Source organism: Lissotriton helveticus, chromosome 3_1, assembly GCF_964261635.1.
Source record: "Lissotriton helveticus chromosome 3_1, aLisHel1.1, whole genome shotgun sequence".
NCBI classification, from domain to species: Eukaryota; Metazoa; Chordata; class Amphibia; order Caudata; family Salamandridae; genus Lissotriton; species Lissotriton helveticus.
In genome coordinates this window covers 242,102,407-242,174,495 of record NC_136061.1, presented here as the reverse complement: position 1 = coordinate 242,174,495, position 72,089 = coordinate 242,102,407, and the positions used below count along the sequence as shown (strand labels likewise).

General features: G+C 46.7%; 1 protein-coding gene across 2 annotated transcripts; it reads left to right on the top strand.

Moving 5' to 3' along the window:
• Positions 1 to 30,273: 30,273 nt before the first annotated feature.
• Positions 30,274 to 62,221, top strand: WSB1 (WD repeat and SOCS box containing 1). 2 transcript variants are annotated; one of them, XM_078679708.1, is made up of 10 exons: positions 30,274 to 30,411; positions 31,054 to 31,175; positions 33,203 to 33,371; positions 33,875 to 34,143; positions 43,368 to 43,499; positions 44,291 to 44,391; positions 48,607 to 48,779; positions 59,151 to 59,264; positions 59,942 to 60,049; positions 61,131 to 62,221. In XM_078679708.1, the coding sequence occupies exons 2-10, from the start codon at positions 31,136 to 31,138 to the stop codon at positions 61,291 to 61,293; spliced, it is 1,269 nt and encodes a 422-aa protein (XP_078535834.1). In that variant the 5' UTR covers positions 30,274 to 30,411; positions 31,054 to 31,135; the 3' UTR covers positions 61,294 to 62,221. The 2 variants fall into 2 exon arrangements, with proteins under 2 accessions (XP_078535834.1, XP_078535835.1); XM_078679709.1 differs by having other exon boundaries at positions 30,363 to 30,397.
• Positions 62,222 to 72,089: the final 9,868 nt, after the last annotated feature.

The window sequence follows — 72,089 nt, the reverse complement described above, 5'->3', positions numbered from 1 at the left end:
TCCACTTGGCCTACTACTTATTATTGGCCACATGATTGTGGTTTAACCAGGTCGATGGATACAACTCGGTTCTCCTTTTTACCAGCAAGGGGCGGTAGTACAACTGATCTTGTTCCGTTGACAGCCAAGACAGGTACTGCTTTTCTGTAAGAAGGCCCAAATTCCTTCTTCACCGCGATCTTCTCTCTGACCAGATCCCCAATCTTTAGAATCCAGACAGGCCTTGCTGGGACAGGTGGTTTCTCTTCAGTGGCTGTTGGCTGCTGTTTTAACTTTATGTTGCTCAGGTCTTTTCTTGTTTCATTCAAGTCCTGTAAAATAGCCAAACGATCTTTGATATCAAAGCATTTTCCTTCTACCACTGAAGTCTGACTATCAAGGTCCTGAATATGCATTCTAGTCCTGAACAATAGTTCGTACGGACTGAAAACTTTTAGAGAATTTCTTGGCAGATTGTTAAGACTACGTTGGACACTTGTTAAATGTTTGACCCACCCATCCCCCGAACCTAATACCTTTGCCGTTATAGATTGCTTTATGTCTCTGTTTTTTCTTTCCACCATCCCGTTTCCCTCAGGAAGGAAGTGACATGATTACCGCAACGCAATGCCCATGCTGGTCATGGCCTCTTTATAAGCTAGAGAGCTAAAAGCGGGACCCTGGTCAGAATGTAGCATGCCAATTGCGTATGTGCCGATATAGACTCGCGAATCTTTTATAACAGTTCTGGCGTCAGCCGAGAGCTGGGGTCTACATTTTAAGTGAATCTAGTCTTAAATGATATACAATGGGACATATTTTTCCTGTTTGATCATGCGTATAGATCGCCTTATGCTTTCTATCAGGGGTCTCGGCACTACTGTGGCTGGTTCGCCACTGCGATCTCTGTTGCAATCTGGGCAGCTCATTACAAAGTTGTGATGTTGCAGGCTCATTCCTGGCCACCAGTATATTGATTGCAATTCTTTCAGAGATTCCTTAATCTTATGGTGTCTTAGACCCTCACCCATGTGTGCGTCTGCTATTAACAAGACTCTCCTGTTCGTGTTTGGAATTACCCTATCCCCCACTCTAGGGATTTGAGCAAAAGGAACAGAGTTCGCATCGATTACGTATGTATAATTGAGTGGATAGTTCACGGGTAATGCTGCACAGTCGCCTTTTGATGACGTTTTTACCGCCAGCATGGTTTCCCCGTCTATGTATTTTTTTGCACGCTTTTTTGTGGCTATGGAAGCCGGTTTAGTTGCTTCCGCTGTGGCTGTCTCAGCCAATGAATTCCCTGTAACGTGAACGTCATCACGTTCATGACTCAGTGAATGTATCACATGAGTCTTTTGTAGCTCTTTCTGTAAAAGAACTACTTGTTCCCAAAGCGATTTTTGCTTGATTGTGACACCTGTGTCATCTTTGTAACCGTTTTGAACCCATTTCTGCAAGTCATTATTGTATGATTTGACGCAGTAATGCGAATCGCACACTATTAGTGTCGGGAATTCGCGATCGGCAATATCTAGCGCCATTTTCAAAGCAATTAGTTCAGTTTGTTGACCTGAATTGTCTTTTACAGATTGTGACACTGTTACCAGAGGTCTCAATTTACCTCCGCGCCACCGGTATTTAACAACCTCGCACGTAGCGTTATAGGCTTGTTTTCCCCAAACTGAGGGTTGTGCATATCCGTCTGTATATATTACACAGGCGTAAAGTTGTAGGGGCAGAATGTCGATTGGCAGAGGATATACTTTTGCATAATCTAGATTGTTTTATTTTTTCATGTTTGGGTCAAAATAGTATTTCACTTTGTCTGTAGCAAGAGAATTTTCCCATTGTATCCATTTTGGATCTAATGCCACGGTAGTTAAATTACGTGGGCTTGTTAATGCCTCAAAGGCTGATTCTGCTGTTAAAACAGTAATCCGTCTGTCTTGGACTTGGGCTCTTTCTTTTGCTACAGCTGTTTGAACCACATGTACAATGTTTTCCGCATGACTGAATGTTTTTTCAGCTTCTGTGTACAAATGTGATTTGTATGCTATTGGTACCGTTTCTCCCTTATTAGAGGTTAGGTACGTGAATCCGCATCTTCCTGGGATGACTCGGATTACAAGGTTGCGTGTATTGTCGCGAGTTTGCAATTTTGTTTTTGTTAACATGTCTGTTTGCAATGATCTCAAAATTTCTGTGTGTTTTTGAGTCCAATTGATTGGTTTAAAATCTGGTCTTATTAGTTCGTAGAGAGGTTTAACCCTCTCTGCATAATTTAGAATGTAAGTTCTTCTGAAATTCAGGAAACCTAGAATTGATTGTAAGTTTTTCAGAGTTTCTTGGTGCTTGGATTACAGCGCATTTTTCTAAGAAATTGTCTGCCAGGCTTTTGCCTTCACTTGATAATTCATATCCTAAAAACAGGACAGTTAGATGGGCAATTCGTGATTTTTTTAAGTTGAATTTGTAACCCTCTGCTGCGAACCCAAGTATTATGGTGTTCACTCTTTTCAAGTGAGTATCCAAGTCATCATCTGTTAGATAGATGTCATCGACATAAGATAATGCCTCATCATCATACATTTGTAGTAACTCTGTTACTCTTGCTGAGAATAATCCTGGACTGTTCTTGAACCCCTGTGGGAGTCGACAGAATTTTTGCTGCGAGCCCATAATTGAGAAAGCGGTCAAATACCTGCTTTCAGGTGCTATGTTTTGACAAAAGAATCCATTAGAGATGTCTAATGTTGTTTTGTATTTTTTGCGCAAGATGTTATTCATTAGTGCTGCACTATGTGAGTTTTGTACTGCAAAAGTTTTGCAACATGAGTTTAGGTGTCTGTAGTCCAAAACTAGACGGTATGAATCGTCTGGCTTGGAGACAGGAAACAAAGGATTGTTCATTTGTGAGGTGCATGTTTCAATCACCCCCTGGTATTCAAGTTGATCTAAGATCTCCCTGACCTGTTTTTTAGCTTCTTGCTTAATTGGGTACTGCCTCTGTGCAGTTGGTTGACATTTTAACTGGATTTTGTGAGGAGAAGAGTCCTCATCCAATCCAACATGGTTTTTATATAATGCAGGAGCTTGGGCTACTGCCCACTTTATTGCAAGTGTATATTTTTTATGAATTGGAATGTGATTTGAGAAGGCAGGCATAATCATTTCTTCGCCATGAGGGCACTCCCTGACAAACTCTGGTGGCCAGTCTTTTTCAGCTAAAAGGATGTCATAGCCTTTGGAAAGGTTATCCCAAAATAGACCCCTTATTTTCCTAGTCTTATCTCCCTCTATACGTAATGTTATTTCGTATATTTTATGAGGTTTGCTAACTCTGGTATCTGCAGTTTCCACCTGAATGTATTCATTCGTGTCCACTGTCTCCAGATGATTCATCAGGATCTTGCGAGCTATGCTCACTTCTGCTGCACTGTCTAGCATTGTCTGAGCCCACTCTCCGTTTTTCAGCTGTGTCCTCAGGATCCTCGGCATGTTTGATTACTTTAATACTGGCTACCTTCTGTTAGAACATGGGGGTAGCCTGGCCCAGGGCAAGACATAAACTTCAGAGGCACAGTGTTAAGGTTGCAGACCACCCAAAAGTAAAACCACGCAATATCACACAAAAGAAAACGCTACACCAAAAATGTAGGAAAATAAGCACTGCTTTATAAAAATAATATTCTCTTTGGTTTAACTCTCAATATTCACACAGCAAAAATTTACATTTAGCTCAGGAGAAATTATAACACTGTTTGTCTGTGGAAAGAGAATTACAACTCAATACATGTAGCTTGTAAATATGCTTAGTCTTTTACCATTACTGAATTACATTTTATGCAGATTCCCTATTGGAGAAGAAAGCACAATACCTTTTAATCAGGACAATACTATAGTCTCCACTAAGGTGCTAACTTAAGCCATCCGCTTTACATCATTAGAGATCCTAGCATTTAATCAGGCATAGTTTCTACATAGGACCTACACTCTATCACTGGTCTCAGCAATTGCAATAACACGTTTAATCTACTATGCAAATTATCAATGACTTTCTGTATTTCATTACATTTAACAGGCACTATATCAATAACAGGCAGGCAATCTTCATACCTCCTTAGGCCAGTTAAATATGTGTTTTATTTGTCTTTTGCTCCTCAGAGCTTCTATTCCACTCAGGGGGGGGGGGCAACTGTCAAAAGTGAGAATTCACCCCTATGCTCAGAACTCCCCAGAGATAGAGAGCCCCACTCCTTACTGTAGCGTGGGGACGATGTTGTCCCAGTCCCCACGCGTCGCTGACGACTTCAGGCTCTCTCGAGGTCCCACCGGCCTCACTCCACTCCCTCTCGCCGATGTTCTTCAGAAAAGGGGGGAGGGGGGGCCGCTGGGGGTTTTAGGCTCTTTAGTAAGGGCGGGGGTCGTTGGGGGTTCCAGACGCTCGCTCCACAAAGCAAACGCGGGAGATAAGACCTCTACGCGAGCGCCGCCTCTCTCTTCAGACCGATCCCCTGCTCACTGGGCAAGCGCAGGGGATTAGCGGCTCTGAGGAAGCGCCGCCTCGCTTTCACTCGCTGGCCTACTCACGGAGCATGCGCGGGGAGCTAGCGACTCCACCTCACTACCGCTGACTCCGGGCCGCTTCCACAGTCAGGCGCTCTCTTCCCTCTTCAGTCGATGGGTCAACCAGCCCCTGTCTGCACTATCAGGATGAGGGCAACAAGCCCAGCCACCTCCTCAAGGCGATCGCGTCACCTTCCTCCCACGCCTCACCAGGATAGCGAGCACTCGGCAGCAAAGGCAGGTGAGGGGCAGATGGTGAGAGGGAAAGGCAATTTAAAGGCTGAGATAATCCAAGCCCACTGGCACACACCAACCCCAGGGGGGGCGATTAGCAGTCCTGGGCAGTTAGCAGTTCCTGGACAGGGGCTGGGGGTGAAAGAAGGCGCACTCCTTAATAAGTCTCACCAGCTGGGCAGAGGACTGCGCTCCGCAGCGCGGCAGTCTCCTTCTCCAGAAGCTGTCCCTGTATAATTTTAGACAAGGGGCCAGCTAGGCGCCCAGGGTCTCCAAGTAACTTCCCACAGCGGGGCCAGGACAAGTAACCAACAGGGGAGTAGTGGGTTGAGCCAATAAGGCAGCTTCCCAGTCCAGGAGGTCAACCCTAAGTCTAACCTCTTCCCACTCTCAGCTACCACCTGTCCTCCAGCTGACTTCCACAGGTAGACAAAATGGCTGCCCCGCATTCCGCCTTTTATAGGCTGCCCTTCAATGGTCCAGCATGGACCAGAAGGTTCTGGAATGCCCTATGTTAAGCTATGGCCAAGTTCTAGGTGCGACAGTTGGGGCAGTTGGTGGCCACCATTTTAGGTGGTGCCAACTTTCCTGTCAGAACAGGCCTTTGGGCCTGAGGTAAAAGATTATGGAGGGGAGAAAGAACACCTATCCCCTTGACCAACACCTATAAAAAATAGTAGACAGAAAAATAGTAAGGGTATGAGGGGCAAAAAGGGGACAAAATAAAGAATAATGAGGAGGGACTGCGCAAAAAATCCAGACAGGTCTAACACGCGTCCCCCCCAGCTGAAAGTGGGGAGAACTACCCAACCCCTTGGGAGTCCTCTTCACTATGGCGGAAATACCTGGAGAGACCGTCTGCATTGGCGTGGTCCACTCCAGGCCGATGTTCCACCCGGAAGTCCATTCCCTGTAGGGAGATGGACCACCTCAACAGCTTGGGATTTTCCCCCTTCATTTGCATCAGCCAACGAAGGGGGCGGTGGTCAGTCTGAACCAGGAAGTGCGAGCCAAAGAGGTATGGCCGCAGCTTCTTCAGAGCCCACACCACCGCAAAAGCTTCCCTCTCAATTGCACTCCACTTCTGTTCCCGGGGAAGCAGTCTCCTGGATAAGAAGACTACAGGCTGATCCAAGCCCTCTTCATTTAGTTGCGATAACACTGCCCCAATGCCATGTTCGGATGCATCTGTTTGAACAATGAACTCCTTGGAGAAATCGGGAGCCTTCAGGACCGGTGCTTCACACATTGCCTGCTTCAACTTTTCAAAGGCTTGCTGACAAGCCTTTGTCCAAACTACCCGTCGAGGTTGTTTCCTAGAGGTGAGCTCGGTGAGGGGCGCTACAATAGTGCCATACCCCTTCACAAAGCGACGGTAGTAACCTGTGAGGCCCAGGAAAGCTCGGACCTCAGTCTGTGTCTTGGGGGGTTCCCAGGCCATGATTGCCTCAATCTTCGCCTGCAGGGGCTGCACTGACCCCCTACCCACCAAGTGTCCAAGGTACACAACCGACCCCTGCCCAATCTGGCATTTGCTGGCTTTGATGGTCAATCCAGCTTGTTTCAGCGCCTGGAGAACTGCTTGCAAATGTTGCAAGTGGTCCTCCCAACTGCTACTGAAGACAGCAATGTCATCCAGGTAAGCAGCCGAGAAACCCTCCATTCCAGAGAGGACCTGGTTCACCAGTCGCTGAAATGTGGCAGGGGCGTTTTTGAGCCCAAAGGGCATCACACAGAACTGGAAGTGTCCCTCAGGCGTGGAGAAGGCTGACCTTTCCCTTGCTCCATCTGTCAAGGAGATCTGCCAGTACCCTGAAGTGAGGTCAAAGGTACTTAGGTATTGGGCAGCTCCTAGCCGGTCAATTAACTCATCCGCCCTGGGGATGGGATGAGCATCAGTTTTGGTAACTGAGTTCAGTCCTCGGTAATCCACACAAAACCTCAGTTCTGGTGTGGTGCCCGGTGGGGCGGCTTTTGGGACTAGCACCACCGGACTGGACCAAGGGCTGCTGGACGGTTCTATCACTCCTAGCTCCAACATCTTGGCAACTTCGCCATGGATGCTAGCCTTCACCTTGTCCGACAGCCTATAGGTCTTGGATTTCACTGGGGGGCTGTCTCCTGTGTCCACATCATGGGTACACAGGTGGGTTCTTCCCGGGACAAGGGAAAACAGTGAAGAGTACTGCCCCAATACCTGTCGGCAATCCTCTCGTTGCTCAGGAGTGAGAGACGGGGAGAGAATCACTCCCTCCACCGACCCATCCTTCTCTTGACATGAAAAGAGGTCTGGGAGAGGCTCGCTTTCTGCTTCCTCAGCACCATCAGTCACCAACATCAGGATGACCTCTGGCCTCTCATGGTGGGGTTTGAGGCGATTGGCATGCAGCACCCGTAGGGGCTGCCGCGGGGTCTTAAGATCCACCAAGTAAGTGGCCTTACCCTTCTTCTCCAACACCTCAAATGGGCCTGTCCAACGATCCTGAAGGGCACTTAGCTCTCCAGGTTCCATCACCCAAACCTTCTGGCCAGGCTCCAACTCCACCGGGTGAGCATTTTGGTCGTACCATTCCTTCATGACTGCCTGACTGGCCTCCAAGTTGTCAGCAGCCTGCTTCCACAACTTGGCCATCTGGCTTCTGAAGGCCAACATGTAGCTCACCACATCCTGGGGAGGTTTTCTGGGAGACTTCTCCCATCCATCCTTCACCAGGCTGAGAGGCCCACGCACAGGGTGCCCATACAACAATTCGAAAGGGCTGAAGCCCACTCCTTTCTGCGGCACCTCTCTGTAGGAGAACAGCAAGCAAGGTAGGAGGACGTCCCACTTCCTCCGTAAGCTCTCTGGCAGACTTCTTATCATGCCCTTCAGGGTCTTATTAAACCTCTCAACAAGTCCATTGGACTGGGGGTGATAAGGAGTGGTGAACCGGTAGGTCACCCCACACTCCTTCCACATGGTCCGCATGTAAGCGGACAGGAAGTTAGTCCCCCTGTCAGACACAACCTCCTTCGGGAATCCTACCCTAGTAAAGATTCCCATCAGGGCCCTAGCTACCACAGGTGCAGTAACAGTCCTCAGAGGGATGGCCTCTGGGTACCGTGTGGCATGATCCACCAGAACCAGGATGAACCTGTGACCAGCTGTTGTTGGTGGATCCAATGGCCCTACAATGTCGATGCCCACCCTTTCAAAGGGGGTGCTAACGACAGGAAGTGGTTCCAGAGGAGCCTTTAGCTTCACCCCTGTTTTCCCACTGGCCTGGCAGGATACACATGTCCTACAGTATGTGTTGGACGCCACTTTCATCTGAGGCCAGTAAAAGTGGAGGACAAGCCGTGCAAAGGTCTTGTCCTGGCCTAAGTGTCCTGCCAGTGGTATCGCATGAGCCAATTCCAGCAGAAAGGCTCGGTATTGCTGCGGGACCACCAAGGCCCTTGATGAGCCAGGTAGAGGTACCTTGGGTTCACTGTAGAGGAGGCCATCCTCCCAGTAAATATGGTGGTGTCCCGTAGCATCACCTGCTGCCTGGGCTTCAGCCTGACGCCTCAGTCCCTCAAGGGTAGGGCACTCCCTCTGCCCCTTACAGAATTCTTCTCTGGTAGGACCTCCCTCCACGTGCCATTCAGCAGGGATGGGTAAGTCCTCTAGAGAGTCTACTCCCCCCTCCACGGACTCCTGGCCTACCACCGCAGGTGGCCGATCTGTCACATGGGGCGTGGAAGCCGGAGCAGGCTGTCCCTGTCTCCGTTTCTGACCCTTTTTGGCAGTGGGTTGGGCCATTGTTCCAGGCTCCAACCCAGGCGAACTCCCTCTCCGGGCAGTCGCAGACCGTGTGCTTACACAGGCCCAGTCAGGTGTACCCAGCATCGCAGAATGCGTCCGGTATTCCACCTCTCTCCAAGTGTTGTGCTCCATGTCATTCCCCAACAGACAATCAACTGGCACGGCAGGGCTCACGGCAACTCGAAGTGAACCTGCAACCCCTTCCCACTCAAAGGGAACCTCAGCCACTGGATAGTGGCCCATTCTGCCTTCAGCCATCGCGGCGGGGTGGAGTACATTAGGAACAACCTGCTCTGGAGACACCAGTTGACTTCTCACCATAGTCATACTGGCTCCTGTATCTCTCAGAGCCTCCCCTCTTTGGCCATTGATGGTAACCCATTGCCCATACTTTGTAGTATTTGGGGGCACCTGGATCTTTGGCACCATCTCCCGCTCTCCCAGGGACACTAAGGTGACACCCGCCCCCTCACCCCCCTTATCTAAGGGCAACTCCTCCCCGAGCGCTACACTAGCTACTCCCGGTGACTTTCCTCCGGTGGGAGGGGGTGGTCTCTTTGGGCATCTGACATCTCCCTTATAATGTCCAACACCACCGCATTCAAAACAGTGGAGAACCCTTGGCTGCTGGCTTTGGCCAGGATTAGGGTTTCTGGGCGGGTTTGCCCTAGGGGTGAAACCTGCTCCCTTACCTTGGAAATTATTTTGGGGACCTTTGGAGAACTCCTTCTTTTTATCTCCTCCCTCTTTCTTCTGGGGGGCGCCCTGTCCGGCTTTTTGTGAATCCCCTCCAGTCCCCTTGGAGGACACCCGGGTACTTGCCCAAGTGTCCGCCTCCTCTGCAAGCTTCCGGGGATCGGTCAGCTTGCTGTCCACCAGGTGTTGGCGCAACTCGGGAAAACATTTCTCGAGGAGGTGTTCTTTCAAAAATAGATTGTACAGCCCCTCATAGTCCTTTACCTCGCTGCCCTTGACCCAGCCCTCCAAAGCTTTCTTGGCGTAGTCTAAAAAGTCTACCCAATTCTGGGTACTCATTTTGTGACTTCCCCTGAATTTTTGTCTGTACCTTTCAGGGGTAAGTCCAAACTTTTTCACCAGTGCCACCTTCATGACAGGGTAGTGGGTTTGCTCATCCTGCTCCAGAGCCAACAAGGTGTCTCTGCCAGCAGGTGGCATGTATTTATACAGCCCACCTCCCCAGTGAGTTTCTAGGATCCCGTGAGCCCTTAAAGAAACTTCGTAGGCGGCCAACCATTTGGCAATGTCATCACCTGGGGTGTAACTAGCGATGACATCTTTAGGTAAATAGGGTCTGGATTCCCTGGTGTCCACTTTCTTTTCGCTGCCACCATTGTCTGGATTGGGAGACCTACGGTTGAGAGCTTGTAAGTCCATCTCTTTAATGGTTCTCTCATGAGCTAACCTCTTGTCCTCCCTTTCCATATCCATTCTGGCTAGTTCTAACTTCATCCTCCTCTCCTCCCTCCTATCTTCTAGCTCGGCTTCGGTCAAACCCCTCTCCGAGACGCTGCTGCCCACCCTGGGAGGTGTCCTGGGACCTGTCAGTAGATTCCCCCCTCCCGCTTGGTACAGCATTGCAGTCTCAATGACAGTGTCCCTGTCACTCCCCTCTGATTCTGGTACCTCCCCGGAATGAGCCTCCACCCATGCCCGTATGCTTGTCAGCAGCTCGCCTTTCCTGGCACCCTTTTTAAAAAACACATTTTGCTGCTGACACCAGTCCTTTAGTTGGGTCACAGTATAGTTATCCAGCTCTTCCACATTTATCTCCATTTTTACTAGAGTATAAGCTTTTCACACAGGAGGAAACCAAAAGTGTCCTGGGGTCAACCTCCACCCACCACCAGAAATAAATTTAGAAAAAACAAAATTTAAATTAGGAGGGCCGCAGGGAGAAAACTCCTGGTGTAGGTTAGTGTATTGCGTTGAATTACTAGTGAGTAGCTGCAACCAAGTCAGTAATCCCACCGCTAGGCACCAAATGTTAGAACCTGGGGTAGCCTGGCCCAGGGCAAGACATAAACTTCAGAGGCACAGTGTTAAGGTTGCAGACCACCCAAAAGTAAAACCACGCAATATCACACAAAAGAAAACGCTACACCAAAAATGTAGGAAAATAAGCACTGCTTCATAAAAATAATATTCTCTTTTGTTTAACTCTCAATATTCACACAGGAAAAATTTACATTTAGCTCAGGAGAAATTATAACACTGTTTGTCTGTGGAAAGAGAATTACAACTCAATACATGTAGCTTGTAAATATGCTTAGTCTTTTACCATTACTGAATTACATTTTATGCAGATTCCCTATTGGAGAAGAAAGCACAATACCTTTTAATCAGGACAATACTATAGTCTCCACTAAGGTGCTAACTTAAGCCATCCGCTTTACATCATTAGAGATCCTAGCATTTAATCAGGCATAGTTTCTACATAGGACCTACACTCTATCACTGGTCTCAGCAATTGCAATAACACGTTTAATCTACTATGCAAATTATCAATGACTTTCTGTATTTCATTACATTTAACAGGCACTATATCAATAACAGGCAGGCAATCTTCGTACCTCCTTAGGCCAGTTAAATATGTGTTTTATTTGTCTTTTGCTCCTCAGAGCTTCTATTCCACTCAGGGGGGGGGGGGGCAACTGTCAAAAGTGAGAATTCACCCCTATGCTCAGAACTCCCCAGAGATAGAGAGCCCCACTCCTTACTGTAGCGTGGGGACGATGTTGTCCCAGTCCCCACGCGTCGCTGACGACTTCAGGCTCTCTCGAGGTCCCACCGGCCTCACTCCACTCCCTCTCGCCGATGTTCTTCAGAAAAGGGGGGAGGGGGGGCCGCTGGGGGTTTTAGGCTCTTTAGTAAGGGCGGGGGTCGTTGGGGGTTCCAGACGCTCGCTCCACAAAGCAAACGCGGGAGATAAGACCTCTACGCGAGCGCCGCCTCTCTCTTCAGACCGATCCCCTGCTCACTGGGCAAGCGCAGGGGATTAGCGGCTCTGAGGAAGCGCCGCCTTGCTTTCACTCGCTGGCCTACTCACGGAGCATGCGCGGGGAGCTAGCGACTCCACCTCACTACCGCTGACTCCGGGCCGCTTCCACAGTCAGGCGCTCTCTTCCCTCTTCAGTCGATGGGTCAACCAGCCCCTGTCTGCACTATCAGGATGAGGGCAACAAGCCCAGCCACCTCCTCAAGGCGATCGCGTCACCTTCCTCCCACGCCTCACCAGGATAGCGAGCACTCGGCAGCAAAGGCAGGTGAGGGGCAGATGGTGAGAGGGAAAGGCAATTTAAAGGCTGAGATAATCCAAGCCCACTGGCACACACCAACCCCAGGGGGGGCGATTAGCAGTCCTGGGCAGTTAGCAGTTCCTGGACAGGGGCTGGGGGTGAAAGAAGGCGCACTCCTTAATAAGTCTCACCAGCTGGGCAGAGGACTGCGCTCCGCAGCGCCGCAGTCTCCTTCTCCAGAAGCTGTCCCTGTATAATTTTAGACAAGGGGCCAGCTAGGCGCCCAGGGTCTCCAAGTAACTTCCCACAGCGGGGCCAGGACAAGTAACCAACAGGGGAGTAGTGGGTTGAGCCAATAAGGCAGCTTCCCAGTCCAGGAGGTCAACCCTAAGTCTAACCTCTTCCCACTCTCAGCTACCACCTGTCCTCCAGCTGACTTCCACAGGTAGACAAAATGGCTGCCCCGCATTCCGCCTTTTATAGGCTGCCCTTCAATGGTCCAGCATGGACCAGAAGGTTCTGGAATGCCCTATGTTAAGCTATGGCCAAGTTCTAGGTGCGACAGTTGGGGCAGTTGGTGGCCACCATTTTAGGTGGTGCCAACTTTCCTGTCAGAACAGGCCTCTGGGCCTGAGGTAAAAGATTATGGAGGGGAGAAAGAACACCTATCCCCTTGACCAACACCTATAAAAAATAGTAGACAGAAAAATAGTAAGGGTATGAGGGGCAAAAAGGGGACAAAATAAAGAATAATGAGGAGGGACTGCGCAAAAAAATCCAGACAGGTCTAACACCTTCTTTTTGGGAAATTGTAATTTTTTACTTTGATGAGCAGGTTCCTTGTCTTTGGACTTGACGTGCTCTTCCCTGTGTTCTGACCGTCCTCTTCTTTCCAATTTCTGCGAGGAAGTCTGAAAAGATCGAGAGGGACGTGTATTAACATCTTGATATCTATCAGGTTTCTTCAAATTATCCCTATTTCTAAGGTTCTATCTTTTCTCAGAGGGCTCCCTCTGGGGAGACTTGTGTCCTTGGTCCGGAGATCTTTCTCTCCGCCGAGGAGACCTTCCTCTGGAATGGAATCTTTTTTCTTTGGGAGTGGATTGTTTATTTCCATCCCAGCTCTTTTTTGGAGTATTTAGATTATTTTTAATAAATATCTTTTCAGGATTTTCAGTTAGTTGGGGTTTTACTGGTTTCCCACCCAAACTATCTCTTCCTAGTTCTTCATAGGATTTTTCTATGATTCTGGCAAGTTCAAATGGTTGTTCTGCTATATCTGTTTCTTTCAATTTCTTTTTTGGAATATTTAGATTATTTTTAATAAATATCTTTTCAGGATTTTCAGGATTTTCAGTTAGTTGGGGTTTTACTGGTTTCCCACCCAAACTATCTCTTCCTAGTTCTTCATAGGATTTTTCTATGATTCTGGCAAGTTCAAATGGTTGTTCTGCTATATCTGTTTCTTTCAATTTCTGGCGGATCGCCACAGATGCTGCTTCTCCTTTTATGTTGGATAATAATAAAGCTAAGACCTGCTTGAAGTCTTTCAGTAATTTCATACCCAGAGTTAAAGCAGGTTCTGGACCGTATTCATTTTGAATCTGTCTTAGCACATCTGGTATAACCGCCATGGACGGAACACCATGTGTTTTTGTGTAAATGGAAGCAAAGACTGTGCCCCAAGTGTCACAGTCCCCCATATGTGGTGCGATCCCCATTGGAAGACAGATAGTCAGAATTCTGTGTTTCTCAGTAGGGGTAGTATCCGGAAATACTGCCTCAATTTGAGTGATTTTTTGTGCTAACCAGAATGGAATTTTTTCCCGTTTTATGGGTACCTTACCCAGACATGACTGTATGTTCTGTGGTGTAATTTTGTTTGTGTTCCCCTGTTGAGGGGTCAGATGTGGAATGTTAACAGTTGGTTGGACTGTTGAAGTCCGCATTACATATTGGACTAATTGTCTATGTATTTTAATTAGTACTTTTAGGTGGACTAAAAGTTCTGGTATTGACATTTTTTCGATGTCTGGATGTGGTGTGTAGCTGGCTAGAACCGGCCACGTTGCTCCTGGTCTACCTAGTGGACCGAGCCTGGTGATGTGATTATTATGTTTTAGGGCGCCTTTAAACCAGAGCAGGTGCTCTTGGTATTTTAATGGGATTTCCACCTCCTCGAAAGGAGTGTACTCATCCAGAGGTTCCTCTATTTTGTAATAGTGGAATTCATGTGTGACAGTGTTTGCTGCTGGAAAGTTTATCCATGAATAGAATACCTCTGTCTGCCGATATTCATGTGCCTCAATTACGAATATGACTGTACTACCTCTCGATGTTAGTCCATTTTCTATAAGTTTAAGTGTTATCGTTTTTCTTATGTTGACCGGAATGAGTATAACATTCGGGTCGTTCTGTAGGAGACTTGTGTCATCCTCTAGGAGTCGAGCTGCTATTCTAGCTGTCTCCCTTTCGTCTTCACTTTCTGTCATTTTTACTAGCAGAAAGGTTTTTTGTTGCAGATCAAGTTTCAAGGATACAAAAGATTAGGTGCACAATATTTTGGAACACTGTATCCTTCAACGTTGAATAAACCAAAAACCATACATAGGAATCTCTTCCTACTAAGTTCCGGCGGATTTTAACCTTTGACCCACTCCAGACGTCTTTGGAGTATTTACGGGAGAAAGTGTCTGTGTGAAAAAGCACGACTGAGTTACTCTAACGTCTTGCGTTAGATTTATCGCCTTACCAAACGATGGGCGCCATGTAGTGTAGTTCCTATAGTCCCAATAGGCTCTGCGCATTGGAATAATATATTCAGCAGTGTAGACGTAGGACTGAGGTTAACTAGGTCTCTACTGACTATATTAGACTTACGTTTTTGCCAGCTAGCTCAGAGGTCACTAGAAACTTTCTCGAATAAGTGAGGAGGAGTTTAACCTCCCTGGATAGACAAGAAGGGATTTAGTTTCTGACAACCATAAAACATGACAACTTTGCTCTCCCTGATTAAGAGTATATCTCTAGAGTCGTGTGAAAACAAAAGACAGCTATTTCACTCAGTCAAAGGTGCGTACTTAGTTTCACCAGATTGCACAGAAAAGAGAGACGGGCGTTTTCAATAAAAGGTATTATTTATTGAGCAGTCTCCTTCCTCATGCAAGAGAAATGAATTGCTACAATTGTAATACTTATAGTAAAGTAAAGTGCATACAGTAAAAGCAGGATTATAAAATAATACTGTAAAAGCATTGATATGGTTTCTTAGCCATATGATACTTTAAAATAGATAAAATATATACATACATATATACATTGACTAATCGTACTCAACTGGTGCTTCTAAATACGCCTACCCCGGTGTACCTGACCTAAGCCTAATACGTGGGAAGGAGTAAGTAAGTAGAAGTTTAAGTTAAGTTTGTTTTGCCAAGAATCTGACTCAAGAATTCTCTGTAAGGGTTTAGTCAGCTCAGTACCTGGGTAATAGAAGGCAGGAGGTATGGTATCTCTCTCTCAGGACTCGATATCCCAGTCACCCGCAAGGGTAGGCTGGAAACGCCGGAGCTGGATTTTCTCGGCAGGAGAAAAGACAGCGTCTTTCTCAGCGCGTCAAAAGAGAGGGGCAGCGTCCGTGGGCTCTCGCATCAGCTGGGCTCTCGGGCAAGTAGATAGCTGCTCCAGAATCACCACCGTGTGTTTGCTTAAGGCACCGTTGGTATATTTATACCTGAAAGGTGCCGGGTTTGACGTAAGGCTGGACATAAGACGTCAATAAAGATGTCACTAAGAACTGGTCGTTCTTGCAGTGCTTTACAGGAGTTCTCGGACGAAATCAAAACAAAGGCAATGGGGATTTCCCAGGTTGCTGAAGGCTTGGTTTGTTTAGAGAACTCGGTGTGCTTTCTAGGGGGCTGGAGGAGTAGGCTTGCTTAATGTGACAGCATGTGCTACGACTGAATTAAGAATAGGGTTTTTATGCTGTTGTATGGATATTATTGATTTATAACCGGACAAGGGCACAAAATAGAAATATCGATTCTGGTTCCTAGATAAACACACTACAAAACAATACTATTACAGTCCCCAGCACACACTCATTACAATCAACATTAAGAGTGATGAAAAATAATATAATCGTGTCCGCTTCTTTATTGTTCTTCTCATTGAATTTTTCTCCAATCTCACCCAACACGTGTTTCATCGCATATCCCGCAACTTCTTCAGGGCTATAATCTCAGTCTGTGATCCTTTGTATCCGATGATAATTCCAACCCAAATAATTATATTCTTCATCAATTTCTTATGCTGCAGTAAATTATTGTTCCTGTAAGAATGAGAAGAAAGCATAATGTCTTCAAAGGGCAACGTCGGTCACGTATCAAGCCCGTACTTGCCACAGGGCCTTACTGCTGGCGCCCCCCCATCTCTACAGCGATTCACTAGTACGTTCTCTCCACCCCTCCCACCCCCCAACTTTCTGCTGACGTGGGTGGCAACTGTGGGTCTCGGCACAAGTGTTCGTTACTAATCGGGTATGTGTATTCGTGCCTGTAGGCCTCGTGGAACTCCACTCACTAATCACCCCTACTCTTCATCCTCTGTCATGTAGTCTTTCAAAGCCTGTATTATCGTCTCCCAGGCCCTCGCCGTCTCTAAGCTCTTATCGTTACCCGTCCTGACAGCCTGTCGCATTCTAATCACACTTTCACACCTGGACCATTTCAACAGCTCATTCATCCATCTCCGAACCAATGGGCCCTCCTTGGATTTCCAGTGCCAGGTTATCTCTCTCTGGGCCAGAATGAGTCCCAGGTCAATAAATTTGCTTGTGACTTTCATTCTAGCTGTGTGAGGGAACCAAAGCAGCAGGCAGGCCGCCATGTCGAACTCCACCTCCCGGTCAGTAACCACATTCAGAAGCTCTCCGACAGCGGGCCAGTATGCCCCCAACTTTGGGCAACCCCATAATAAATGATCGAATTCAACCTCAGGCGCTAAGCATCTCGGACACACCGCATCTTGCACTCGGAAGTACCGTTTGATCTTCCCCGGGGTCAAGTAAGCCCTATGCAGTACAAAGAAATGCACCTGCTGGGAGCGGGCATTCCTGCAACCCGTCCACGTCCGTTCCAAAATATGGCCCCAGACCGTGTCCGGTATGGATTTGCCTATGCTTTCCTCCCATTTTGCCTTCAGCGTTGCTAGCGGTTCTAGGCCCTCTCGGAGCATCCGGAGTGGAGGCAGGTCACCGCCTTGATTGCCCCCGCCGCCATCACCACATATTGGCAGGCCATGGTTGTGTCCGGTTCCGTCAACCCTCCTTTCCAGTGCTTTTGCATCGCCGCGACCACTGCCGCATGCAAGAGGTAGCTCCCATCCGGGAGACCAAATTGGTCTTGCAATGTCCTAAAGGGGACCAGCGTCCCATCAAGATATAAATCCCCCACCCTCTGTAAGCCCAGCTCTTCCCATTCCAGCAATGGGGACCAGTCACCCCCGTGCGGCAGCGTCGTTAACATCCCTAAAGGGATCTCTGGTGCGTATGGTCGTGCTACCTTCGCCCTTTTCAGGCTCCTGTGCCAGCATAATCGGAGGGTCCTCTCCTCTGTAGTCAGACCTCTCAATTCCAGTTTCTGTTGCATAACAATGTACGATAGGATGTGTCGCTGGATACCATACCCTTCCACCCCTCCCACCCTCCCTTTGTGCTGTGACTGTATCCACACTTATGGAACTCTGCTCTTTGACTTATTGTAATAACTCTAATCAATGGTATTTGCTTTAGACCTTGCACCGTATACCATTCCTATGTGACCCTTAGAGTTTTTCCAGTCATATCCCCTCCCTATGTATATAGAGATAACTCTAATCACTAGTATATGCAGTAGACCTTTGTATTCTCTACCATTCCTATGTGACCATTAGAGTATATCCGGTCTTATCTCTTCCTATGTATATAGAGATAACTCTAATGACTAGTCTCCTATGTGACTTTTAGAGTATATCCATGTGTATCCCTTCCCTATGTATATAGAGATAACTCTAATCACTGGAACATGCAGTAGTCCGCTATGCTCTCTTCCATTCCTATGTGACTTTTAGAGTATATCCAGTCATACCCCTTCCCTTTGTATATAGAGATAACTCTAATCACTAGTTTATGCAGGAGTCCGCTTTGCTCTCTACCATTCCTTTGTGACCCTTAGAGTATATCCATGTGTATCCCCTCCCTAAGTAGATAGAGATATCACTAGTATATGCCTAGAGTTTATCCATTTGTATCTCCTCCTTGTGTGACCTTATCTCCTGTACATTTGCAACGTTTTCTGTTTGTACCTTTTTATAACGCATGTAATCCTAAGTCCGTATGTTTTCAACTGGTTCTTATGTAAGTCAAAAATTTTGCAAATTTGTTCTTCCGATTGTAACCTTCATGCCTTATGGTTGTAACTGGGTCCTATGTAAAGCGCTCTGACACCTTCGGGTAAAGTTCGCGCTATATAAAATTGCATAAATAAATAAATAAATAAATAAATAAATAAATAAATACCGGTCCCCAGTGTATGGTCCGTGCCTCTAAATTCCTTAGCAATGCTTTGCGTCAAGACTTGTAACTGAGCCGCTAGGTAATATAGTTAAAAATCAGGGACTGCCATCCCTCCCTCAAGTTTGGGTCGCGTCAGAGTATCCAATGCAACCCTACGCCGTCCAAGCCCCCAGAGGAAATCGATAACCATTGTCCTCAATTCTTTGAAGATCCGCTGTGGAATCCATATCGGGAGGGTGCGGAAGTAATAGAGCAACCTTGGCAGTGCCACCATCTTCAACAGTGCTACTCGGCCTAGCACCGATAGAGGGAGGGAGGCCCAGAAAGACATACATCCCCTTAGGGCCCTTATGCAGCGTCCTACATTGCCTTCCAGCAGGTTTGTGGCATCATGGTAAATGCGAACTCCCAGGTAGGTAAAGCACGTACCCTCCCAGACCACATCTACCGTAAGAGGGGGACAAGGCGTGTCCGCCCGCAGTGGATAAACACAAGTCTTATTCCAGTTTACATTGAGACCCGACAGCCTACCAAAGCTTGATAACAACTCCACAGCCCCCTCCAGAGCCCCTTCCGTGTCTGCCAGGTACAATAACAGATCATCTGCGTACAGCGAGATATGATGGGTGTCCCCACCGTACTCAATCCCACTGTACCATGTCCCTGCTCTTGCCTGCACCGCCAGTGGCTCCATTGCTAATGCAAATAGCAGGGGAGAGAGCGAGCAACCCTGCCTCGTCCCTCTGTGCACCGGGTAATCGGAGGATATAACAGACCCCAATTGCACCCTGGCAGTAGCCGAGGATTAGAGAACCCTCGTCCATCGCCCGAAGCCGTCTCCTAGGCCAAACTTCTCCAGCACCTTGTTGAGGTATAGCCATTCAAGGCTATCGAAGGCTTTCTCGATGTCTACCGATAGGGCTGCTGGTCTTTGAGCCGAAGTCCATGCACCGTCCAACAGGCGGACCAGGCAACGAATGTTTATGGAGGTGTTCCGGGTAGGTATAAACCCGGCCTGGTCCCCGTGAATTAACATGGTCATGTGCGGTAGCAATCTCGTGGCCAAAATACGACTCAGAATCTTATAATCCACCGTCAGCATAGACAGAGGTCTATACGACGTCACATCCGAGGCCTCCCTACCAGGTTTCAGCAGCGGTATCACCAGGGCTTCCCTCATCGACTGGGGCAGACGCCCGAGCAACAAGGCCTCAGAGTACACCGCCAGTAGCCTGGGCGCCAGAGTATCGACATATTTCACATAAAATTCAATCGGGAAGCCATCTACACCCGGTGTCTTATTTTTGGCCATCTGCTGGATGGCCACCCGAATCTCTGACATCGTTATCGGGCCACCCAAGGCCTTTGCGGTTTCATCGTCCAGCCGTGGGAGATGGACAGCCTCCAGGCAGTCGCCTATCGCAGGGCCCGCTACCTCCAGCCGACTCGCATACAGATTTGTATAATACGACTGGAAGCGCCGTAAAACCGCAGCCTGAGAATAGACCATTACCACCGTCTCCGCCTTAATGCTCATAACCGGGCTACCTCTAGGTTCTTGATTAGCAAGTTTAGCAAGCAGTGTGCCCACCTTATCCCTTTCCGCATGCACCTTGGTGATATAGAGCTTGTAATCGTGGCACCGCAGACGTTCTGTCTCTGTTGCAACCATCTCCCTCGCCTCTATCAGTCTCTCCTGCAAGCCAGGTCGCTCAGGGCTACGCTGCTCCAGATCTCTCAACACACATTCCGCCTTCTCCAGGTCAGCCAGAACCGTCGTCCTTTCATTCGAAAATCTGCCCATACATACACCTCTCACCACCACCTTCATCGCATCCCATTCTATCGATCTCGTGGCCGCTGTCCCTTCATTCTCAGCAAAGTAGTTCTCGATACCCTGGAGGACCTTATCACTGAACACCGAGTCCTCCAGCGTGTCAGGCCGTAGCCTCCACGTCGGAACCGCTGACCTCACCTTCTGCCACTTAATCGTCATCAGTAAGGGATTATGATCTGAAATGGTTTTGGTTAGGTACTCCGTGTGGGTTATCATAGCAGCCAAGGGGCCACTACAGAGGACGGAATCTATCCTAACATGTAATGCATGCAGTGCCGAAAAGAAAGAATAGTCCCTAAAGTCCAGATGTTGCTCCCTCCATACATCAATCAGGCCCCACCTTTCTTGCCAGTCTCGTCTATGTGAGGCTCACCTACGCACTGGGGAGTCGACCAATTGAGGATGCGACCTATCCAATAAGACATCAGTGATCGAGTTAAAGTCGCCTCCCAGTATTATGGGGCCCACCAGAAAGTGTGCTAGCGATCCCGTCAAGCCATAAAAAAATCGAGCCTGGTCAGTGTTTGGGGCATATACACTACACAAGACCACGTCACGGCCATATAGCCTCCCTTCCACCGCCACAAACCGACCCTCAGGGTCTACCAGCTGGTTCAGGGCCTGAAATGGGATCCCCGCTTTCACCCATATCAGCACTCCCCTGGCAAACGCCGAGTACGTGGTACCAAACACCTGACCATGCCACCTCTTCTGCAACGCAGTACATTCCTGCTTGGTTAAATGGGTTTCCTGTAACAGTGCAATTTGGATGCCTCGCCTCACCAGATGGGCGTGCACCTTGTATCTCCTTGACATTGTTCGGAGTCCACGGACATTCCATGTGAGGCACTTCAAATCAGGTAACGTCCCCATTGTAGCCATCACCCAACCACCTCCACAGTGTCAATCGGCCACCCACATGATTGCAGTAGAACCCCCTACTCAAAACACCCCAAAAAACTCCCCAAACTCCACTCCCCAGAACAGGACCTAACAACATGTCATCAGCCCCCATCCAAACTCGTAACACAACACACAGTTCACTACTCTGTAGTCGTCACTACAGAAGGCCTTAAGGGCAGCGGGAGGGTGAGTCAGAGCCAACCGGGGGCAGGCAGGGTCCCCGCCCCGAGCCCTTGATCCCATACGACACTGCAACACAATACCTGCTAGTGCGCAGAGCACCAGGGCATCCTGCTCCAACAGGAGTAGCTGCTACAGGCCCCGCTCAGAGTGTCATTCGTTAAATAGTCCATCCGCCGTCTGTGGGGTGACCGCCGGTCCGCCAGAGCTATCCACTTCTGAAACTTCTCCTCCAGACTTTCCTCCGTCCTCATCAGATTCCGAGCCCACCGATAGTCTGTCAGGTTGTGAGCCCGTAATGGACGCCGTCGCGGCCAACGCCCCTTTCCTGTCCGCCGCCATCTGGTCGTCCTGCAGCGCCCTCTTTAGTTTATTCCGGTTGCGGATGCGTTTCGACTTGCGCATCTGGATCGGTTTCTGTCTCTCCCGTTCACCTTTACTCCTGCGATCTGTACCAGCACAATACAGCTCAAGCCATGACCATGCCTCGTCAGGGGTTTGAAAAAATTGGGTCTTGACGTCCATAATCACTCGCAGTTTGGCCGGAAAAAGCAAGGAATATTGTATGCCCTCCTCCCTCAGTTCTCTTTTCACGGATAGATAGGAGGCCCTGCGCTTCTGGACCTCTTGTGTGTAATCAGGGAAAACCGTGACTGAGCTGTTGTCCACCTGAAAGGGGCCCACCGAGCGTGCCCTCTGAATCAGTAGGTCCCGGTCCTTGAAATGCAATAACCTGACCACCATAGGCCTGGGAGGGCGGCCCTGCATAGGCGGGCGGGCCGGGACGCGGTGTGCCCGCTCCAGTGAGAAGAAGGGGGACAGTCCCTCAGGGGCCACGGCCGTTTTAAACCAGTTCTCCATGTAGGCCACTGCGTCATCCTCCTCCAATTTTTCCGGAAGGCCCACCACCCTCACGTTATTCCGCCTATTGCGGCTTTCGGAGTCCTCCGCACGTTTCTCCAGCGCCGCCAATCGACCGAGCATATCAGACAGTTTATGTTCTGCGGTCACCACCGCTGGTTTGAGCTCCTGGAGCAGTAACTCATTTTCTTTCACTCTGTCAGTAAGTTTAGCATGGTTCGCTCTGTTTAGCATGGTCCGCTCTCAAGAGACCCAGTCCTGTGGCGACCTGCGCTATATCCGTATGCAGAGACTCCTTGGTTGCGTTTATTGCCTCTAGTATCCCATCCAGCCGCATATTCAGCCTCCGCTCCTGTGCCGAGCCTTCCGGGTCAGCATGGGTCCCGCCATCCGCGTCCGGTACATTCGCCTGGTTCAATGTCATGCCACCACCTTCAAGCGCCCATCTTGTTCCCCGTGAGCGCCATTACCGGTTCGCCTCTAGGGGACGGTCCAGCCCTCACCCCCTTCTGCTAAGCAAGGGTGGGCCCTGGATCTTCCTCGTAGCCCAATAGGATCAGCGGTTTCCCCAAGAAATGATCTCCAATCCCAGGCGCCAAGTCACCCGCAGCTCGTGGGCTCACTCCCGTGCTCAAAATGGCCGCTCACTCACCGTCTGACCCTGCTCCGGGCAGGCAGCGTACACACCCAGCATGACTCCAGCAGGCACCTGGGGCCTCTCCCTACATAGTCACTCATTGCCCCCAGTGCGGTTATGCCATGTCCTCAGGCAGCGTTGAGGAAGGCCCAATCCAAAGGTGCGGAGATGCCAATTGCGTGTTCCAGGACCTGCAGGGAAACGTTATGCGGGCCGGGCTCGTAGTCTGCAGGGGGTTGTTGCTCTTTAGTGGCCGGCGCTCCGTGTCCCAGCGTTGTCGTCTCCTATCCCAGCCACCACCCGCATGATCATGCTGTGCCAGCGCGCCGCAGCCCGTAGAGAACCTCCAGCTGCTCCGGCCAATCTATTGAGTCCGTCCCGGACCACTCCTCATGCAGCCCAGTGATCGCCTCCGTGGGCCGTCGCCTCGTTCAGGGAGCGGCGTCTAGCCGGGGCACCCGGTCTGGTCGGCTAATCTTGCATGGGATCTGGTGCAGGATCCACCAGTCCGCAGTCCCGACCCGTCTCCGGTATGCCCCCTCTCTCCGAAACCCCACTGTGCGGCGCCGCCAGGCTCTTAGCGGCTGCAGGTCATAGGCGGGGATCAATGACTTCCTCACTCAGCTGCCATCTCCGGTGACGGGGGAGCGACGCCCAAACTGCAAAACGTCAATGTAGCCGCCAGGGCTCTGCACCCCCACTCCAGCCGAGAAGCCACTCGCTGCAGCAGCAGCACTCCGCCCGCTCCCCCAGGCTTCGGTCCGCACTATGCCCCAGCTGCGGCCCGTCGCATCTCAAAATTCAACCTCCGTAGTTCGGGCCGCCGCCATCTTGCTTTGCTCTACGGGGTTCCTCCGAGCACCGAGATCGAGTTTCGGCGCACTTCTCGGCCTCGCGCTGGTCTGTAACAATGCTCATCCGCTACCCCGGTGCTCCGCACAGGATGCCCGCGCTACAAACAGCGCGTGTGTGGGGATTCACAGGATAAGATGCGGGATCGGGCACGGAGCTGCAGGCTCACGCCGCCATCCCGATCGGCGTCCAAACACCACCCCTTCCTCACAAGGAACAAGCATGCCTTAACTCCAGCCCAGTTTATTTTACCTAAGAGTGTTATTATAATTTTTCTTAAATTACACTAGGTTGTCACTAAACAACGAGGTGACACATTTAAAACAGCATGGGTTTCCACACGCTCTAGTAGGCAACATGAGCCAATCCTTCAAAAAGTTAGTCTGTCACAATAGGAAACTTACATTGGATGCTATTGTCGCATACCTTTCATTCCTAATTCTGTACTATTTTTTGTTTCTTAACCGTGAAGAAGTCGCTGCGCACAATTGTAAGTGCGACGAAACACGTGTTGAATCCCATTTGGAATGGAAACACAACCGGATTTAAGAATCTTCACGTATTGAGTATAGCCCTGAAGAAGTCGCTGTGCACAACCGTAGGTGCGACGAAACACGTGTTGGCTGTTGTGAATAAACTGAAGCGCATGTTCCAGCAAAGACTCAAGCTTTTGTCACACTGTTATTGATATAATGGAAATACTGTTAGCTTGTGCTGGCGACTGTTGTTCCTCTAAGTCAGGGGTCTTCAAACTTTTTTGTTCTGAGCCCCCCTAAGTAAAATGTTTTGCGGTCGGCCACCCCCCCCCCCCCCCCCCCAAATTTTATGGAAAGGATTGGGAGAGCAGGGCTTATGAGATGATTTCAGGAGTACTTTTTCTATAGTTCATGAACCACACTATATATGAGACTTATAAAACAGCAAATTAATCAAACAAAAACATGTATTGTCCCAAAAATACCGCTCCCCATTATTCGGATGTTTGTGAGCCCCTCACACTCTAGGATCCCAATGCAACTACACCTACTGCACTAATGTTAACTGCATTCCTGAGTAGCAGGCTATCTCCTCTGCATCTTTTAACTCTTCCCCATCATGCCTGACCATCACTCCAATCTTCAAACGGGCTCTTTGTCCTGTTTGAAAAAAGAGCTCCAACATGTTGTAACCCTTTTGTTTCTGCAAGAGTGCCCTCAGTCATTATGCTAGAAAGGAAAATAAGCTCACATGCGCCTTTTTTAAAGGTAGACAGTCATAATTGTGAAGCAGTGGCCCCTCTAACCCCTGGGCCCCTGCCCTGCAGCATCTGCTTCATTAATGATAACTAACAGTGGCCACTTACACACCTGGCAGCAGCACCTGCTGCACTGATGAATGGCCCTTTCTGAAGCCTGGAAATGCAGCAAATACACTGTACTTCCAGGCTACCTTCATTTACATGTATTTGAAGAGGTATTTGCGCCCCTCTGGGAAACCATCCATGCCCCCCCCAGAGAGCACACCCCACAGTTTGAAGACCTCTGACATAAACAATCTTACCCTCAACGCAGACAGCCTTGCACTATGGTGCCTGCGTAGCTGCTAAACAGCTAAATTTAGCACCAACGCAAGGTTGCACCATATTATTGTAAATATGGCGCAGTCCTGCATTTCTAAAGTGAAGGAGAGTGTCGCTAGCCTTCTTGGCTTAACGACATGCCTCGCCACGCCACTTTATTGTAAACATGCCCCCTAGTTCCTTAATTCTCCTCAATATATTTATGTTTCACTCTCCAACGAGTTCTTTGTGTGACAGATTTAAGAGGTATAGGTCTTAGAAGGATAACGTGATGACAAGTGGTAAAGGGGGTTGTAATAAAAGGAACTATTTGAGAGATTACTGAAAAAGAATCCCGGGGAGGTGATGGATTACACACATGAAAGTGAACGTAGAGGTTCGAATCAACGGGATGTTGAAAAATGCAATTTATGTCCAATAAAAAAAAAAGGATGCCGTACTTAGAAAAGATGTTTAGTGTTATTTGCAGAGGGTCACAAAGCACAAGGTCAATTCATAACGCAAGAAGTCTGAAATTAGGAACATCTCTCATGGTCGCCCTGTTGTCAGTGCATTCTCAATATATGAAACAAAGACTTTGACTTAAACAACAGATATTTATTTAAATTTATTTGCAGCGAGGTTGGGCATAGATGCATAAAAGAGTTGCGAATTGTGCCAACTATGTGCACCAAAATGCAGAAGACTATTTAATCGACTTGAACAGTGTGCTCTAATATGGCATCACAAATCCCACAAGTTTGTTGAGTTGAAAGTATAGATGGGCGAGCCACTGAAGGCGCGAGTCTGAATCCGTGCTCTGGCGCAGCTCGAGGTCCTAATGGAGGCTCGAGCCCATAAGGAGCAGAGCTTTCATGTGGCTTCTACCTGCCTCCCTCCCTTTTCCCAGGATCTGCCATTAGGGACAGAGCTGCATAATGCGGAAAGGGGGATCCAGGTGCGAGTCTCGGCGTCGGCTCAACACCCTGTGATTCTGGGCAAATCACTTATTCTCCTCGTGCCTATAAACAATCATGTAACCATGTGTTATGTAACTGGTGCTCATGTAAAGCACTCGGCCATCCCTGGTTGAGTTCACGCTGTATTTAAAAACTGCAGAAAAATTACGTAAGAGGTAAAAACAAACCATTAACATAAGGCAAGGCAAATCGATACGCATTTTCTGCTGATTTGCAAAAAATGTAACCAGAAATCCTGGATAAATCGCGGGCTCCTCGCTTATCAAATGGTGTGATCTTAGGCAAATATTTTATTTCACTAAAACGGTTTTCTTCACTATTGCGTAGGAAAGCACTTTTAAATGTGAGTTTAGATGACCAGTTTTGCAAAACTATCACTTTTAATAAGTACTTTTCACTGCGGAATATAGTGTGCCTTATTAATGTCAAAGCTTTGACAGGTTAAAGAAATACACTTTTAGGAATTTTGAGGAGGCCTTATCATATTTTACTTGATGTTATTTGTATGATTTACCTAGCAAATATTTTCAGTGCTTGGCACCTGCACATGCTCTAGGATGCAAGCCAGACCCTCGGCTCTGGCTCGCCTCTATTTGAAAGAAACATACAGCTTTCCCAGAGTATGAATAGGAACCCTGCCAGCACACTCACTGACCCCTACCCCCACCTCAGTTCTCACTTTCACTACTAGGGCTCGGAATAAATGAAGACAGCCTGGAAATGCAGCAAATACACGCCGTATTTCCAGGCCATCTTGATTTACATTTATTTGCTGAGTGATTCGCGCCCCCCTGGGAACCTATTCACGCCCCCCCACGGGGGCGCGCCCCACAGTTTGAAGACCTCTGCTCTAAGTGGTTGTGTCCCAGCACTTCGTATCCGTCTGCCGATCTCGCGAGTACGCATCGCACCTCTATGTAGAGGATGAGAAGAACAATAAAGAAGCATACACGATTATAATATATTTTGTCTCTCTTAATGTTGATTATAATGAGTGTGTGCTGGTGACTGTAATAGTAAAACAATTAATAATGCTGTGACATTGACTGATGAGGTTCCCTCACATACGACAGAGGACGCGGTTCCTTCCAGACCTCCTATTAAGGTGGAGAATAAACAAGGTAAAAATGATTATCATTTATAATTGTCTTCTTCCAAATGTAAAGCAAAGTTAAAGCCCATTTCGTCTCCTAATTTTATTTCCCATATCCCTGATACAGGCGATTTATGAGTGACTTGTATTTGAATCGTGCTCATGGGGCCTGTCGGCTAGTCAGAAAGCCCTCATACTCCCTTAAGGACGGCGTTTCCGCCGTCTGGATTATGATGTTGGTTTCCTACAGCCAATCCATGTTGCCCTTTCCAACATGATTGGCTGTCGGGAACAGAATTTGGGAGCCCCTAGCAGGGCCCTTTTTCCCCTGGGCCCTCCGCGTTTGGCTCTGGGGGCACCTATGGTGTCCCCTACACATCCCTGCACTGGTGCCTGCCACACGGTGCAGGGATGTTTAAAAACTTCAATTTTTCAATGGGAGCTTGTGCTGCAGGCAGTTTCAGCCCGCTGCACAGGTTCCCATTGAAAAATTGAAGTTTGCGACCCCACCATGTGTGGTCATATCTACATTGCACAGTCCTAACCGCCGACCTATGGTCACCAGTCAATAGCGCAGCATTATTACGGTAATTCTTTTGCCTTTAATATTAGCCACCAGGGGAAACTCCATTGTCTTGCGCTTTCTGCTTTCCCCGCAGAATGGACTAAAATCGTCTTTGACATTAAGTTAAGTACTGAATTTTCTATATTTTTTGTGACTTTATCCATAGAGGCTGCAACAGCCTGCTCAACTGAAGCTCAAATATATTCATTCAACACAAGCTCCCATTGAAAAATTTAACTTTTTAATCATCCCTGCACCGCGTGGCAGGCAGCAGTGCAGGGATGTGTAGCATACATGCCAACATTTTAGAAGAGTAAATTGGGAGATTTAAAAAATAAATAAATCGGGAGAATGTATTTCTCCCATTGCCTTCTAGTGAGGGTGAGGCGTTAATCGGGTCTATTGGCATGTATGGAACTAGCAAGTGTGCTGCTGCAGGATTGGATACCTGAAATGCAAATGCACTCTTTCTTCTTACCTGTCAGGAACACGGAGAAAGCGCTATGGCAAGCAGAGAGAACATGGCAAACGTTGTGCATTTGCCTGCAGGAGGGGGTTACTGGGAGTACATACTTAGAATTACACAAGACCAGTCCCTGTCCGCTCAAGTCTGCCTAGGAATACTTTATACAGAGAATGTGCGGGCAAATTAATTATTTTCCGGAGTCTTCGTTTCTGGGCCCACTCAAGCCCACATTTAAACCAATATCTTTCAGACAGGCTCAAAATATATGGTGCTGACATCTACGGGGGCAGCTAGATAATTTCCGCTCTCAATCTGCCTTTTTTCCCATGCAGATCGATTACATGTTTCAGCAATCGGGTTTCTGTATGCTGGAATTGGAAGGCAGGAGTCTAGCCTTGAAATCTGTAGTCTCCCACCTAATCGTGAGGGTTGTGTAGAGCCCCAGGGCCAAATGCGGAGGGCCAGGGGGTAAGAGGACCCTAATAAGGGCTCCCAAAGCCAGTTTCCGACACCCAATCCATTTCAGAAAGGACAACATGGATTGGCTGTTGGAAACCGACATCATAATCCCGGTGGCGAAATCACCGTCATTAAGGGATTATGATGGCTTTCTGACTGCGTCGGATTACCCGACCAGTTTAAACTCTGACCTCCATCATCACAATAAGGCAGTTGGACTTTAAACCTACAATGTCGGTCGAAAAGCCTCTGATCAGCGGTCGGATTCTTTCCAACCAAATTCGTAATCAGGCCCTTCGTTTGCTTAGTCTCATTTAAAATTTCTTCCTCTTGCAGCCCAGTGCAAGTAAATGGTGAAAGTTATATCCGATTTTTCTTCAACTATCCCTTTTGTTTCTTTGGATCTGTGACTGTAATATACCAATTTACAAAATAGTATAAGAAACTGGTGCTTGCATCTCGTTTTTCGGTCTCTAAAATCCATACATGCCAATAGACCCGATTCAGGCGGGAGGTTACTGATTTTTCAAGCCAAACATCTCTTTATTTTAGCTATCTCCCTCCTAAAACTGAATTTTCTACAATAGGAGTCAATGGGGAATTTTCATTCTCCCGATTTTTTACTTTAAATCTCCCACGTCCCTGTCCTAAATAGTGGCATGTATGCTAAAATCGGCCAAATAAAATAAGGTTTTACAAACGTGCAGCATCTTTTAATCGTCATGCGTGCACCTTTGAGTAATATTCAAAAACGAAATAATCCTAACTTGTACAAACCAAGCAAGGATGTGGAGTTATAGCTAAAGCGCTCGATTTTGGAACTGGGTGACCAAGTTCGAGTCTGGGCGTCGTTGTACTATTCTATGGTTCCATACAAATCGTTTGATCTCCCCCTGCCTGAAAACCACGTATGTGGATCTGTATGGTTAAATTGATGCTTGTATGAACTCCTCCAATACTTTCGCGCTACATTAATAACCAACACAAAACATTACTGTTCTAGAGACTTCTAGGCTTGGGAACAGTAGCGGGAATAAAAACGCCAGCGACACCGCCATATTGGAAAGTTTAATTTCGGCGGCCTTTCCATTCAAGTGGTCTCAACTGATCGACTACCTGGATACGAGAAATATTGCAACACATTGTCTCGTTATTGCGTTAACTAAATTTAACATTTTTGTCAGTCATTGTATAACGATTTATTTTTATATAAATATATTATACCGTATAAGAAGGTCAACAGGCCTTCATAATTATCCACCTATTTTTTTGCATGTATTGAAATGTATAGTTTTCTAGTGAAGTCCTAGGTCAACATTGGTTACACATACGACACTCCACACGTCTGAAAAGAGCGCTTCCGTTTTGTTTTCTTAACCTCTATTGCCAGGCGCTTAACCGCGCCCACCTCAATGAAGCTTTAGTTCCGATTGGTTAAGCAGACTCAACCCAACTGTCACTCCGCCTCCGCCCTTTCACACTGCAGCGTGCCAACGCGATCACGTGGGCGGCCCCGCCCAAGGAGGCTCTGTGTGTCCTAGTCTCCTCCTCAGTGACGTTACCGGCGACGCCCCTTACACTATAGTTTTACCCTGCGTCGTGGAGCGCTGGGGGTTAGTTTGCGGCAAGATCTTCGGGGCCAAGGAAGGTTAGCGATCCTAGGTCTGTACCGTTCGTGTGGAGTCTGCCTTGCCAAGCCCCACCCTTGTGTCCTCGCGAACCGTTAAGGGACTCGCGCCTGCTTTGTCGGTCATATCTGTCGCCTTAGTTTGTATTCGTCTCGATATTTCCTCTGCATATAGCGCCCTTCCTAATAGCGGTTGACAGCCTCCGCCAACCCGTCGGATACATGTAAGTCACGAAGGCAGTGACTCGCCTTTGAGCACCCGTACCCCCGCTAGTACAAGGGCTTTGCGTCTTCTTTTCATCGCCCCTTTTAGTGTAAGTCCATTGGTCGACCTCGTCCAATCCTTCTGGGACGCATATTCCAAACCATATTCAGTACAGTTCTCACTGTACCAACGTTTTCACCACCTCAGACGAGATACAAGAACCAGTCCCGGTAAAGCTGTTTCCTTCCTTTTCTGGTTAGGCGTCATAAGCACCGCACAAATCTATTTTGCACCCCTCCCAACTCGAAACCCTAGGTACAATCTCCCGTCTCCCAAGAGCAGACCCCGGCCGACCTTGTACCCTCGGATTCACCCTATTGCAGAGTGACGGCCCACTCGGGGTGGACCCTCCTCCTGTGTAGTTGTCATTCACTCACCCACCAAACATCTGACGCTGTCTCTTCTCTCACAGGTGGTGATCCAGTCTGCTCTCCACTCGCTCCTCAAAACCGTCTTCAGTCCGATTTGGTTTCTGGTGTGTGGGCTCTAGTTAGATGGCCAGCTTTCCCGACACTCTCAACCAAGATGACTTTGGTAAGTACACATACAATCAAATGGATTTTAACCTGTGCATCGTTAAGTTGTTTTGGGGACAGGAAACCAAATAATTGAAATGATGATGTATATCAATTCAGTTAAATGTCTCGGTTGCATAGGTTTTATTGAGTGTGGGTTTAGAATACGAATGGGACGGAAAAGTACCTGTGTAAGCACGTTATCTTTACTAGTGACCGTATTCACGCGGGGGCACTGAAAACCACGAGTACGCCTAATGAGATTCTGAATTCAGGAGTGGCTCTTAAAAGGGTGACATGTCGACTCGTCAGAATAATGCGATGCGCGTAAGTTATGCGTTGGTGCGAAACACTAAAGTAAACGTGGTAGCCTAAGCTGTTCTCTTTCAGTAAGTCATTGCTGCGTGCGTTTGTTGTATCTTTCCTTGTCCACGAGGGTAGGTTGGTTGTCACTATTTCAGTACCTTGGTGTCGTTTGATCAGCGCCCCGCATGAGTATACTCTTTTTACCCGGGTGTCTCAAGAAGAGTTTATCCTGATGTCGGCTAGAAGCATTAACGCAACTGCTACAACTGTTACCTATCGACAGCTTATATTTTAACTATTTAAAAAATGTCTATTGCGGACTTTGTGCGTACCTTTTTTTTTTCCTAAATGCTAAACACGCGTGCCTTTTTTGCTGTACTCAGTTTGGCGGTTGAAGGACTCATTGGCGTTCTTTTCATTGTGCATTTATTCAGAAAAGAAATGCATAGCTCAATATTCTGAGAATGGTTGGTCCACCCGTTGCTTCACGGGTTAGGATCTACGGCCCTCATTTTATGTTTCGACACGCTGTGAAATAGAGGGAAGAAAACCCGCAGCGCACTTGAGCTGTAAATCGCGGATGATTGACGGGTTGATTTCACTGTGAAGTGTCATGGCTGCTCTACGTATTGCAGGAGCTGAAGCATTGGGATATTTCGGGAGGGCTGCCATTGTGCGTGTCTATTTTGTCATGTACGCAGAATGCACGCCCCTTCCTCGTTGGCGTCGTTTCTCCAGCTCGTCACCCTCCCCCCGCTGTTAGCATCCTTGTAGGGATCCTGGCCGTGGTTGGTGGAAGCTGGAGGAGGGAGGGCACTGCTCCCGACAGCTGATGATTTAGTGTCGGGAGCTTTTAATGATAAAGCTGGAAGTACATCGCACGGCCTTGGTTCGTGGAAACGAGCACCTTACTTGTATTCCCCACGTGGCACTGAGACCTTACGAGTTAAAATATAACTTAACTACTCAGCCGAGAAACTCGTCCCTGCGCTTTACGTGAAACTAGTGTAAAACCTGCATACTTGATTGTAGTCCGTGCCCAATCCGATTAGTAGTTGATCGTATTTAAAACGCACACCCACAATAAGTAACTTGGTGTTCAGTACAAGGTGACCATGAACTCTTGACCGTCTGCTTTTACTTGCATTTTGAGCGTGCCACAGTGTGGATGCGGTTATTTACCATGGAAGACTAAACCTGGCAGTGTTTGAAAATATTTTTTGAATGATGATCCTGTCATCTAGAACTGTCGAGTGTAACTTCGACATTATATAATTGCGTCAGTATTGCTAAAACTTGAATATGCATTTTTTAACCATTATTATGCCTGTACTGAGTGACATGGTAGATACGTTAATAAACTGGATTAATTCTCCATCTGAGGCTTTCATGCTAATGAACTGGTCCAGTATTTCTGTGCCATAAATGTACTGGTAACTCTGGGTTTGTAAACTCTGGATCGTGTGAATAGGCACCGGGTAAAGCTGTGGCTGCAACCTCGCCCCTACCTCCTCCTTCACTTGATCTCTCGTCCTCCCTGCTTTGTGAATGAATTTCCCCAACATGTTAAGTGAATTCTCATGCAAACACTGCTTGCAATGTGTTATATATTTTTGCAGCGGTTTATTTTTTCAGTGGTTAAACACTTAGATTCCATTTGACTTATAACTATTCGTGAACGATGCTGTTCTTCTTATCTCGCAAAATAAACTGCTGAATAAACTTTTTATTTTATTTTAGTGAGATCACGCACCATAGGAGAACTCATAAAACCTACGGCTCCTTTTGAACAAAAGTATGGGCGTGAAAATTGGACCGTTGCCTTTGCTCCAGATGGTTCCTATTTTGCATGGTCACAAGGACATCGCACTGTAAAATTGGTTCCCTGGTCCCAGTGCCATAATAACTTGTAAGATGTTTTTCATTCATACAGTAACTGTACAATTTTTTAAAATAGTTTTAGAACATTTAAAGTGACCTATCCCTTTTACATAATGGTGGTTTAATAAGAAGAGGCATTGACTATAATTTGATGTCTCGGCTCTAATATGGAATGGCCACTTGTCTAGTTTGGCAATGGACGTTTTGACTGGTTTGCAAGGAAAACCTAACACTTTTGTTGTTAGCTTGAACCCATCAAGTTTTCAGCTTGATATGCAGTGACTGTAACACTTTCTACATGACAACCACTGGAGAAATCTAGAACAAGTTTGGGCTATTTGTGGGGAGTCAGATTTTTTTTTTGGTGTGTGCTTAGTCTGCATTTATTTTACTGTTCGTTTCGACGTGGCTGTTTCTGCTATTTGGTTCTACAGTAGAGCTTGCTCATTAATGTGAATTTTTGGTAAATATTTTTAACTTTCAGTTCAGCCATTTTGGGGAATGTTTACATTTGTTGAACCTGTTTTGCAGTGTCGTGGATGGCATCAAGAATTCTACCAGTTCTCTGATCCCCAGATTTTCAAGACAAAATAGCAATGAATGCCAGAAGTCTCAACCATATGAACACACAATAGACTGTGGGGACATAGTGTGGAGTCTTGCCTTTGGCTCTTCTGTGCCTGAGAAACAGAGCCGATGTGTGAACATAGAATGGCATCGATTCAATTTTGGTCAGGATCAGCTTTTGCTTGCAACTGGCTTAAACAATGGGCGCATAAAAATTTGGGATGTGTACACAGGTAAGCAGACTACTTTTATCTTTATTTTGTATGAACTTATATTCAAACTTGGTGTCTGACATTCTTTGGAAACTTTCTTTGGTGCAACAGGACATTTAGTTTAATAACTGATAGTATGCTAATATGAAAGTTAGTTTAACGAATGCCTTGGCATCAAATTTCATAGTGCTAGCAACGTAAGTAGGATGTGAATTAAATTGTTATAACTTCCATTGAGCTCCTTTCTTGTTTACAGATTCACTTTTATATTTAGCATTTTTAATACCTGTATCAGTGTATTGTAGGTGAGGTGTTTTTTTTGTTGTTGTTGTTGTATATAATTTTGAACAGAAGTTGTAGTCTGCCAGCATGATCTGTACCCGTTCTAAGGAAAATGTTTTCTGCTCTAACAATCATAGATTTATTCTAGAACTTCTAATCTTGGTGATTTGTTTTGTACATCTTTTCGTAAAACTGAGTAGCAACAAGCGGAAGAACCCTTTACATGTTTTTTACTTATTGGCCCAAAGAACCCCTTTTAATTGGATTGCTTTATTCTGTCTCATTCAAGTTAATCATTAGTTTGCGTTTACCAGTGAATTGTTACATGAATTCACCTTTGAGCACCAAAGCATGAGGGGTGGTTTCTACCTCTTTAGAGGTTGGGCAGGGCTGGCATCTCTCCAGCCGTGCCTCTTACGGAAAGAGTCTCAGTTGCATGGGAGGGAAAAAACTGGTCTTACAGTACATTGTGTGCTTCTGCTCACAACCTATGTGCAGTAAAGCTTGAATGCATATTACACAAACGTACCTATTTTTCTGAGTACCAAGGGTTTTTTCATACTATTTTTATTTTACAAAATGCATTGAACAGTGAATTGTTTATATGCAGGTCTGTTTACTTCATTTATTTTTCATAAACGGGAAACATTTTGCCCCTAGAACCTCGGAGCATGTATTAAACCAGGTTTCTGCTCTGTACTTTTTCAAGGACTGAATTCCTTTGCTAGTTGTCATCAACATAAAGTATGCAGCGTATACCTTGTTGCTATGGCACAACGTTTTTCTCAGTGAGGGTAGGGGGCTCTGATCTGTTCTCATTTCAGTTGTGTGAGTGAAATAAGAGATGCAGAACACATGTTGTACGAGTCAGTTTAAGGTGTGTTCATGTGTGTGTGTGTATATACATACATACATATATATATTTTATGGATATATTCTTGACATTTTATGTTTGTTAACCAGTCTTGAGGTAAGTAGTGCACTACACAGGCTATTGGGCCTTAAAACCTATTTTTTCTTTCATTTTTTTCTTGGAATAACCACGTGTTGGGTACTGGATTACGAGTGTCCCAGTTTTTAACAATGCTTATGCACACACCTGTTTTCACTGGGCTCGCATTTTCAATTGTACGTAGTTTACTGCACCTAGTAATCGCACTGTTTGGATCCCACCCCGGTGTACATTTTAGCAGTTCCAAGCTGCTGAAATTTACCAGGGAACGATTCCTAGTACATAAACACACATTTTGGCGCACGAAGCGACAACCTCTGCATGTGATGTGTTTTGTATCTATTTTTTGCTAATGCTCAAGATGGGGTCTGTTATTGCACCCGTTAAATTCCGAACCCCAGGGTATTGTATTTTACTAGTTGTGGTAAACTAAACTGCAGCACTATATGGTGCATTCTTATATACGATCAAAATAATTGTTGGGATCTCTTGTATTACTTACTCGACTATACATATTGTGGAAAACCATGCTTGTCTGCTGCCTTCTGCCCATAGTTGTCTACTACTGGTGTAAGCCTGCACTGTTAACTCGAAATCTGTTCTAGACTTAATTAAACTTACTTTTTTCAGGGACTGTAAACTGTAGTTCTCTAGCTGAAGACTCTCTCCTGCCTACCTCTACCTATGGCAGAGATTGAGGGGGCGGAGAGCCTTTGTTTCCGTCTGAGCGTGTCTGCTCAGCAATCGATTGCCGGCACAGTAATTTATCGACCGTCCGGGCCAGCAGGTCTGTTTTTGGAGTCCCTTGGTCCCGCCTTGTCCCCCATTGCAGCCAAATATAACCATTGCGAGGTTCTCGGAGATTTTAACATACACCAGGATCAAGCGGCAGATCATGAGTCCATGAAGCTAAGTGAATCCCTTTGCACACTGAACCGAATACCCTGTGTCTCACTACCTACCCACGAAAAAGGCCATACTTTGGACCAGATTTTTTCGTCCTCTAAGATTGCAATTGACTCACCACTTCCTATCATCTGGTCTGATCATTTTCTGCTCACCTTCCAAATATGGGAGACCTTCTTCCCAGTGCGAACCTAGGCCCAGCAGTGTTAGGTCCTATGCACAGTTTACGCCGGAGGCAGTAGCCACCATACTGAGGCAGCACCCCATTCCTTTTAGTGACCATTTGGAGGAGGATGTCCGCTCACTTTGAAGTGGGCTATGCAACTAGCACCACCGAGAATGCAGGCAGCTAAAACAGGCAGTGCCTCTCCCCTCTGGTTCTCGGAAGCACTAAGGAAAAGTAAGAGTGCATGTAAATGTTTGGAAAGATTATGGAGAAAGTACTTTGATCCCATAAAGAAAATTACCTATAACCTGGCCTTCAAGACCCATTACGTCAAAGTTCGAGAGGGGACTTTTTTTTAATCTGGCCTCAAATTGAACAAGTTGGGAACAGAAGCCTGGAATTGTTCCAAATTGTCAAGGCCTTCTCCCCACGAAAGTAATTAATCCCCCTTTTACACCCACAGATGAATGGACCAGCCGCATGGTGCAATATTTTTATATTAAAATTAAAAATATTCAGGATATTTCGGAACTGGGCCTCAACCCGGTGATGGCATTTTAGCCCCACTCCTTCCCGCCTACTCCAACTTAGATGAGACTCTTGGAGTTTCCCCCTATTCCCATGATTACGTCCCTTAAAATAATGTGAGCACTGAAATCTGGCTCCCCTGTGGATCCTTGCTCGGCCAGAGTGCTGGCCTCTATGCTCCTATTAGAACTCTCTGATCCTCAACCCAGAAGTTGTCATTCGTGGCAAAATTTGCACGTTCTCGGTTAGGCAGACGCTCGTTCCAGGTGACCGCTACTATGCTGTGGAACAGCCTGCCACCTCTCCTGGGACAGGAACAAGTTCTCCCCAGCTTCAGGAGAAAGCTAAACACTGTTTCAATACGAGTCGAGGTACACGTAGCTGCTTCAAACTGTTCTGTCAATAGTATTAAGTCAGCGCGGGGACACTCTTAGGAGTAGCCGTGCGCTTTACAAATATCCTATTGTATAACAAGAGCCATATGAGGATTTGTTTTGTGGACTATTTTTGTGTATGATTTGGGCCGAGCGTCTCCCTTTTTTTTTTTTTTTTTTTTTTATATTGCAGTTGTCCCCACTTCTTGCCCCCTCCTTATCTGTCCATTTTGGTGTTGGTCACAGTTATGAGGCCAAAGGGCTTATTACAGGGATGAACAGATGGTTTTCGTGGTGTGCAGATACAGGCTTGGGCAGGAACCGATGTTCTTATATGGTCTGGCAGAAAAAAAGTAGTTGGATGGTAGTTTGTGATGTTTGGTTGGCCGTCCGAGAAGTTCACAGGTTTAACTGTTCTCTATATTTGCCATTTTGATTTTTACATGCAGCTTAAGATTCATGGTTCCGTTGTTTGTAGCTGTAAAACATTTGCAAGTAGTACCAGTTGACCATTCAAACGTTTTAAAATTTGCTGGTACAGTATATTTTACTTTTTGATATGTTTCAAGTGCTAATTACATGTCCTGGGTTCAAGATGGACATCGCCACCTAGAGTTTTCGTAGGTCTCCAAAGCATTCTTTCCTAGATGTTAAAATTGAGTCACTATAGCGGACCTGGTTTTAAGAACTCTGTGGTGAACCACTCAGATGTGCTTTATAGGAACATCTCGCTGATTGTGATCAGGCAGTGTGAGCAAAGTTTCTGCCTTCAGCTACCACATTGCTCCTTTTTAGGGCTCGGGCCTACGTCACCACGAAGTGGGGCGGAGCTCCGAGCTCTATAGTAAAAGAAAAAAAAAGTGTCTTTAGGGGTCCGGACAGCAACATTCCTTAGTGCACGCGCTTTTTTTTTTATGGCATGTGCATGTTCATTCGTCTTCGCTGTGCTGTGTTTTTAGTAGCCTTGACATGATAGGCTATCTGTAATTTAGCGTGCGTCATCTTGGCATTTTCTCTGTGGTTACGCGCACAGGAGTCCATTAATTTCAATTATGAGCTGTCAGGGTGCTGCGATAATGTAATGCAGATGTTGTGGGCGCGTTCACCAGTCTGCTGGGAATGGCGGCGTTCGTGCTTTTCCTGTGTTTTCTTTCCATGTAGGGCAGACTTGAAAGACATTGTCTTAAGAGGAGAAGGCCATATATCTTCAATTATCTCGCCATCACGGCGGAGATAATTGAAAACATATACCTGCAGTGGCGAGGCCGAGAGCTGAGCAGGATGACTCCATGCCACAGTGTAAGAGCGTCCGCATCAAAGCAAAGTGTAAAACTTAAAAAAAAAAAAAAAGTGAAAAAGCGAGTGGCTGTGGGTGTCCAGCGGTGCAGCAGGTGCAGTGACACTGGGGCCTCGAGGGTCTCCTTTAACCCAGACAGTGCTGTATTTTATTACCAGTGGCTGTGAGGGTGCAGCAGGTGCAGTGACACCAGGGCCTCGAGGGTCTCCCTTAACCCAGACAGTGCTGTATTTTACTAGCAGTGGCTGTGAGGGTGCAGTTACACCGGGACCTCGGGTCTCATTTAACCCAGACAGTGCTGTATTTTACTACCAGTGGCTGTGAGGGTGCATCAGGTGCAGTGACACCAGGGCCTCGAGGGTCTCCCTTAACCCTGACAGTGCTGTATTTTACTATCTGTGGGTGTCCAGGGGTGCAGCAGGTGCAGTGACACCGGGGCCTCGAGGGCCTCACTTAACCCTGACAGTGCTGTATTTTACTACCAGTGGCTGTGGGTGTCCAGGGGTGCAGCAGGTGCAGTGACACCAGGGCCTCGAGGGTCTCCCTTAACCCAGACAGTGCTGTATTTTACTACGAGTGGCGGTGGAAGTCCAGGGGTGCAGCAGATGCAGTGACACCAGGGCCTCGCGGGTCTCCCTTAACCCAGACAGTGCTGTATTTTACTACCAGTCGCTGTGAGGGTGCAGCAGGTGCAGTGACACCGGGGCCTCGAGGGTGTCCTTTAACCCAGACAGTGCTGTATTTTATTACCAGTGGCTGTGAGGGTGCAGCAGGTGCAGTGACACCAGGGCCTCGAGGGTCTCCCTTAACCCAGACAGTGCTGTATTTTACTACGAGTGGCGGTGGAAGTCCAGGGGTGCAGCAGGTGCAGTGACACCAGGGCCTCGAGGGTCTCCCTTAACCCAGACAGTGCTGTATTTTACTACGAGTGGCGGTGGAAGTCCAGGGGTGCAGCAGGTGCAGTGACACCAGGGCCTCGAGGGTCTCCCTTAACCCAGACAGTGCTGTATTTTACTATCAGTCGCTGTGAGGGTGCAGCAGGTGCAGTGACACCGGGGCCTCGAGGGTCTCCCTTAACCCAGACAGTGCTGTATTTTACTACGAGTGGCGGTGGAAGTCCAGGGGTGCAGCAGGCCTCACTTTACCCTGACAGTGCTGTATTTTGCTACCAGTGGCTGTGAGGGTGCAGCAGGTGCAGTGACACCGGGGCCTCGAGGGTCTCCCTTAACCCTGACAGTGCTGTATTTTACTACCTGTGGGTGTCCAGGGGTGCAGCAGGTGCAGGGACACCGGGGCCTCGAGGGCCCTCACTTAACCCTGACAGTGCTGTATTTTACTACGAGTGGCGGTGGAAGTCCAGGGGTGCAGCAGGTGCAGTGACACCAGGGCCTCGAGGGTCTCCCTTAACCCAGACAGTGCTGTATTTTACTACCAGTGGCTGTGAGGGTGCAGCAGGTGCAGTGACACCGGGGCCTTGAGGGTCTCCCTTAACCCTGACAGTGCTGTATTTTACTAGCAGTGGCTGTGGGTGTCCAGGGGTGCAGCAGGTGCAGTGACACCGGGGCCTCGATGGCCTCACTTTACCCTGACAGTGCTGTATTTTGCTACCAGTGGCTGTGAGGGTGCAGCAGGTGCAGTGACACCAGGGCCTCGAGGGTCTCCCTTAACCCAGACAGTGCTGTATTTTACTACCAGTGGCTGTGAGGGTGCAGCAGGTGCAGTGACAACGGGGCCTCGAGGGTCTCCCTTAACCCTGACAGTGCTGTATTTTACTACCAGTGGGTGTCCAGGGGTGCAGCAGGTGCAGTGACACCGGGGCCTCGAGGGCCTCACTTAACCCTGACAGTGCTGTATTTTACTACCAGTGGCTGTGGGTGTCCAGGGGTGCAGCAGGTGCAGTGACACGGGGCCTCGAGGGTCTCCCTTAACCCAGACAGTGCTGTATTTTACTACGAGTGGCGGTGGAAGTCCAGGGGTGCAGCAGGCCTCACTTTACCCTGACAGTGCTGTATTTTGCTACCAGTGGCTGTGAGGGTGCAGCAGGTGCAGTGACACCGGGGCATCGAGGGTCTCCCTTAACCCTGACAGTGCTGCATTTTACTACCAGTGGCTGTGGGTGTCCAGGGGTGCAACAGGTGCAGTGACACCGGGGCCTCGAGGGCCTCACTTAACCCAGACAGTGCTGTATTTTACTACTAGTGGCGGTGGAAGTCCAGGGGTGCAGCAGGTGCAGTGACACCGGGGCCTCGAGGGTCTCCCTTAACCCAGACAGTCCTGTATTTTACTACCAGTGGCTGTGAGGGTGCAGCAGGTGCAGTGACAACGGGGCCTCGAGGGTCTCCCTTAACCCTGACAGTCCTGTATTTTACTACCAGTGGCGGTGGAAGTCCAGGGGTGCAGCAGGTGCAGTGACACCAGGGCCTCGAGGGTCTCCCTTAACCCAGACAGAGTAGTGAGTGCAGAGTAGTGAGTGCAGAGTAGTGAGTGCAGAGTAGTGAGTGCAGAGTAGTGAGTGCAGAGTAGTGAGTGCAGAGTAGTGAGTAGGACATCACAGGCAGCAGCTGTGCAAGCTTCTTACACTCACAAGGAGACCACAGGCAGCTGAGTTGCAAGCTTCTCCCACTCACAAGAAGGACATCACAAACAGCAGCGGTGCAAGCTTCTCACACTCACAAGAAGGAAATCACAGGCAGCAGCTGTGCAAGCTTCTTACACTCACAAGGAGACCACAGGCAGCTGAGGTGCAAGCTTCTCCCACTCACAAGGACATCACAAGCAGCCGTGGTGCAAGCTTCTCACACGAACGACATCACAGCCAGCAGCAGTGCAAGCTTCTTACACTCACAAGGAGACGACAGGCAGCAGAGGTGCAAGCTTCTCACACTCGCAAGAACGACATCACAAGCAGCAGTGGTGCAAGCTGCCCTTACACACTCACAGCAGGTACTGTGCCAAGGCAGCAGCAGCAACAGAGCAAGAGTCCCTTACAAAGAACAGGCACAGCACAGAGATGCACAATGCAATCTTCTCATACTCCCAGGCAGCAGCGGTGCAAGCTTCTCACACTCGCAAGGATACCACAGGCAGCTGAGGTGTAAGCTTCTCCCGCTCACAAGAAGGACATCACAAGCAGCAGCGGTGCAAGCTTCTCACACTCACAAGAAGGACATCGCAGCAGCAGTGCAAGCTTCTTACACTCACAAGAAGGACATCACAGGCAGCAGCAGTGCAAGCTTCTTACACTCACAAGGAGACCACAGGCAGCAGAGGTGCAAGCTTCTCACACTCACAAGAAGGACATCACAGGCAGTAACGGTGCAATATTCTCACACTCACAAGGAGATCACTGGCAGTACACACCACATGAACACACTCCATAACACATAGCAACAATACATTGGCATTTACAATGCCATTAGCTCAAATTCAAATAAATCCGAGCCCGATTGCATTTCTAATGCTTGTTTTACAGTACTGACAGCACCGCTGTCGCTAGACAACTATGTAAGCATCACTAGAAAATACTTTGGCTCAGTCCACTGTTTTGATTGGGTAGCATTTGAGTGTTTCCAATAAAAAAGTGATTGCCCCCCATGCAGTTGTGATCCTTTTGTTTATCAAGCTGCATAAGCTTGAACTTTCAGGGACACCCACGTGACATTGGAATGCTATTAAAGTGTCCTGGCTAACTATATAATTTGTTGCATTATAGTGGCAATAGCACAGACGAAATGAGGGGTAGTCATTAACTGACATGGATTTTTAGGTCTGGCTTAAATGTGCTGTTAACCTACACCAATTTTATTCTACAGTTCTTTGCTGCCACACAACTACATATTTATTCCCATTGTATTGACTTGTAATGCTTCCCATTACATACAACATTCCTTTAAAGTTAGACTTAAAGGCATTGCCAATTGTTGTTTGTTGACTGCAATCCAATATTAAAGCTGCTTTTATCATTTTGGATAAACCGCATGGTCCTTAGTTGTCTAATCAAGACAATCTAGCATGGCTCCTCGGCTAGATAACTACACTTAAAAGTCCCTGAGCAAAGAAAGTTTAAATCTAGAACAGCTTTCTAGTTAACAGAGCAGGTTTGCACCAGTGGTGGACGACTATGATCCGAAGGCATCCAAGCATGGTTTCCACAATATGTATAGTCCTGAGAAAGTTATACAAGAGATCCCAACAGTCATTTTTATCTTCAATGAATAAGAGTTATCCAGGCAGTGTTGCAATATAATTGTACAAAAACAGTAAAATGCAATTCCCTGTGGTTCGGTATTTACCAGACACGATAAACAGACCCATCTTGAGTATAGCAACAAATAAATATGTACAAAATACATTGATTGCTGATGTCTGTGCTTTGCTGACCAAAACGTGCATGTTCCCTTATATACTAGATAGGAATTGTTCCCCTGGGAACTTTCAATAGCATGAAACTGTCGATGTACTCAGTGGTGGGATTTAAACAGGGTCATTACCAGGTGCAGTAAACTTTGTATCACTTAAACTCGAACCCTGGGCAAACATGTGTTTGCTTAAGTTGTTTGAAAACTGGGGCAATAAATTCAGCCCTCAGCCAGTGGTTGCTCTCAGAAAAAGAAAAAAAAGACATTTTAAGGCTCCATAGCCTGTGTTGTGTATTACTGACACAGGCTGACACAATCCAGGAACTTAACTTTGTCTAAAAAAAGTTATAGTTGATATTCTTTGCATCTTTTTTTCTCTTAGGAAAACTCCTCCTTAACCTGATGGATCACTCTGAAGTAGTACGAGATTTAACCTTTGCCCCAGATGGTAGCTTGATTTTAGTGTCCGCTTCACGAGACAAAACTCTACGAGTTTGGGACCTAAAAGATGATGGTATGCTTCAAAAAAAATATTTTCTCTGACTTCGCAGTAGGGTTATTTTTGATGTAAGCGTTTTTGTGTCTGACCATGGAAAGAAAGGAATTTGGTAATGGAAATCATGCTCCTGAGCTTGAAAGTAGATCAGTATACTCTGGGAATGTGAGGCATATTTGCCGTTTGCTGAATAATTCAAGTAAACTGGTCATATAATTTGGTCCTCTATTGTCACATAATCCCAACTACACCGATGATGGTAAATCTATGCTGAGTAGTCTGACTTCCCTTATGATGAAACCAGTGTTTCTTAGAAAATCATGCAATATTTCCCTATTTCACAGATCCCTGTGCAATATTGGGATTTTATGCTAATGCTTCCTGTACAAAAAAAGTGGGCAAAATTGATTTTTGGGGGGGGTGGGGGGGGGGGTAGCGGCTATTTGGGACTCGGTCCTATCATTGTACTATATAGAGGTTTTGTTGTGTATTTTAGCAGATTCCTGTGAGTATTATGCAAATGTAATGTAAAATAACTTGAAGGAATTAGTTGCATTTTTTTATGCAAGCGTGATCTCATAGTTTAGATGCCTCGCTAAGCAGTGATGTTTTTGATGGTGCTACTACTAATGGTTTATACACGTACTGAAGCACGGGACGGTTAGATTGCTAGTGTTTTGTTGTAATGTTTCTCTTATAGTTTTCTTGCATGATAATACTTCACTTTGACCATTACAAATTTGCTGTATGATTGAATGTAACCAATCTTAATTGGATGGGAAAAAAAAGTGTCTTTTTTGTTGTTGCAGGAAACATGATGAAAGTATTGCGAGGGCATCAGAACTGGGTCTACTGCTGTGCCTTTTCCCCAGACTCGTCCGTTCTGTGTTCTGTTGGAGCTGGGAAAGCAGTAAGTGTTATTGTACTTTGATCTTATGCGTGCGAAACTTTGCAGTCTGTGCAAATTCTGTGCTCAGTGTCATGAAAACTAGCTTGCAAACTGCATGATGGAAATAACTAAATGTTGCATTTTGTTTTGCCTGAACTCTAAAATGTTGCCGTGTGTTAGGAATTAATCACATTTTAATCCATTACAATCTTATTTGGACGTTCATGTGAAGTCCAAGGTTCTGTCCTTGCCTAAGCACCGTTCTGTGAGTCTCTGAATACCCATCTTCTTCAATTGGGAAATGCGGGAAAATCCTGTTTTATGCTTTTTGGTCAGATCAACTCCCTTCACTTACTGGAATATGCTTTGTGTCCTGTATGTCCTCTTCCATTCATGTAGGAAGACTGGGTGTAGCTTTAAAGATAAGTTGGCGTTCCAGATAGTGGCAACTGTGTGTGTAAAGTCATACCCATCACTTATTTGGGATTTGATTTGTAAAAAAAAAAAACCCTGTTTTATTCAATTTGGCCAGTAATGTAAATCAAGCCTATTTGTATTTTTTTCTGACAATTCGTTTTTTTTTTTAATTCTGAAAACAGCAGCAGGACTACCCAATATTTACATAATGTACATACTTATTGGCTGTGTTACTACTACAATTTCATGTTGGCGACCCAGGTTTAATTTCTACCATAACCTTTTAAGTTATTGCAGTGAAAAGTGGGCTAATTTATCTTTGGTATGGCCCATGCTCTTGATTAGTGTTTAACTGTATGTATTCATTTTTTTGACCTCCCACCACTAGAAATTGATTTTGATCATTTCCCGTTTTAAAACTGGGTTGTGATGATAAACGGTTTAATGCCTCATAATTCATTAAAATGCAGGTGTGTGTTTTTACTCTATTCTAGACATTGAGAATTTAGACTATAGTTCTATTGCATCCAGCTCTGACTGTCAACCATTGCGTTCTCATACAATTGTGGCATGGAATTTTTTTCTCAACCATGCATACACATTCCTTTGCAGCAAGGGATCTTTATCGCAAGAGATTGGGTGGGTAGCCGAGTTCTAACTCTAGGCTTCAGATCTTTTATTTGTCTAGCCATTATGATAGAGGTGAATCTGGTTTAACCAGTTTGTGTGTGCAGCCCAAGTAAATCGAGCATGGCGAAATGAAGGGTCACAAAATGTCTTCACCAGTACTAGTCATGTATGGGCTTAATACCCGTCATGCTCGCTTCACGGCTTCAAACCTTTAGAATGCAGTATTAAATACCATGATTGTTTCATCTTACCTCGACATGACTAGTATAGGTCAATCTATCAACACATTGAGCCTGGCACTTGAATATTGTAGCAGTGATAAACATTTAATTTTGTTCCAGGCTGAAAGCACAGTTTCTCTTTGATTTTGATTGAACACTTTGTGCCCTAAACTCATATTTTGTTAAGTTTCCTTCTTGAGTGTCTTGTATGGCCTGTTCGCTCCGTTTTTTTGATCTATAGATGGTTCGTAGAGGGAGCTATGTGATTTCAGCAGTTAATTGCTAGTCTCTGAAGTTTCTTTCCAGTACTGCAGCCTCAAATGCCCCCTTTGAATTTAAGGGCCTAGCTGGAAGTCTTTGCCTCAAATTGCTCTTACTAGTGATCTCCAGATGCTTTCTGTATCAAAACCTTGCATGTTTTTTGTAGCAATGGTGGTATTTGCTGCTTACGTTAACCATTGCTATGCTATACCGCCCAGTTTTTTTCATCCTCCTGCGACCCCAAACAAAAGTTTTCGTGGGTCTCTGTAATCTCTGAAAATAAAAGGCCTGTTCTGCTTGAGGGTTTTGCTCCAGTTGCACAGAGCACATGTATTGATTTCCAGATGCATGACCCAATTGGGTAGTCTGTATGATAACTGTTCAATTAATATTTCTTCCGGAACATGGTCACTTTGCCTACATGTTCTTCAGTGATCTCTACCCACGCCACCTTCTGTAGTCGTATCTCCAGCCAGAATGTTATACCTCACCAGGGTGGTGGAAACCAACACCGGATCGCCAGTTGATGCGTGGTGTTAGCATAATTGTAAATCCTTTCTCGGAGTAGCCCAAACCATACTCTTCCCTTAACCCGTGAGCATGCAACAGAAGCCTGTAGTAAACGTTCAACCAAAAGTGTGAACTTTCTTCTGTTTACCTCTGCCCCAACACCTAGTCTTGTATGTTCTTGTCACCGAAAATGTTATTTCGAAATGATTTTTCCTTCTATTTGCCGAGGAAGTGTAACTTCAATTAACTTGTCAGACAATTAAGCTAATCCTGAAAGTGCGCAATGAAGTTCTTACATGCACTCAGTCTAATGCAGTTTTAAGTGTTTCGTCCCCTATATTGCAAATTACATACTGCCAAATATGGGGGTTTGCTATCCATTTCACCTTTGTGGACTCCTCGTAGTGCCTCAAATACTGGTTTTATCCGCAGACTCACCCGTTTCCAAATGTGATCAACATCTGTGAACCTGGGTCAGTTCATTACTAAAGGTACCTCGGCGTTGTCCGAACAAAGGGATGAGTATGCATGTTGGCAAATATTTAAGCTTGAAATTGTCACATTCCTAACCCCTCGTCACATCAGTTCTCAGTGGTTGAACATGTCGAGCACAGGACAATAGTACCGCAGGCAACTTCAGACTTTAGATATTTTTTGGTAGTTCTGCTGCTTTGTCTATTTGACTGACCTTGACAAACCCTGAATGTCAGGTAGATATGTTCGCAGTTGAGTTTGAACAAAATATGCACTCTATGTATAATGGTAGTTTTTTAAAAAATTTTTTTTTTTACTTATGAATTGGGCGGGATCAACATATTTGGTGTAATGGATATGCGTTTTTTCCACTCATTGTTTTAAAGTTTTACTGGGGAGAAATGTTAGTTTAAAAAAAAAAAACTTTGAATACCATGATATTTGTTTATGAATTGATAGATAAAAAGTAGTCGTGTACGAGTAGGCAAATATGAACAGATTAGGATGTATACATCACATTTCAGGCTGTGTGTTTTCCATAAGCTTCTTGCTTTCCCTGTCCCAGGTGGTGGCAGCAAAATGGGTGTGATTGAGGTTAAGCTGGCACCGTGCACTGGCGCACAGTGGTGTTAGCCGGGCAGAAAGAGTGACATCTCTGGCTACCAGGCTGGGGACGAACTTTGCCATAGGACGAAGTAACCTTGCATTCGGCGGCAAGGTGTACTGTACGTACGCAGGTGCTGGTTGATGTCCACTTTCTGCTTTTTTTAAAAATTATTATTTTTTATAAAGTTGTCTCTAATTCATGATTCATGTATGTTCTGATTTATTTGCATCTTGATTCGGGGTTTGAATTGTATAATTACATTTTTTACACCGACTTTTAAATGGGTTTTTAAATAAGGGTATTTAAGGGTTTAATTTAGTTTATCGGTCACCTCCCATGTGGTGCGAACACAAGCTGGTTCACTTTAACTTTTTTTATTAGAACTTCGCTTGTCCTGTTTCTAAGCTTTACTGGAACCTAAATTACATTAAATGTGCAGTGACTCTATAAAGAGTAACCACCCCTTTCCATGTTGTGATTTATCTTAAAAAAATCTATATTCTGCACTCGGTTCCAGTTTATTATATAACATTGACCCTTTTGATAGTCATTTCAAATTAATACATTGTTTTATTTATAGAATAGCACTATAAATATGTATTTGCAAATGTGATATGTTTGCCGAAGGTTTTTGCTTTTGGCTGTGAAAATTCTCTTGTCTTGCAGTATCTGTTTTTCTTCCTAGAATCACGTTGGTGACCAGGCCTATTGTAAACAAGTGAACTTAATCTCTCAGGGGATACAACCGGAGTAATAATGTTAACTTTATTTTCTGTTTACATACTTTTTAAATTGATAGTTCACATGAGTTATTACTTAGCAATTTCTTTATATGGACATATAAAACTATTTGTAATACTGGAATGTTTTTTTTATTTCATTATTTGATCGATATGGCCTTTTTAAAATTAAATTGTATATCTTGTATGCCATTAACCTTTAAAAGACAGCATGCGTTTGCTTAGATCTAGTAGATTTAATATCCTCGGATATGACACTGAGCATATTCCATAATTTAAATTAATTGAACTTTTGTCAAATGGCGCTTGCAGTAATACGTTTGTTTTTTCTTATGAAATCAAGAGTGATGCTTTAACAAACCATTTTACTTTGCAGGTTTTTCTTTGGGATATGGACAAATACACCATGATCCGTAAGCTAGAAGGTCATCACAATGATGTTGTATCCTGTGAGTTCTCCCCTGATGGGGCTTTGTTAGCTACTGCATCTTACGACACTCGAGTTTATGTTTGGGATCCCCATACTGGCAGCATTCTCTTAGAGTTTGGGTAAGTAAACCTCTAACCATTTGAAACTGTTTATTTATTGTAATAAACTGTTAGTGAGACAGTTTACAAACCATGTCTGTTTTAGAGGTATTGTGTTACTTGTAAAATTATTCAGCCCCCGTATTTTGAAAAAATTACATTCCCAATCTTGGTACTGGTAAAACAGGTTCGTGTTAATGTAACTGCTGTCTCTAATTAGATTGCTTAAGCAGCATCAATTGCTAGTTTTTTTCCTTCAAAGATTTGAATTACTGGTCCGCCCCCCTCACCCCCATTTCTACTTCATCTGTTTAACGCCTGCTGCTAAGGTTCTTCTTGTAGAGCCAGTCATTTTAAGGACGTTGTTCCATAGAATAGTTGAGCTTTGAGTAAATACAATTTGTCTCTTGGTTAATCAGCAATTTGCTGGTAAATCATACAAAAGTGGGGATCTGTTTAATATAAAAAAAAATGTTTATTTTCTGAACACTCATGGCAAGCTAAATGTGACCAACATCAACACTCACTGTAAATGATTCTACATAACTTCAGACTGAAAAGAGTATAGCGACAATTTATATAGTACATGCCACAAATTGTACCTGGTTTTGGACTGTAAATGATTCTACATAACTTCAGACTGAAAAGAGTATAGCGACAATTTATATAGTACATGCCACAAATTGTACCTGGTTTTGGACACCGGGCAGACTGGAGCTACTGGGCCACAATTATGGTGGACGGGGTAATTTGCCCCTGGGGCCCGTCCTATGTTTTTGCAAACTGGGTCAAGTACAGTCTTGTACACATGACTCTGAGGGTAGTGAGCAGTAAAAGGCCTCTCAGGGAGGTGGGGATGACTCCTGAACTTAACCAACAACCGTCACCATACAGAAATTTACTGGCGAAGCCAGTGCGTGTCTTAAAAGATTACTTTTAAACATGCTAATGTGGTTTAATACGGGGCTTAATGTGCCCTGCTACAGGTTCCCGCTAGACACCACACCACTTCTAGTTTTTGTTTCCCCGTTCATAGAAGTCTCCACCAGGTTTGAAACCTCAAGAGGGATTGCAGGGTATACACAACAGCACTGGTACATGGACGCTAGTGATCACCATGTGATTTCAACTTTCTCAATTTTGTAGGTCAGGTCATGTGGTATTGAGTTAATGTGGGAAATCCTATGCTTCTATGGAAAACTGTGTGGTGTGTTTTAAGTTCAAGGTAGCCTCTTTCAGGCCCTGTGTTAACTGGTTACATAAAACACGGTTGTAGTAGCTCTGCTCGTTTTGATGTGAACACTGGTGTGGGATCTAAATGACAGCCTCCTTTGTTTGGGTGTTCTACATACTGGGAACATGACTGGGGTTTCCTCCTGCAGGGCCGGGCACACCCCTTCCCTCTCTGAGCAGGCAGGCTTACAGGCACTTGCCAGATCCTCCGATTGTCCTGCAAGTTGAACAAACTTTAGATTATTTCCTTACCTTACCTCTGGCAGACTTGGAAATTTTGCAGCAGTGGTCTCCCATCAGCATTTTGCGTTCTCTATAGAGCGCTCCCCTCCTTGGTCATTGAAGCAGCTTGCATCTGGAACCAAGTGAGCTGATTTTAGTCTTTTTCCAGACAGGATGTTCAACCACTGTGTGAGGTTCTGGACCCGGTTTGAGGTGGAGCCCATTCAGTTGTCCTTTTCTGGCTGTAGTGCAGACACTTCCTTTGTGCAACTCACAGCAGTTGGGGGTGGTACTAGCTTCAAGCACGTGTATCAAAAACATGGCCATACTAATGGCTGCCGCTCCAGTCTCTTTACAACCTTCCTGAAATAGTTATCCGGGAAAGACCACTTTTCACCCTTAGCGTAATCTGCTGACTTACCTTTCTCCCCGAGCATCAGTCAAATGCCAGTGCACAGGAAACTTTAATCTGCGATCACTCTTGGAATTTTAAAGACCTACCTTTCTCCATCCTCCCTCACTTCAGTGTATATTCTTCCACCCTCAGGAATGCAGCCACTACACTTCCACTGCTTGAGGAAGCTGTATCCACCTTCCCATCTTGTGCCGTGCTAAACCAAGGACCACCCAAAATTGATCCTTCTGATATCAACAGAAATACTCACATTGCACAGCCTCTCTGCCATTCAAAAAGCACACATACACGCTTGATGTGGAATGTCAGCATATGGGTATTTATGCTAATCTGAAGTTAGACTTTTATATTGAATTCCTGCAGTTGGTCGCACAGAGCAGAAAAAACTGTCTTTTTCAGGGCTGTTAATCCTCGAAAAAAGGGTATGCTGCCACACCAATTTTTGGCAACAACTCTGGGTATAGCTAGTAGTGCCATGTCCTAAAAGGACTCTGTGTGCACCACAAGATCCTAAAACCGGTTTTGGACCCAGACTTTTTCATAGAATGGCCGAGGGCTCTGGGCACACGCCAGAGCAGTGTGCTACTGGGCCAAAAAGTCAAAATATCAGTTCCACTGCAGTCTCTTCATCAGTCTTGGCATGCAATGAACATTCCAGTCCCAACAGTGTTTTGTTATTTTTCAGTTGAGAAGTAAAACAAGCATTTACAATGCAATGGTTTCGCCTTTGGAAAAGTTAGAGCTATTGGCATTGTAAATGACAAATTTTGTGTTTATGTGTTGGATTTGAAAACAGATAAATTAGTGGCATTGTCATTTACATTGCCATTAGCTTAATCTGTCGCAAATGTGAGACCTATTGTACCCTACTGACGAGCTCAGCAGACAGCAATTACTACCACACACACACCCACCCAGAGCCAGCCACACACACACACACACACACACACACACACACACACACACACACACACACACAGAGCCACACATACCCAGGGCCACACACACTGTGGTAAATATTTTACCGTATACGAGTTTGCCAGATAATTTCGGTCAAGTAAAGAAATAGCTCAATCAAATGAGAGGCAGAGTCCGTGGCATCAGTCATACGGGCTTTAATCATAAAGGATGACTCGAGTCATGGAAATCTATTCCATCAATACAAGGGTTCGGGTATGCAATGATGGCAGGAAAGATGTCAACGATTTATTAACAGTACATGACATATATAGTAAAATGACACAGTAGCAGTGAATACAGTAGGCGTGACAAGTGAAATGTATATGGTAAGAACACATGTGCGTAGCAAAAAGGCGTGAACAGGGGTGTGCTCGAAGGCGTATACTAGAAACGTCACAGAAAAGTGTCATAAGTGGGTGGATGCATAAAGAATTCTTGCAGAGTCAGCTGAAACCTGTGACCTGAATGCGCGCGCAGCTAATATGACGTGTGATTGACGTGCATCTGGAGGAAGCTAAGGGTCTGACTTTTAGCACTAGTAGAGGAGACAGAAGTCTGGCATGTCAGATCGACCTGTCCTTATAACATATCTGATATCTAGTATTTAGAGGATGTTTATTCTAGAGTAAAAGGTCTCTTGGGCAGAGGCTATTCTATACTGAATGTCAGTGCGTGCATAGGTGTCTGCGTGTGTCTACGTGCGGGGCCATGGGCCTACTCTGGTAACGGGAACCGTAAATTACTTGCACGGAGACAGGAAGACTTGCTCTTTGCTCTGTAGTCGGGGATATGTTTACCTAAATCACTAGACTGGAATGTGTTTGAGGAGCTGAGCTGGCTACGCTGATAACTTGAAGGTAAAATACTGTTTTTGGCAGGCAGACCAGGCTGAGCCGGGCACCGCTCGCTTGGCAGGAAGTAAGGCAGAGGTCAGGGATGCATCTCCATGCTGCAGCTTTCAGAGGCAGAGACAGAAGTGGCTTGAAGACAGAATTCAGGGCCTAGCTCGGCAGAGCCAGGAAAAAACGTGAAAGTGCACCATGTAAAGACGGTGGCACGGCATACTTAGGAACTGAATTATCGATCCATTCATGGTGGATCTGATAGAGGACATGTTAACGTTGGACGCAAATGTATTTGCGTCTTCAGATTCGGTTGTGGAGGGAAATTACATGTACTTGAAGTACGTACATGGAGCCGTTGGGGTACACGTTAGGGGACACAATTGACCATAAAAATTTCAATTACCTCAACACACACACCCAGAGCCACACACACACACACACACACACACCCACCCAGAGCCACACACACACACACACCCAGAGCCACACACACACACACCCAGAGCCACACACACACACACCGAGCCACACACACACCGAGCCACACACACACACCGAGCCACACCCAGAGCCACACACACACACAGAGCCACACATACCCAGGGCCACACACACACACACACACACCCAGAGCCACACACACACACCCAGAGCCACACAAACACACACCCAGAGCCACACACACACACCCAGAGCCACACACACACACACCCAGAGCCACACACACACACACACCCACCCAGAGCCACACACACACACACCCAGAGCCACACACACACCCAGAGCCACACACACACCCAGAGCCACACACACACACACCCAGAGCCACACACACCCAGAGCCACACACCCAGAGCCACACACCCAGAGCCACACACCCAGAGCCACACACCCAGAGCCACACACCCAGAGCCACACACCCAGAGCCACACACACAGAGCCACACACATCAGGGCTTGTCCTACCTTATACTTACAATGCACCCTGCCCTTGGGCCTACCATATGGGTGACTGATATGAAGAAAAGGGAAGGTTTAGGGACTGGCAAGTGGGTGCACTTGCCCAGTCAGCATGACAGTACCAGCCTGCACGAAGGCTCTGCAATGGCAGACCTCAGACACATTTTACAAGGCTGCTTCCGTGGGTGGCACAACCAGTGCTGCAAGCCCACCAGCAGCATTTGGATTTACACACCCTGGGCACTCAGCGCACTAGACTGGGGTCTTACAAGTAAACCAAATAGCCAAACATGGAACCACCGATTAGTACATCAACTTACAATAGGGAGCACTTTCACTGTGGCACTGAATAGCAGTGGCACAGTGCCCAAAGCATCTAATACCAGCAAAAATACATGGGGCAACAACAAAAATGGAAGGAAGACCCAGGCCAATGGTGCCAGGTCTAACAGGGCCTACGTGAAGATTCATGTTTTCAGTTTCTTCCTGAATTCAAGGACTGAGCTAGCAGCCCTAATATGAAGGTGGGAGTTTGTTCCAGGCTTTAGGAGCCAGGTACCAGAAGGGCGGACCGCCGATTCTAGCTCGTCGGATGCGAGACAGCAACAAGTAGAAGGTTGTCTGAGCAGATGTGTCTAGAGGCGGTGTGGAAGCTGCTGTGGCTATTCAGGTAAGAGGAGTCTAGATTATGCAGTGCTTTATATGTGTGTGTAATTTGAACAGTGCACTAGTGTGCATGGAAAGCCAGCTGAGGTCATTGAGGCGAGTGGAGTGTGGTTGAGTGAGCCTGGCTGCTGCATTCTGAATGATCTGGAGCAGTTTGGTCAGCTGGGTGGAGAATCTGACATACAGCGTGTTTCTTTAGACTAGATTGCTGTTGAGCGCCTGGATGGTAATCTGGTTGGGTGCCTGGGTGTAGAAGGAAAGCATCTGAAGATTTGGATACGGGTGTTGAGGGAAGTCTTGTGGAAGTAGGAAGAGGTAATCAGGTGACTGGACATTGGTTTGTTGACTACAATGATTCCCAGGTTCCTGGCCTAGCAGCACGGGATGGGTCCAAGTTCAGATAAGCAGGCTGGGGACAGAGTGGAGAGTCCTTTCCGAAGAGTACTACCACTGTCTTATTGAGGGTGTTCACAGACAGGCTTGCAGGAAAATGAGTTTAGTAAAAAGCATGTAAACATGGGGAATAAATGTAATTGCTACGTCAAAACAAAAAAGTGGATGCCCAGACTGAACATGTAACTCCACAGGTACATACCCTGGCACCACAACAACTCATGGCGTCACTAACGTGTGCATACATGTACATGTACAAAAGCATGAACGCAAACACTTCCTCCACTCATACTACTACAAACCATGGTGTTCTAGTAATGATTTTTTTTATGCTCATAGCACCGAAGCTTGGTGCTCACCAAGCCACAAATATGCAGTAAAATCTATTACCATTCACACAAGATCTACAATGTCGTCGTACGATGACATTTAGCAGTCTGCTGTGTAAAGAAGAAAAAAGTGACACAGCGCAGGGAGAAATCAACGACAAAACAGCAAATAAGGTATACCAAACAGCTTGCTATGCCAAAAGCGCAAATGCTAAAACATAAGAGTGGGTTCAAGCGGTTTACAAAGATGAAGTCTGTATGAAGAACTACAGTATGTACATCAGAACTCACTCAGAGAAGGTAAACCCTCGCAAACAGAACAGCATACTCCAGCAGTATACAGAACAGAAACACATGGTGGTTATACAGCAGCCCAAAACAAGAACTGCATAGAAATACACCCATTCAAGTAACCCCAATAAAGGCCCGGAGTCACCTGGTCATGTGTAAAGATAAATGTGTGCATGCCCTGAACATGGGCGCCAACTTCTGTGGGGCCCAATCAATATTTCAGCTGATTAGCTCCACTTTGCAGCAGTTGAAAGCACATTAAAGGCTTGGGAACTGCTAATGAACGAAACTTCATACATGATTGCTGTATTCTGCTCGGAGTCGGTCAGTTGCTGCTTCTCTGCAGCGTAAGTACATGAGCGGTGGGAGTTGCAGGATGCGCTATATAACATTAGTCAGAACCCAAGAGGGTCTCAGTGCATTAGGGAGTAATGTTTTATCAAGACTTACACTAGAATTTTAATCTATGCCTGTTTCCCACTTCGATAATTGATTGCTTTCAAGAATAAAGGCCTAAAGTCACAAACTGAAACTTGTTTTTAATACTTTTAACAAAGTTATCACATGGCCTATTGTGAGATTCCCTGCCTTCAGGCAGTGCTGGCTTTTCATGTAGCAGCATTTCGTATTGCGGAACTTGTGTTTTTAACATTGTAAATGTGGACTGAAAAGTACAGCAATCAATACCTTAAGTAGTCACCTGTGCCATACAATCACTGTGTTGCTCTGTTTTTAAATGTTACAAAATGGTCCACTCCATTACCAATTTGGTTACTGCTTGAGCCACATGTAATACTAAATTAAAACCTTGTCCATCAGTTTCACTGGAGTACATTATTTCATTCCCATCAGGCATTTGACTTTAGTATACTGAAAATGTTTCAACGAGCTTCAGTAACAGGCAAAGCATGAACAGCAAGGGCAGGAGCACAGCAATATTTATTGACACTATACAAAGAATAGGAAAAGTGGTTAAGGCCAGACATTTTTTCCGGATCACACCGTGCTGATATTTGTATGCCTGCCATAGGTACAAATTAAGGTCTGAGACTGCAAACAAGTGCCTATTCTGTGGGCAGTTTGTAAAAGATGTGCTGTTTGCGTGAGTCTCCATGATCCTGCTGCCAGGAAGACCCACAATAAAATACATGAGCTGCCCAAAACACCTGAATTCTGCCTGCTTCTCAAGGTTTACTTGCAGTCAATTTATGCATTTTTTATACCGTAATTTTGCTTTGCATGTCAGTGATTTGAAAAATGGTCAGCTTTCACCCATATGGCAAATTAGTGGATTATTTCTCCCACCACAAATTCCGTAAATCGCTCCATAAAATCCATCATAGATTTCTTTAAAGCTCAAACCTGCACAACTCACTCGTGCAGACTTTCCAGGAGGTGGAAAACAAGAGAATATCATGTGAAATTGTAAATGTAACAATTGTTCTTTTTCCATAGAAAGAATATGGTTCCCCAGGGAAAAGCGCTTCACCTACGCCTCTGTTAGAGACAAGCGTCTTCCATTCACCCAAGAAAGTCACCTGTATCTCTCACTAGAGCAACCCAGTGTTAATGCACTGTGTGCAAGCCCACATGCTGAAGAAATCTAAAAATATACAAGCCTACATGTTTGCAAGTATTCGTCTATTTGTGGGGGGTAGGTAGATCATGCTAAAATTATCCAAACCTAGGCTATAACTAATATTCACAACATTGGAAAATCTGTCACCCTAGCTGAATAATGGTGTGATATTTATGAATGGAAAATACTTTTCCCACATCTAAATGCCATGCTGGTTTTAATGTTTTTGAAATATAGCCTGGAGCTAAGGAAGCGAGGGGCAGGGCAGTGTGTGAACTAAAGGGTCAAGAAGCTGCGAGGGCAGTGATTGATCAGAGACAAAAAGGAGCACAGGAGAAGGGGTAGTGTGTGAGGAGAAGGGACAGGGAGCTGTGAGGGCAGTGTGTGAGCAGAAGTGGTTGCGAGTGGAGACAGCATGAAGTCTTCAGATGGGGCCCAGAAGAGAGGCAGTGTATGAACGGGGGCAGTTTGTGAACAGAAATGGCAGAGGGCAACGAGTGTTCAGCGATGGCATGCAGCAGAGAAGGCACATAGCGCGAGCTCGACCCGCAGGTATCGGAGAGCATAAGTTACATAACACAAGGTCACCCCTCTCCCTCCCCCTCCCCCTCCCCCTCTAATTCGATCCTGGCTCTCGCGGCGATAGCTCGGGCCACAACGCCACGTCCTGTACCATACTTCCCGTTTCTTACTGTTAAGTGCCAGAGATGCTCTCTCATTCAAAGTTGCAAGGGCGTCAGCGCGTGCCGCACAAGAGGCATAAGGACAACACAGACACGGCAGGTGTGCTGTTTGTCCGGCCAAACGTCCGCATACAGCAGCACAGAAAGTACACAACACAATTAACAACTCAGAGGAAAGAAATGTCAAATATCATGATAAAATCGATAAACGTGCGTGGGAGTTACACCGCTGGCATTATTCTAAACCAAAGAACAAAAAAAGTGTCGCTAAGAAACCAGCAACACTTTAGCGCGGGGAGCGATGTGTGAAATAAACAGTTGTGCGCACAACACATCATACGTTACTAACTTCATTAAAGCAGCAAACACGCACCGCTGAGCGTAGTGCAAGTTGTGCGTTGTGTGTAGTGAATGATGAGAGGCTGAGTCGCTGCAGCATGTAAGCAGGTGTGTATGAATGATGAGAGGCTGAGTCGCTGCAGCTTGTAAGCAGGCGTGTAGTGAATGATGAGAGGCTGAGTCGCTGCAGCTTGTAAGCAGGCGTGTAGTGAATGATGAGAGGCGGAGTCAGTGAGACAGAATTATTCATGTAAATTCCTATCCCAATAGACAGGCGCCGTCCTGAATTCCGCTCGAAGGCGTGCAGCTATGGACTAGTGCCTTGAAGTGTCAAGCACACCGCTTGCTTTCAGGTCCAAATAGGATTCTACAACAGCCTAGGGCAACAGTCTTCCCTACTACACTCCCTAGCCAGTATTTAGATCAGGGATCAGGGAGGGTTTTAGGAGAGAGGAGGGTGGACGGGACACACACGCACACATACACTCATTCACACCCATACATTTACACACGTGCACACACACACATCATTCACAACACTCCTTCCCAAAAATTCAAATATACACGCATGCACCAAACATAAAAAGAATCGATTCACACTTACCTGCATCTCTCTGCCTCGGAAGTCCCAGGAGGGGGAGTCACAGCACGAAGGCCCAGTGTGTTGCTGTCAATCAACCCAGAAACTCGTACAATTGGATAGTAAGACGCTAGTGAAGCTACTGCAGGCACGTCTTTCATGGATATAACAAGCACCACGAGCACAGGGAGGGAGGGTGGCGGGAACGGGCACAGGACAGGGGGGGGGGGCGGGAAGCGGGCGGGAAAGGACCCGAGCCGAGCTCCAGAAACAAATCCCTTTCACACGGGGAGGGGGCGGAACGGGGAGGGGGAGGAGGGGGCGGGAAGGCAAGATTTAACACGCACTCACCAGGGCTTCCTCCGGCGGCCGTGGTCGAAAAACGGGAAACGTGCACAGGACAGCGAGGAGGGGGGACAGCGGGGAGGGGGGACAGCGGGAGGAGGGACACAGAGTAAGGCAGGACAGCAGCAAGCACGGCCGGACCAGATTCGGGGGCGTTCCCGGCTGACGTCGCGTGATGTCGGCAAAAGCCAAAGAATCTCGGGAACGCCCCCGAATCTGGTCCGGCATTGACGGACAGGCCCCTCGTCCAATGGCTAGGCTCCATTTATGGAGCCAGCCAATGAATGACGAGGGCCGACCCAAAGCCACACTACAGTTCTCATAAGATTTCTCCTGCGCAAAAGCTGCTTGCGCAGCTTTTTGCAGTCGAAACCTAAAAACCGAGAGGACCATGGTTTCCCAGTGTTTAACTATGGATGGGCATTTTTTAATGACGGCATACACTGTATGTTAACAGAAGACGTTACTTGTGTTACAAATGCTTTACACCGTGAACATCCTTGTAAATGTTCAAGGTATGTTAACCATCAGGTTTTTCTCTCTTCCACCCACAGGCATCTGTTTCCTCCTCCTTCACCTATATTTGCCGGAGGAGCTAATGGGCACTGGGTGAAATCTGTCTCCTTCTGTCATGATGGAACTCACATTGCCAGCCTTGCCGATGACCAGTGAGTTTCCCCTTTACTTACATAATTGATGGAAAGCATATATTTATTTTATTCTGCTGAGGTTTTTAAGAATGTTGCCATTTTATGTAGGTTACTAAGATTAATAAAGACACACTTTCGTGTCCACTGTTGCTTGAATTGGAGCTTGTGTTTAGCGTATACCATACTCTTCAGAAGATGACTGTAGTGCCAGAAGTCTTTGGTTGGCAACAACGCACAATTCAGGTTGACTGTACTAAGTTTCACATTGAACAGTTTACATTCCATTGGTGTAGTCTTCCTATTGTACACCAATAAAGACCCATTACCTAATCCTCAATCCCATCTAACCTGCTGGCACCCGTGCAACTGTTAACTGTGCTAAGCTTCTTTCTGTCCTCTGTCGTGGGTTAGCGAGAAAAATGAGCCCTAGTTCTTTTACGCTGTTAAATCATGAGGTCTTTCTAAATGGAAGGTTGGGGTTTTATGTACCCTGTCCAGTGCACTGTTGTGCTAATTTTACTGATTATTTTTACTGGAATCTAAAAGTGATAGGCCAATAGCATTTTTGTCTTTTGTCAAATGAATGGATTTGTTTGCTGAAATTGAATCTAACTTTGGAAACATTCGCTGATATGTTTTCACAAGTCTTAAAAACCTATGCATTAACCATAAAGCTTTGCTCTTTTTTCATCTAGGATATTAAGATTCTGGAGAATTGATGAGGCTCACCCTGTAGAAGTTGCACCTCTAAGCAAGGGACTCTCTTGTGCCTTTTCAACTGATGGCAGTGTTTTAGCTGCTGGGTATGTTTTTAATATATTTAAAAAAAAAAAATCTTTCGTTTTTGCTGCAGTTCAGACCTCTATGTATTACAGCCCTTCTATCTCTTGTGGCATAACTTTGTCAGGGGTATTTCTGGTAGTGGCGGTGTGGGACCAGATGTTGACTACCTTCTGGTAGAACGTAGTACATAATTGAATTATTCCACTGATAGCTCAATAGCCTACATGGCTGTGTACATGGTGTGCATCTGGGTCATAAACGTTGAGCCAGTAACCAAGTATGAGCTCCAGAGACCGAACATATATACTCGACATCATATTAAAATGTGCATTACCCACCTTTGCCAGATTTTATTTTCATACCAAATGTGCACGTTGCACCAAGATAAGGAAATTGTGGCTTCCTCCCCTTTTCGGGTTTAGTTTTAGATACTCCTGGCTACTGCGTTTGTCCAGTTGTATTTGACGTTGGTTCTGTTGCTGCACAACCAAATGTTATGCATTTGTTAAACAGTTGTGATGAGGCTGTTACAAATTGTGATTTGAAATTCTGTGCAGTGCTCCATTGTGCAGGACACTTCGAGTTTTGTAGCCTAGTATTACTGACATGCACTGCCACTGATCAGCATAATGATTTAATGGGTAATGCTTTCCTCCACATCAGTCCCTGTGGCATGATGTCCTTGGTAGCTCCACAGCACTCTGTTGTATGCTTGCACTTCGAGCTTAACCTTATTGACTTGGGGATTTATGATGATTCCATCTTGAACACGTGCTCCAGGTTCTTGGCCTTCTCTGCTTGTAATAGGGTAGGAGTTCTGTCTTCTGTGCCATGCATGGGAGAGGCTTGTTTAACCACCCCCACCTTTTTTACAGTTCTAAACAAAAACTCATTTGTTTTCCCACAAATACTGCGTTTTAGTTGGTTGGAGCTCATAGGTAATAGGGCACCCTGCTTTTTTTTTTTTTTTCTTGTGCTGTGGAGGCGAAGGGTACCGGGAGGAGTTGAGGGCCCATATTCTATGCTGTTTATGCATTTTGAATCACTTGGCCTTGTATAACTGAGATTTGAATTAATTATTTATATTATATTTGTTTACAGAACTCAAGATGGAAATGTTTTCTTTTGGTCAACACCAAAATATGTTTCCAACCTTCAGCACTTGTGTCGCATGGCGATAAGAAGATTGATGACAACTAGTGAAGTAAAGAAGCTGCCTCTCCCACCCAAAATGATGGAGTTTCTTTCTTACCAGACAATGTAATTTTGACTAGTACCTGCTAGGGCCGGTAAACCTTACAGGTCTCAAGCTGAAAAATGTTGTTCGTTCTCTAAAGGATTTAAGTATTTAAAAATACAGTATTTAAAGTTGTCAGCGTCTGACTGAAGGAGCTTTAAAACTTATTTATGGGAATACAAAATTAGTTTCTCAGACCAATGGATGCTAATGGTTGATTGCCTGTATTGTAGAACTGTGAAACCATGTACATTAATGTATGTAAGCTGCTAAGAGGATTTTTTTTTTTTTTTATAGCTTCACTGGTTTGTGTAATTTTTCTGCACTTATTTCCCTGTATTTCCCCACCCCCACAAAATAAGATTTATTAGATATGTGATTCATTGAGATCACATAAGTTAGTGCAAAATTTAGGGTTGTGGAGTACTCTGCACACTTGCGGATCTTAGGGACCTGAATGTAACTAGTTAGTAGAATGTTTCATTGAATGTTAACGTGCTTTAGAGAGGTAAACGTGTACTTTAAAGGCTGGTACTTCTGCAGTCAGTTGGTCCTAGACACATGGTGTACGTGGTGGGGTTGAATGCTTTAGTTAGGCAACGCTGAAACCCCATCGTGTCGTTCATGTAAAAAAAAAAGAGTTCGGGGGCGAGAGTTGATGGCATAGCAGGTTATTGATAAATGTACACTCTTGCTACCAGATCACTTAATGTTGTATCACATTGTGTATATATATTTTCTTTGCTATGTACATAAATATTTATATATTTGGTTGCTATGTTCTACATATTATACATCGGGGTGGTAATGGTTACCTACCAAAGATAAGCAAAGTGTTGCCTTCTGCAATTCATCTACATTTGTAGATTTGAAGAATGTATACAATGCATTAAAATGCCCGAGCTTATTTTTCGAATTTTTTCTAAGAAAAATAAAATTAATAACTTGTTTTGGAGCAAAGTGTTTTCTTTCTTCACCCAGTATGTAAATCATGTGCGCTGACCAGATGTAATGAAGTGGAGTTGTTTAGACTTATTTTTTAAATGTATTTATAGGTCCAGTTTAGTTTTCTGGAGAATAGTTTTGCATCCTTGTTTGGTTTTGTGATAAATGTTTTGAGCCAATACTGTGGTTACTTATATGTTGATGCCCATGTTAGCATTCAGCCAGAGTCACCCCTTGACCCGCCCTTTTTTTTTTTTTTTTTACTTTAAGTCCGTACTGCGGAATGGGTGCAGAGGGTCTAAGTCTAATTTAGTGCCTCTATAATGAGATACTGTACAAACGGGAGCAAGAATGATCTCCGTTACACATAGCAGAGACAGCAGTGTAGCACGTGTAAGACAATTTGCTGGTGGGTGTTGGACATTCGGTTATTGAGCTGTTGTGATTAAAGATTTCTGAGCTTGTGCACTACTACCATTAGAAGCTTATGACTTTTCGCTGCTGCTATCAATGCAAGTTGAATGCTGAGGTGGTTCTTGGCCCTGCTTCGCGATCGATGGTAGGATTGGCCCAGGACATCAGAAGCAAGCTATTCAACCCACATGATTGAGCCCCAGTAGCACCCACTTGCCCTGTTGATGCACCCCGTATCCCCCAAACACTGTGACTGTTGGCAGCAAGCAGTGTGGGAGCATAGACAAGCCAGTTCTGTAGTAGGGAATCTCTGTATAGTCATAGTCTAGTGAATAGTCCCGCCCATGTGCGCGGACCCCGGAGCAATCAAAAATCTCTTAAGTTGTCAAAAATGCAAAACTGCATAGACACTTAAGAGAGAATTTAAAGACTGATAATGCAGCCTATAGCCACAGGCTACACTGTCCAGTACTTCAACTAGAAATTCCACTAAAATTCCACAAACAGCACAGCCTGTCCAGGTTTTTCCACATAGAAAAACAGCAAAACCCTCAGGAAGGATAGAGGAAGAAGTGGACAGACAAGCCCCATAGGCTGCCATTATGTGGCTCAGAACAGGATACTGTGCCTTTAAGAGAACTTTCCAGAACACTCTCAGTATCCCAGAATGCACTGCAGGTCCCTTTTACTTTCAGTTCTTTTTTTCCGGCTCTTGCTAGCAGGACCCTGGAGCATTGAGCTCAACCTTTTTAGGGTTTGTTTAGTGATTTTTTTTTTTTCTTCACTTTTTCAAGTGTTTTAAGTACTTTCATTCGAAGTACTTTGGTGCTTTCTTCCTGTGGACCCACACGAGGTGTGCATCATCTGCCTTCCCTCATCTCATGTCCCAGAGGAGTGTGACATTTGCCAGGGATTCTATTCCAGGACCCTGATAGATAGGATGAAGATCAGGCTCCAAGGCCTGGAAGACAGAAGACTGAAAGCACAAGGTGGGTCTGGGCAGACTTCCTCTGCCCATGCTGAGGCCTCTGGGGGGGGCTCCCCAGGGGCAGGAAGACCAGCAAGCGTCCCCATTCTCCGTCTGCGTCTATAGCACCGACGACGGCGTCGAGAGGGATGACTACAGTCTGTTCCCCGTCTTCTGGGTCGAAGCGGCGTCGACGCTCTGCATCGAGGGAACTGAATAGACCGCCGTCGAGATCTCCGGTGACTATTTCGTCGTCGAGTTTTCGACGTCGAGAGGTGGCCCGGCGTCCGCGCTCGCCATCCAGGCGACACCGCCGCTGGCGAAGAAGAGGAGGGCGGCGTCGAGGGGAATCCATTACGTTGAAGTCTCGCAGACGTTCGGCGTCGAAGAGCCGCTCGCCGTCAAGGCGAAGGCGGTCGCAGTCGAGGCAAAGGCGTTCGCCGTCGAACGGGACGCTCGCCGTCGAGGGAGGCTTTCGCCGTCGAGGGACCGACGGTCGCCGCCGGGACGGTGTTCTTCGACACCAAAGAGGCGCAGAAGGAGTTCTGGCGCCAGGAGTCATTCTAGCCGGCGGCAGGTGCCAGTAGGGGACATCCCCTCTCCTGAGAAGAAGGGAGAGTCACCGGGCTCGGTGTACTCTGAGGTATATACACCTCCTAAGCCGAGGTCGACTCCACCTCGTCCCCCATTGCCCAAGAACCTCCTCCGCGGACTTCCTACCCCCTCACCCCCCGCCTCCGCTTCCACCTCCTCATCAACCTCCTCCTCGGCCTCTTCCTTGACTTTCAACTGACAAACCTCCGTTGGTTCCTCCGAGGTCAGTGTCGCTGGCGCGATACCTGACTCCGCCTAAGGGGACTCCTCAACCGAAGCCCACAGTCAGGCCACGGTCGCCTGCTCTAGAGATGCCAGTGGAGCGTCCGAAGCCAAGGAGATCGCGCTCTCGTTCCGGTCGGAGGGGGATATCGGAGTCATCACAGATCGTCAACAAGATCAAGACGACGCCACAGGAGGCGCAGATTACGTTCCAACACGACTTCTGGGACCAGAACCTACTCACCGACTTTGTCGGAATCCCCTGGGACGAGGGTGTTGCCGGTGGTCGACATCGGCACGTTCCAGGATGTTCTACTCGGGGGTGCAGCGAAGTTGGGCATCACGGTGACAGTGCCTACTCCCACGACGTCCGTGATTTTCGAAACGCTCCATTAAAAGCACTTGTCTCGACCATTACTGCCTCTAGTACCAGGATTGGTAGACCCCGCCGAGGAGTTGTTCCTCACTCCTGCGGTGACTAAGGCTGCTCCTTCCAGGCTTCTTAAGAAGTACCGGGCCCCGGATTCTGACCCGACTTTTCTTCGGATGGATCTGACACCGGACTCTTTCATAGTGACGGCGGCTAGGAAGCAGGATGTCACCTCCCCGTCTTCAACCGTACCTCCTGATAAGGAGAGCCGATGGATAGACTCGGCAGGCAGAAAGGTCTGTGGGATGGCATCTACTGCAATTAAGGCGGCTAGTGCTGCGGCGTTGCTAGGGCGATATGATCGTCCCCAATGGGAGTCCCTCCAGCAATTCGCTGAGTCCCTTCCTCGTGAGAAGAAAGTGGACTTTCAAGAGATTCTGAAGGTGGGGATGCATGCTGGTGTCGAACCAGCTCATCCGCGCGGCTGCTGATGTGCCTCTTCTGGCGGCACATGGGTACTGTCATGGTGTTAACCAACGGCGCCACGCTTGGCTTCGACTTACATCGCTCAAGCCGGAGGCTCAGCACCGGGTGGCCAATCTGCCTTTCTCGGGGAAACCCTGTTTGGCAAGCATGCGGATGACGAGATGGCCCGCATGAAGGCAGAGACCCTGACGGCTGTCTGGTTGCAGAAGCCCAAGGAGAAGACCTACCGCCCATTCCAGAGACGGTTTGGGGCAGAGGGTGTGGACAGACTTCGGAACAGCAGCAGCAGTTCCGAGGCCCTTCCAGAAGGGCAGAGGTGGCCAGCAGTCTGCAGTAGTGAACAAAGGCCCAGCTGGGAGCGGTTACTTCCCCTACATCCGCTACCCGCTCCGGTGGGGGGGAAGCGTTCAATTTTTTTCTGGCAGAGTGGAGAAAAATTACTCCGGACAAGTGGGTGCTGAATATTGTTTGCAATGGATAGTGTCTTCGGTTCACCAGCCCGCCTCCATCAATTCCACCGGTCAGCTTGCAGTTTCAGCTGCGCGAGCTCCAGGCAGAGGCCGATACCTTTTTAAGGAAAAGGGCGATAGTAGACGTACCTCTGTCTCAAAGGGGAAGAGGTCTGTACTTTCGGTTCTTTCTGGTTCGCAAGAAGGACAAGAACGAGTTCAGGCCCATTCTGGATTTGCGACAAGCAAACTAGCAGATTCGCAGAGAGAAGTTTCGCATTCTGTCGTTGCATCAGATTTACCCTCAGCTGCAACAGGAAGACTGGCTATGTGCTCTAGACCTACAGGATGCGTACTTCCATGTGCCCATTGCACACAAATACAGGAAGTTCCTGCGATTCCAAGTCGGCACCAATCATTATCAGTACACAGTGCTGCCATTCGGGCTGAAATCTGCGCCCAGAACGGTCTCTAAGTGCATGGCAGTGGTAGCTGCACACCTGAGAGAGAACAAGGTGTTTGTCTACCCGTACCTGGACGATTGGTTGATCAAGGCCTCCTCCTTCTCGGAAGCTCAAGTGCACTTCTAGAAGACGTGCGTTCTCTTGAACAAGCTGGGGTTGCACATCAACATGTCCAAGTCTGTCCCAACTCCGGTCCAGTGCATTCAGTACTTGGGAGCCTCCATCAATACGCTGTCAGCAAGCGTGTCTCCTTTGGAGGAGAGATGATTATCACTCCTTCGGAAGGCTCAGGCTCTTATGAGTGCTCCATCTACAACAGTGAGGACGGTGTCTTCTCTACTGGGGTCGATGGCCTCTTGTATCTTCCTCGCGCCTCACGCACGGCTGCACATGAGACCATTGCAGGAGTGCTTGGAGGATCAGTGGGATCAGAGGAAAGTGTCTTGGGACGACAAGATTTGACTGTCTGCATGCTCTTCAGTCTCTGAAGTGGTGGTGTCAAGCGGAGAATCTCCTCAGAGGGGTTCCCTTCCACAAGGACATTCCCACCCAGACTATCGTGACGGATGCGTCTCTCCACGGCTGGGGGGCGCACTCTGGAGACTTACAGATACAAGGAACGTGGTCCCAGGCGGAGTCCACGTACCATGTCAACTTCCTGGAACTCAGAGCTGTTCACTTGGCACTGAAGGCCTTTCATCCGTGGAGAAGTGTGGCTCAATGGTTAGAGCGGCAGAACCTGATGCAGAGGTCTGGCCCGGGACCAAGGTTCATCTCTCGCCTCGGCGGCTCTTGGACACAATTTCCCGGGACCTGATAATTCTCGCCTCAGTGCCTAGTCTAATCATGGGTCCCACTCTGACTCTGGGCAATAGCTTGCTTAATCTCCACCGGCCCCAGCAGCGTTTGTTCCCCTGCTTCACCTTGGGGGTGCCCAGGAGTGGACATTTCACAGGAAAGCCAGGAAGGATTCCACAGCGGTATGAATACAGCGCTACGAGACCTCCTGGGTAGAAGGCGCTATATAAATACAAACACATTTTTTTCGTCCTTCCAGACCAACTCACTGCTTGTACAGACAGACAATACGACCACAATGTATTACCTCAACAAGCAGGGGGGCTCGAGATCGCGCACTGTCACAGGAGGCGCAGGTGATCTGGCGTTGGCTTCTAGCCAGAGGACTGACTATAACGGCTACCCATCTACCAGGTGTGCAGAATGTTCAGGCCGACGCACTGAGCAGACTGATTCAGGAAAACCACGAATGGGTCATAAACGACGAAGTACTAGAAGTCTTCGCATGGTGGGGGACTCCAGACGTAGATCTGTTCGCCACCGCCGAAAACAGCAAATGACGAGACTTCGCCTCCAGGTACTACCAGCAGGGGACGCTGGGGAATGCGTTATGTATCAACTGGTCGAACAGCTTTCTGTACGCTTTTCCACCCATTCCCCTGATTCCGGCGGTGCTCATCAAGCTGTCCCAGTCCAGGGCGTGGATGATCTTGATTGCCCCGGAATGGCCCAGGCAGTGGTGGTTCACAGACCTGCTTAACCGGTCTCTCCTTCCTCACATACGGCTGCCGTGCAGATCGGACCTTCTCACGAAGTTCGGGGGCAGATGGTGCACCCCAGCCTCTCGTCTTTGAGTTTGGCGGCATGGCTCCTGAGAGAGTGCAATATGGTCATTTGAATCTACCAGAAGATTGTATGGACATACTGAAGGAGGCTAAGCGACCTTCCACTAGGACTTCCTATGCTTAAAAGTGGAAGAGATTTTGCATCTGGTGCAAGTCCAAGAACAATGACCCAACGACGTGTAAGGAAAAAGTCATCCTTCCGTATCTTCTACATTTGGCGCAGTCTGGCCTTAATGTCCATTCCATTAACGTTCATCTCGCTGCGCTGACTGCATACAGGAAATGCCCTTCACAGACTTCCTTCTTCCAGATCCCTGTGATCAAATATTTTTTGGAAGGCTTGAAGAAAGTGTTCCCTCCTGTCCGGCTTCCTTCGCCTTCATGGGAATTAAACGTGGTGCTGTCCAGATTGATGAAGGAACCTTTTGAACCTATTCATAAGGCTTTGTTGCAGCACCTGTCCTGGAAGGCGGCGTTCCTCGTGGCCATTACATCGGCCCGCAGGGTGAGTGAAATTAAGGAGTTGTGTTGCCAAGAACCTTATACTGTATTTCATGCTGCTAAGGTTGTTATGCGTACTCACCCTACATTTCTTCCAAAGTTTATATCTGATTTCCATGTGAACCAGACCATAACGTTGCCTACGTTTTTTTAGAATCCTTCATCTCCAGCGGAAAGGTCTCTGCATTCCCTGGATGTTAGGAGGGTATTGACATTTTATCTGGATAAAACCAAAGATATTCGTAGGTCAGACCAATTGTTTATCAATTATGGATCCGTCAGGACCGGTCTTGCTACCTCTAAACAGTCCATCTCCAGGTGGATTGTGTCCTGTATACAGTTGTGTTACCAAAAGGCTAATAAGACCGTAGGGGGTAAGCCTAAGGCTCATTCCACCAGGGGCAAAGCTGCCACGACGGCTTTGCTTCGTAATGTTCCTATCGCAGAAATCTGCAAGGCGGCCACTTGGAAGTCGGTCCATACCTTTGCTAAGCAATACTGTCTGGACACTGATGCCAGGGCAGACGCACAGGTTGGGCAGGCTTCGCTGCGAAATCTGTTCGCACAGTAGTGGTGTTATTCTTTTTCTCCACCGCCGCTTTGGTGTGGGGATGGGCTTGCCATTCTATTCACTAGATTATGACTATACACAGAGATCCACTACTACAGAAGGAGTAGTTTCTGTCCTGTAACTCCAGTTCTGTAGTAGGGGTATCTCTGTTATAGTCATAAGCGCCCGCCCTCCTCCCCGGTGGAGAGAGATATATTCATGTAAGGAATGCTACAGGTCTGGCGTGTTACGCTTTCAAAAAGAACTGAAAGTAAAAGGGACTTGCAGTGCATTCTGGGATACTGAGTGTTCTGGAAAGTTCTCTTAAAGGCACAGTATCCTGTTCTGAGCCACATAATGACAGCCTATGGGGCTTGTCTGTGAACTTCTTCCTCTCTATCATTCCTGAGGGTTTTGCTGGTAAAAGCAAGTTTTTCTATGTGGGAAAACCTGGACAGCTGTGCTGTTTGTGGATTTTTGGTGGAATTTGAAGTGCTGGACAGTGTAGCCTGTGGATACAGGCTGCATTATCTGTCTTTAAATTCTCTCTTAGGTGTCTATGCAGTTCTGCATTTTTTGACAATTTAAGAGATTATTTTTGATTGCTCCGGGTCCGCGCACATGGGCGGGGACTATTCACTAGATTATGACTATCAGAGATGCCCCTACTACAGAACTGGAGTTACAGGACAGAAACTACTCCTTCCAACAGACCAATAAGTTCAACTTGAACACTTTAGGAACTTCATATTGGTATGACTTGTACAATGTTAATGGGGGTAGATCCTGGATGTACACGTGTATGCCCAATTTTGCTTTCCAATGTCTTCCCAAAGAAGTCACTGATCCGGTTGTACCAGTGTCACTTTACCCACGGTAATAACTCCTAGAGTCAGTAAGTCTATCTAAGACACTGAACCGCTGACTGTTCGCTTTCTATAAAGCGAAGACTGAGAAAGAAGGCCTGGAAATTTAATAGTGAGAAGCTGAGATTAGCTCATCAGGAACAAGAGGACAGCAAAAAAGAGGACAAGCATGAGCCCATGGGAGAAGGGGTAGTCAAGACCGCAAAATGAGAGAAAATTGAATAGGGAGAATACATTATTAAGTCCAGAATGGCATCAAAGATTGCTACATCTGCAAAATGCAATTTCATTTTAAACTCTACTGGAGTTACCAAACTTCCAAAGTCTGCCAAACTTCCAAAAGAGTTTGTGTATGCATGGACAATGTATTTTAGATTGATTTGTGAGCTTTGAGTTCACTTATAGAGCACATACTTTGAGTGATGTGTTTAAAGCAACCACTTAGATTGACTTGCCCATTGAAGATATGGCAGTCATTTGGAGATTGCTTGTTGCTGAGCAGATGACTTATGAGTGAATAGAGGTAGTTCTGATCAGATTGTTTGGACTGAAGCTAGCTCAGTAACTGCAGTGCATTAAAGCAAGAGAATAGATGGTAATCTGATGGAGTCATCTAGCCACAGATTCCTTACCTATCAACTACTAGGCTGGAACCTGAATATTTGGTGTTGGGTCCGTCGTGACGTCTGTGTCGCCTCTATAGGTGCCACCCCGGTGCGCTGAGGTCAGTTCTTTTCGTGCCAGCCAGCGCAGATCTGTAGAAGAAAGCTACCCTATATTTATTTTTGGAAAACATTTAAAAATACAAACGTTTTGGAATATTTTTGGACGTCCAGTAAGACCTCTGGGTTCAAACTGTACGGCACCTGTCACAGCGCCTTGTTGGTCACGGACCCCCATCTGGTATGTCTTTGGTGCCTGGAGCGCGACCTTTATCCAAAGTTGTGCTACGACCGTTGGGCCATAGCGCCAAAAGCTTTGAGGGAGCAGTCCCTGAAGCGGCTTGCAGTCCTGTGCCACAGTGATCTCACTGGAGATCTTACACTTGGTTGAGAGGAAGGTCCAAGCACTTCTCTGGTGAATAGAAATCTTATTCCTCCCCCCCCCCCCCCCCACCCTCAAGTCATCGAGGTGACGTAAGAAGCACAAGAAGTGGAAGCATGCTTCGACTTTGTCCCATCTGTTACCAGATTAGACGAACGAGTCTTGGCGTTCAAGTCCCTGCCCTACAGATCTTGAGTTGACTCCTTGTTTCCCTCCATTTCCGGGGCTGGGAGAGACCCCCCGACCAGTTAAAAGAATTCTATGACTCAATGTGTGCCATATTTGGAAGCCAGACCCTGCCCTTATGCCTTGGGGCCCCGCAGGCTGAGCGGAAGGACACTCCGTGGGCTCCTCTTGGGTCTGTTCCTAAATCCGGACCGGCGCCGGTCGTACCACTTCAAACTTTTGCAACCAAGTCCAATGCTGAGACCCTCTATGTTGCTTGCGCCCACAGCATTTTTTCCCCATCATGGTTCCAGACGACACAGAGCCGGCTGGGTGTCCACAGAGACTGGTGCTGACAGAGCAGTTGGGTTCCATGTTGTGTCCTGTGCCTTATTCTAAAGGGCGAGGGCTAGATGAAGAGTGGGAGGGGCAGCAGGATCCCTTAGCAATCCCACTTTACAATGAGGAAATGGACTTGTTCGAGGACTTGAGTGATGCCAACAGGTTGGATACCTCCCCAGAGCCTGGTATTTTGTCTCCTAACCTGGCTATGGAGATGGGGACTTCCTTTGCAAAGGTGATGTGTAGGGCTGTGGGGGTCTTGGACCTGCAGACTCCTACAGTGGCGGTCAAGACTGTCTTGACGGGGGGGCCTGCAGCCTGGTGTATCCACCTCGTAACCCGTGCTGCCAAAATGAGGCTTTGACAGATGTTCTACTGGGCATCGGGTCCAAGTCCAGCACAGGAGCTCCTGTGAACAGAACAATCGCCCACCGCCATTGCGCTGCACCGGGCAACCCAGCTTTTTTCTCCAACCACCCCACCCCGGAAAGCTTGGTGGTCCAATCCTTTACTTCCCATGGCCCATTCCCTCCCGCACCCCTGGACAAGGAATCCAAAAGGCTGGACAGCTTTGGTAAGATCTTTTCTTCCAGCAGCCTAGCATTGCGGTCGGTAATCACTGCATGCCTCTTGGACTATCATTCCCATTTGCTATGGGAAACGGTTGTGCAAGTCCTTCCACAAGTCCCAGAGGAGTTTCCAAGGAGGCTCTCGCTCAGCAATGCTTTTCTTTTCGAGTGGAGCACAGGCGGCCTGTACGCCTTTCTTCCCAGACCACTCCTGTCCAGAGTGCTCAAGAAA

Coding starts and splice junctions, on each gene's coding strand:
- WSB1 (XM_078679708.1), top strand. CDS start 31,136: ATGGCCAGCTTTCCCGACACTCTCAACCAAGATGACTTTG. Junction 31,176..33,202: donor TCTCAACCAAGATGACTTTG/GTAAGTACACAT, acceptor ATTTTATTTTAG/TGAGATCACGCACCATAGGA. Junction 33,372..33,874: donor TCCCAGTGCCATAATAACTT/GTAAGATGTTTT, acceptor CCTGTTTTGCAG/TGTCGTGGATGGCATCAAGA.